Source organism: Mustela putorius, unplaced genomic scaffold, assembly GCF_011764305.1.
Source record: "Mustela putorius furo isolate JIRA1106 unplaced genomic scaffold, ASM1176430v1.1 tig00003901_pilon_pilon_pilon, whole genome shotgun sequence".
NCBI lineage: Eukaryota > Metazoa > Chordata > Mammalia > Carnivora > Mustelidae > Mustela > Mustela putorius.
In genome coordinates this window covers 21,719,591-21,791,679 of record NW_025422049.1, presented here as the reverse complement: position 1 = coordinate 21,791,679, position 72,089 = coordinate 21,719,591, and the positions used below count along the sequence as shown (strand labels likewise).

Here is a 72,089-nt window from a genome sequence, read left to right as displayed (position 1 = left end):
TCTTTCATGTTATCTATTGTGTTAGGATCAACTTCCTTCACTGTCCCGAACCCTAGGCAAGATCCTGCTCCTGATTTGTGCTAGGTCTTTGGACTAACTCCTTAATTTCTATCAACAGTTAGAGCTTGACATTACTATATTCATTTAATAACATGATTACAACCAGTGCTTATGGTGGTTTTACTCCAATCAGGCAATCTCCCTGGTGCTTTTCTTGAATTCACACATCACTTCCTCAGAATAACCCCTTGGAAGTCAATCTCACTATTATCACATGTTGATTTACAGATGAGACTGAAGAGGGCCCAAAAGCTAAACAGGAGAACATTAAGGAGGGAAGTAAGCATGTCAGTGGCAGGACTCAGACTTGTAGTGTCTCTTTAAGACTTCACAATTACGTTATGAGGACACTCTCACCACAAATGAGGCAACTGAGGCTTTGGAGTATGCAAAGCACAATGAAGCCACTGAGAATCTACTAGTCCTCTCATCTCATGGGTGTATTCCTTTCTGTAAAAGCAAGCTTTCTGAAAGCAAGCAAGGAAGCAAAAATCTAAATGAATGGAGAGACATGTAATGTTCATTGATTGGAAGACTCACAGTAAAGATGTCAATTCTCTCCAGAGTAATCTATAGGTTTAACATAATCACTATCAAAATCCCAGGAAGACCTTTCATAGATGCAGACAAGCTTATTCTAAAATTTATGAGGAAAACCAAAGTAACTATGATAGCTAAAACAATTTTGGCTAGCTATAGTAGATTGAGACGGTGTGATATTACAGGAATGATGGAAATAGATCACAGAAAATGGAGAGCCCAGAAATAGACCAATACAAATATGTTCAACTGATTTTTTTTAAAGACTTGATTTATGTGTCAGAGAGAAAGACAGCCCAAGCAAGGGGAGCAGCAGGCAGAGGGGGAGGGAGAAGCAGGTTCCCCACTGAGCAAGGAGCCTGACACAGGACTTGATCCCAGGACTCTGGGATCATGACCTGAGGTGAAGGTTGACACTCAACCAACTGTACCACCCAGGTAACCACCAAATGATTTTTTTTAAAAGTTTACTTATTTTTTTTGTAATCTCTACACCCAACATGGGACTCAAACTCATGACCCCAAGACCAAGAGTCACATGCTCTTCTGACTGAAACAGCCAGGAGCCCCTCTACCTGATTTTTGATAAAGGTGTAAAAATACTCACTAAGAATTGCTCCCTACTGAGCAAGGAGCCTGATGTGGGACTCAGACCTAGGGCCCTGGGATCATGGCCTTAGCTTAACATAGATGCTTAACCAGCTAAAACACCCAGGCATCCCTATTTCAATAAATTAAACTCACAGTCAACAACACTACAACTCATGCATGAATGAAGCTTATTTTGTGCATGCATTTTCTCTTTAAGGTATATCACAGTCTTCTTACTGTATCAGCTATGGACACCTTCCCCTCCCTTATATTCACTGAGGAATATGGCATCTCAATTTATTTCTACTTCTCTAACCCCAAATTTTCCCGTTATCTTCAGTGATTTCAAGTTTCACATTTTTACTCATCTAACAGCCTGGCCTCTTACTCCCTTGATCCTCTTATCTCCAGTGACCTTCCTCCATAGTCATACCTTGAACTTTGTGATCATCTAAAATTTCTTTACTCTTGAAACAATGAAATTAAGTCTACTACTATCTCTCTAGCTCATTCCCTCTCTGATCTTGAGGGTCTAGGATGGTTTCCTTCATACCTGGTGCCTTCGTGGGAATACCTGCAATGCTGGGCACAGCTGAGCTGCTTGCTCTCTCTCTCTCTCTGTCTATGTTGTCTCATGTTCTCTTCATGTGATCTCTCTAGCAGGGCGATCAGACTTCTTACATGATTGTTCAGGGTTCCAAAAGAGCAAGGCAGAATTTGTAAGACTTATGACCTACACTTAGAAGTCAGGCAGCATCATTTCCCTGCATTCTATCAGTTAAACTTATTTAGAAGACTCACCTGATTCAAGAATAGGTGACATAACAGGGGAATGATTACTGGGACAAATGGCTAATAGGAGCCACATGTTAAAGTCTACCACAGCTGTGCACTCCTCAATCCACTGCAGTCTGGCAACACTCCTTGTCACTCCACTGTAATCACAATCTCTGAGGTAAAGACCTCTTAGTCCTTAAATCCTGTGCATACTTCTCAGTACTTACTTTGCTTGCTTTTCCTGCTGAATTGGGCCCTAATGACCACTAACTCTTTTCTGAAACTCTCCTCCCCTGGCTTCTACATGCCACTTTTTTTTTTTTTTTTGGTGTGCCTTTAATTTTTTTGGCTATTTCTCCTGAAGTGACTCATTTCTTATGTTCTCCCCTTAACTAGTGGGCTTTGTTATCAATTCTCTTCTCACTCTGCACATGCTATCTGGTTACACCACCCACACTTATGGATTTATCTATTATTTGTCTACGGAGGATTCCTCAATATTTGTCCAGTCCTCCAGACTCATATGTACTCTGACTTGGATGATACCTCAAATGTGGCCAAAGCCAAATTCATCTTCTGTCTTAAACTTGCTCTCTTTGTTATAGCCTCTATCCTATATTGACCATCCTTCCAGATGACCAAGGAAGAAACTTGGAAGTGATCCTTAAGTCTACTCTCTCTCAAATCCTCCCTTGTATACTTTTGTTACCAATCCCTGACCATCCAACATGCTATGAAGCTCTTTAATTTATCCATTCTTCTCCATTGCAGATACTATATCTGGCAGAGGACTGAGTAGGGGTCTTGGCCTGTTATAAGCATCTATGATTTATATAGAAATTATAGTTTACTGCAATAAACTCAAATAATGTTTCTAAATTTTTTAAAAGATTTTATTTATTCATTTGAGAGAGAGAGAGAGAGAGCAGGGGAGGGTGTAAAGCAAGGGGAGAAGCAGACTCCCCAATGAGCAGGGAGCCCAACACAGGGCTCAGTCCCAGGGCCCTGGTATCATGACTTGAGCCAAAGGCAGACACTTAACTGACTGAGCCACCCAGGTGCCCCTAAAATATTTTTAAAGATTTTATTTTTAAGTAATCTCCACACCCAACGTGGGGCTTGAACTTACAATCCCAAGGTCAAGAGTCACATGCTTTACTGACTGAGCCAATCAGACTCCCCTCAAATAATGTTTTTTAAAAGCAGAGGTGACCAAGAGATATCGGGATAGGGAATATTTAAAGAGTAAAGCACCTCATGGAAAGAGGCACTCAGATTGGTGCTAGCAGGATTCTGTCTGTTAACAATGAAGTTATTTTCAGCTCACGGGAAAGCCCAACAAGGAGATTATCAGGCTTCTCCTGAAACTGTCATCCTGAAACTTCATCACGTTTAGCTTATCTGGTTATAAAAACTGCTTTCATCAAGCCATGTAATCAGGAACTAATATCAGGATCCTGGGTATAATTTCTTACTACCCTACTAGAACATTCTTGCCATATTGGAAACAGGTTATATAAATGTGACCAGTTTCTGGCTTTCACTAAATGACCAAGTAGCTTCTATCAAACCCACCTACCCTCAAATGTAACAATATACTCTGGACAAGATAGTAAAAAACAACTACCTCAAAGTGCTGACAACCCAAAGCAGGAAGAAACTGGAAGAGAATCTATACTTAAAAGATAGGATTAGGATTAGAACTAGGTGGTATTCCCATTCTTTAAGGTTTTTAGCTATAGGGCAGGCCTTAATCAGTGGGTAAAACTGAATCTCTACTAGAAGGCAGAATTCAGGATTTCAGCATCTGAAATATGTGGGGGTAAAATCCTGGAGTGAAGAGATCCTGACTGGTGGAGCCCTAAATTCTTTGTATAAACTCTGTCCAAATCTCTGGCTGACCTGTGAACCATGCATGCATCCCCTAAATCTAAAAGTACTGAATTGAAATTTAAGCTGTTGCTTACTACCAGGGAGATTGACTATGGAATTTTAGCTCAGTCAAGTTTACTGCCTGTTAAAACAAACAAACAAACAAATCAATACTCTTCAGGGGGACATAATGGAATCTAAATTCTCTACAATATGTCTTCTAGGATGTCTATGAGACAAATCAAAATGGGTATGTCAGAAATAGAAAATGTGACCCATACTGAAGGAGAAAGGCAATGCTCTCTCCTTAACTAGTGGGCTTAGTTGCTGTATCAGCTGATCAATAAATTGATCAACCATTTGACCACTATTTATTCATACTATTGACAATCTATATGCTGGAATTAACAGGACTTTTTTTTTAATATTTGTTTCTTTATTAGAGAGAGAGAATAAGAGAGGAAGAGAGTGGTGAGAGGGGGGAGAAGAGGGAGAGAATCCCAAGCAGACTCCCCACTGAGCAGGCAGCCTGCCACAGGGCTCAACAGGGGCTTGACAGAACAGAGGGGGGCCTCAACAGGGACAGCTCAATGGGGTGGGGTTTGATTCCACAGCCCATGAGACCATGACCCGAGCAGAAACAAAGTTGGATGTCCAACCAACTGAGCCACACAGGCACCCCTGGAATTAATAGGACTTCTTAAGCAGCTATCATAACTATTCCCAAGAACATAGTGGAAAATATGCTTATTATGAAGAGTGACCAGTTGTATTCCATCCAGGTAAAGATAACCAGCCTGCAGATATGGGGAACTGGTTCAAGGTCTAGAAGAAACATGACAAGCCTGGCCAGGAGTTAACCCACTGACATCACCTTAGTTCAGATACTTATTATTTCTCATGTTGGCTATTAAAATAGTCTCATAAATCATCTCCTTGCCTTTGGTTGCTTTTTAGTATGACCCCCACCTCAATATACACAGAGACCCTAAACACATCTACACTGATTCCAGAAATAACTTTTAAAACACAGCTTTAATCAGGACTTTAATTGCAAGGGACAGAAACACAAGTTTAATTTGAACAAAAGAGGAAATTTATTGGAATTCTCATATAATCTTAGGAAGGACATGGATGTAGTTGGGCCTCAAGGGCAATTAAGACCCGGAGACTTGAACACTGATAGGAATCTAGTGCTCACCCTGCATGTTGATTGCATTCTCTCAGATAAACTTCCTCCCTGTGGCTGTTAAAGGGCCTAAGAGCAGTTCCTGGTCACATATCTCCCAGCTACACCACAAACATAGGACACAATATTTTCCCCCTCTTAAGTCAGAAAAAAAATTGAAGTATTTTGATTGTTCTGATCAAGATCTCATGTCCATATATCAACCAATGAAATCAACTATCTTTGGAAGCTTCTGTTAGAACTGCATGGCTGGGGGGTGGGGCACCTAGGCAGCTCAGTTGGTTAAGCACTTGCCTTCCACTCAGGTCATGATCTAGGGGTCTGGAATCCAGCCCCGTGTTGGGCTCCCTGCTTAGCAGGAGTCTGCTTCTCCCTCTCCTTCTGCCCCTCCCCCTGATCATGCTCACTCTCTCGCTCTCTCGTTCTCTCTCTCTCTTGCTTGCTCTAAGTAAATAACTACAATATTAAAAAAGAATTGCATGACTGGGGCACATGGGTGGCTCAGTCAGTTAAGTGTCTGCCTTTGGCTCAGATCATGATTCCAGCATCCTGGAATCCAGCCCCACACGAGCAGGGAGACTGCTTCTCCTCCTGTCCCTTCCCCAGCTTATGCTATTTCCCTCTCTCTTCCTCTCTCACTCTCTGTCTCAAATAAATAAAATCTTAAAAGAAGAAAAAAAAGAACTGCATAGCTGGACAGGAAAGAAGCAGCACCCACCCCTGCCAAAACAGAGGGTTTTATTTACAGGGTAAGGGAAAGACATTGGGAAAACAATAAAGATCTACCAGATCTCCTGTGTTTTCTATCTTAACTTCCATGCAATCATTCACGGCAGAGTCCTGGAATTTCTCTTATAGCAGAGACTGCTAGTTTGTCCCCATTATCTGTTCTCCCCTTTCCTCCACCAGGCATTCTGCTGCTTGGGACATGAATGTGATGGCTGGAGCTCTATCTTATATCATGAAGCAAAGTCTCACACTGTGGAGATGATAGGACATTAAGCCCTTCAGGATTTAACACAAAAGAGAAATGAATTCCTATCCTGTTCAATTGTTATTTGGGATGTCTGATAACTCACAGCTGAAACTGATTCTAACTGACAACCCACTCACTTGCCAATGTGGTCGAGGCAAAATAATCTAGAAATTAAGAGTGAACCAGGTTAGGGTACATTAGAACTAACCACCTAGGCTTGAATCTATGCTCTGTAGTTTCTGAGCTTGGTGATCCTCAGAAAATTGCTTTATCTCTCTGTACCTCAGTTTCCTCATGTATAAAATGAGGTTAGTAACATTGTATCAGAGGTTGGTTATGGGAATTATGGAAGATAATTCACATAAGCACGGAGAATAATGCCTGGCATATATAAAGTGCTCAATGAGTGTTAACTACCATTTTCAATGCCTGCCAATTTTACCTATTAAAGATCTTAAAAGATAGTCCCTACCTTCACTGCCCAAGATCCATTTTATTCCACTCAAATGAGCCCTGCTTCAGTCCCATTTCTCCACAGCATTTCTATGATGTCTCAGCCTTGCCCATCTAGAGCACCCGATCTGTTCAGGTCTTTCCTGTTTTATTTTTTGTTTTGTTCTGTTTTTTGAAGATTGTATTTCTTTATATTAGAAAGAGAGATCACAAGCAGGGGGTAGGGACAGAGGGGAAAGGAGAGAGAGAGAATCTCAAGCAGACTCCCCGCTGAGCATGTGGGGATCCACCTCAGGACCCTGAGGTCAAGACCTGAGCCAAAACCAAGAGTCAGATGCTTAACTGACTGAGACACCCAGGTGCTCTGAGTCACACCTATTTTACATTTCTTTCTTTTTCTGTTTTAAACTTCTTGATGACTCCCCATTATCTACAGAATGAAGCCTTAACTCCTTAGCCTGGTGACTAAGGGGTGTGTGTGTGTGTTTTTTTTTCCTTTTGGATGAGGGCTTTCTGGGCTTATTTCCCATCACTCTTCCACCAGCAACCACTCTCTGGCTGCACTCAACTTTTCTCAACCACCATCTCCTTATCTGCCTCAAAAATATCACCCAACCTCCAATCCCCCTCTCCTGAACTCTTTGCTACCTTGCTTCTCTGGCAACACATTCTCCTGTCTTCTTCTAATATCCCTGTCTATTCCTTTTCCATCTTTTTCATGGGCTTCTCTTTCTGTAGTCCCTTGGAGAGTGTCAGGGTTCCCTCCTTAGTCTACTCCCAATCTCACTGCAGGTCTTCTCCCTGAGTGATGGCATCCACTGTCAGGCTCTCAAGCTCTACCTATATGCAGTGACTCCCAGATCTTCACTCCTAACCCTTTGCCTCACACATAACATGAATATTATCTCCTGAAGATCAGAGAGACAAACCCTTATAATGTCCAAAGCAGAACTCATCTCCTCCACCCCAAACTTGTTTTTCTTTCTTTTTTTACTCTGAATCTATTGGTTGCACAACTAGTACCCAAGCCAGAAACCTGGATCTCCTCATTCTCTCTTATTCTCTACATCTAATAAATTCCCAAATCCTGCCAATTCCACATCCTTTGTAACTCTCCAATCTGTCCTCTCTTCTCTATACTCACTGCCATTGTCCTAGTCTGGCTCTCATCCTCTCTAGCATGGACTCAGCAAAAGTCTCCTCTCTACCTCCAGTCTGTCATGCCTCCAGTCCAACTGACAACCTGAGTACCTACCTACAGTGAAAATCTTATCATGCTACTGCCCTGCTTGAAACTCTTCACTGGTTCCCACTATCCAATTACTAGCCACCCACCCCCGCGGTTGTTAAATACCTACCATGTACTCAGAACTATACTAGGTATTAATAATACAATGTTGACTATAAAATGCCCCTTGCCTTTTAAGGAATTTGGCATCTACCTGGGAGGACAGATACATAACCACATATCAATAGTGTAATGTGGTAAGTCCCGTGATACATTCACAGAGCATCACAGAAGTATAAGAGAGCAAAGTCTTGTGTCTTCCTAACCTTTGTATCCCCAATATTTGGTACCAGGTCTGATTCAGTAGAGAATTGTTTTTGAAGTGAACAGATGATCTTCTCTGAGTCTCAGTTTCTTTCCATGTAAAATGGTTCACAGGTCACATATCAAATGAATGCAGTCAATGGGTCTTGTTTAGACCTTAATTTGAATAAAGTAAATTCAATTTTTAACAAGACAGCTAGGTAAATTTAAACACTGGCTAGATATTTAATAATCTTAAGGTACTATTGTTTGTTTTTTTAGTGTTGTCATGGTTCTGTGGTGTGTTAAAAGATCCTTACCTTTTAGAGGGATTAAAGAAAATATTTAAAAATGAAAGAATGCAATGAAATGTGAAATTTGCCTGAAAATAATCCAGGGGTGTTGAGTAGAGGTATAACTGAAGTACAGCTGGCCACATCTATGTTAATAATTGCTGAAGCAAAAATAGTAATAGCAGCAGCAGCAGTAGTAGTAGTAGTAGTAATTGCTGAAGCAGAGTGATGGCTAAAGTAAATGACAAAATTAATTTCTCGGGGTTTTGTGGCAATTCAATGAAGTGATTGTATAAAATTGCTGATACAGTGCTTGCTGTCTCAAAAAATGTTAGTTTTGCTTCTCCCCTCAGCCATTTACCTCCATCTATGGGGGCATAGCAGAAGAAACAGCAAGTCAGTGGTAGGGGAATTGGAAACCCAACATCCAATGAACTGACATATTCAGCCTCATTTCTCTCCTCTGCTCAGTAAAGATAGAGTAGCTAAGAGCACCAAAAGGTTCCCAAGCAGCCTTGACTGGAATGGCAGTGTTCCAAGACCAGGAGAACACAGGGAAAGAAATCGTGGCTTGAATTTCTGTGGAGGACAGAAAAAGCTTCAGGTCTAAAGAAGTCTTGGATGGAAAGGGCCAGCTTTTCCTGGGCTGCTTGATTTCCTTGGCAATACTGCCACCAGCTGGCTCACTAGCATATTGCCTTACCTTTCCCGGATGCAGTCAGCTTTCCTGGTTCCACACTGTAAAAATTCTGGAAGGGAAGGGTCCCTCTCCATGAAATGTTCCTTGAACTGCTCAAAGTTGAGCATATCATGTCATATCATATCCCTCATATCAACAATGAACAAAAGTAGTTGAGCAGACAAACAGAATTAAATATGTAAACAATAAGTTAAAATAGCTACCTTCCCACCACTATAAAACTAAGAGTTATTTAACATTTTTTGTGCACTTAATATATGCCAGGAACTTATCTAAGTCCTTTATGTATATATGCATTAAATAATTTAACTATTTTTTTAAAAAAAGATTTTATTTATTCATTTGAGAGAGACAGAGAGAGCATGAGCAGAGGGGAGAAGCAGAGGGAGAGAAAAAAGCAGAAACCCTGCTGGGCAGGGAGCCTAATCGGGGACTTGATTCCAGGACCCTGGAACCATGACCAGAGCTGAAGGCGGACGCTTAATCAACTGAGCCACTCAGGCATCTCTAACTCATTTAACTCTTAACAACAAATCCATGAAGGTTGTATTAGATAATATTATCCTCCTGTTACAAATGAAGCGACAGAGACACAGACGAGCTAGGTAAGTTGGCCAAGATCACAGAGTTAGGAAATGCTAGGTGGAACTCAAACTCAAGCCTAACCTGGGTCCAGAGCCCATGCTCCAGTTAAGAAAAATACTACTGGGGCTCCTGGATGACTCAGTCAGTTAAGTGTCTGCCTTTGGCTCATGTCATGATTTCAGGGTCCTGGGATTGAGCCCCATGTCAGGCTCCCTACTCAGCGGGGAGTCTGCTTCTCTCTCTCCCTCTACCCCTCTACCTCTGCTCATTCTCTCTTTCTATCTCTGTCTCAAATGAATAAATAAAATCTTTTAAAAAATACTACTAAACTCACATTACTTCCCAATGCCTGTTTGATGATTGAATAAATAAAAACCTTGGAGCTCTGAAATCCAAGGAGAGAAAAGCTTAGGTAGTAGAATCTCATAGTTAGAGGTGAAACTGATTAAGACCTCATCCCTCTGAATCTCACCTAGTCCCTGGAATTTTCTCTGTTGGATCACGATCTCTTTCATGCCCTTTGCTCCCCAAAAGAGTGCTCTCGCTTTAATGTATTGTCTTAGATCAAAACAAAAGACAATCCATATGATTCTTCCTAACATGAATAAAGCATGCTGGCATTTTCAAAAGATGCTACCGAATTCTAAAGGTAAACAGGACAGAAATAGGGAATCTGGATGGCTCAGTTCAGTTAAGTTTCCAACTCTTGATTTCAGCTCAGGTCATGATCTCAGAGCATGATCTCAGATCTCATGCATGCTAGCATGAAGCCTGTGATTCTCTCTCCCTCTCCCTCTGCTCTTGCTCATACTCTCATTTGTGCTTCCTCTCTTGCTCTCACTCTCTCGTTCTCTCTCTTTCTCTCTCTCTCTCTCAAAAAAAAAAGAACAGAAATAAACAAAGCAATTTTAGAGAGCATTCAGAAACAGTTTAGATTCTGACCACGCTTATGTGGTTTCCAGGCTTTGTGCATTTCAGTATCTGAATTTGTGGCTGGACTCAGATAAAAATATGGCTGCCTTCTAGTGAGTACTCAATCTGTGCAGAACAGGGTAATGAAGAGAGAAAAAAGAAATAAAAAGCATCCATATTAGAAAGGAAGAAGTAAAACTACCTCTATTTACAGGTGGCTTGATCTTGTATATGGAAAATCTTAAGAAAGCCATAAAAATAGCCTTATAACTAATAAATTCAGCAAGGTTGCAGGATACAAGTTCAACATACAAAAATAAACTGCAATAACACTCTAAGCAGGAAATTATAATAAAACAATTCCATTTACAATAGCACGAAATACTTAGGAATTAGTTTAACAAAAGAAGTGCAGAATTTGTATACTGGAACAAAATAAAGTTGAAATAAATATACAGATATTCCATGCCCAATGGTCAGAAGATTTAGTATTGTTAATATTCCACAAATGGATCTACACATTCAATGCAGTCCATATCGATATGGACTTTATGTAATAAAAGACCCAGCAGTCTTTTATTACAGCACTTGATGAGATGATCCTACACTTCACAAAGAAATGCAAAGAAGACAGAATGGTCTAAACAACCCTGAAAAATAATAAGGTGGGAGGACTCACAGCTCATGATTTTCAGAATTACTCCAAAGCTATGGTAATTAAGATTGGTACTAGCATAGGATAAATATATTGATCAGTGGAATAGAACTGAGAATCCAGAAACAAACTCAGACCTTTATGGGCGGCCGTTGGTTTTCAACAAGGGTGCCAAGACCATTCAAAAGGGGAAAAAAATAGTCTTTTCAACAACCTAGATATCCACATGCAAAAGAATGAAGTTGGACTCCTACTTCACACCATAAGCAAAAGTTAACTCAAAATGTAACAAGACCTAAATGTAAGAGGCAACATAAAACTAGAAGAGAACAGAGGTGTAAATCTTTGTAATCCCAGATTAAGCGATGGTGTCTTAGCTATGAATCCAGAAGCACAAGCAATAGCATTTAACTGAGATTTGTTTTTAGTAAAGGATTAAAACAACCAAAATAAAACTACTGAAAACACTCTTAGATAATTCCTTAATTGTTCATGTTTTGCTTTTCTAACACCTATTTGTTAAATATGTGGGGTACCACTCACATCTCCCCTTCAGCCTTCTGATGGTGCATATACACAGGGATCTGATTTAATAATTTTAATGATAATAACGACAGATATAATAATACTTAACATTTAAACAGCACTTACTGTTAACCAGGCATCATCCTAAGTGCTTTACCTATATTAATTCTGCAAATCCTCCTAACAACACTCTTGTCCATTTTAGAGATGAGGAAACTGCAGCACAGATAGATTAAACAACTTGCCCTTGGTCATCAAAGCCTACAGAGTGTGGAGCTCAGATTCCAACACAGGAAGTCTTGCTCCAGAGTCTGTGCTCTTAATCTGGGCAAGCCCCCTTAACTATTCATATCGAGTGATTATTATAAACCATGTGGCTTAGGACTAGACTGAGGCCAAAGTGGGATTCTTACACTCCCACTCCCTCTGCCACATGTTTTATTTTTAAAAACAGTATTATATTTTATTTTATTTTTAAGTAATCTCTCTGCCCAACATGGGGCTCAAATTCATGACCCTGAGATCAAGAGTCACATGCTCTACCACCTGAGCCAGCTGGGCACCCCAGCCCCAGGTTTTAAATTTTAGCAACTGTATCTTCAAGCACCACAGACAACAGAGGGGATAATTTTCCTATATAAATTTGTTCAAATCACTTTGGCCCTGGGAGTGGGAGTTAGAAAGAGGAAAGATTAGAAAGAGGAAAGATTAAGGAAAAAATATCTTCATCCCAACCCAATAAGCAAAGGAAATAATATTTTTTGTTATCAGAACAAGATATCAATACAGAAAGCAAGAGTTCAGTGGAAGCTCCCTCACGGTCCTCACAATTGCCATCCAGGGAGACAAGGGGGGTACAAGAGAGCAGTGAAAAAATTCAAGTGCAGAAAAAGCTTGGGTTTTCTGGGAATGAGTTTCTCCTTTCTTTCTGCCGCTAATGTGAAGATACATGATCTTCACTAGCATCCCCAGTATTAGGTGCCCTCTCTATAGAGTGTAAAGATGAAAACACCCATCATGGAGCTATGGTGAGCCCATAAATCAATCAAATATAGACTCTATTTTCCAGGAATTCACAGACTAGCAGAAAGGCCAGACATTCACCCAGAAAGCTATTAAGCAAAACTGAAGATTGAAGGTGACAGAAAAGAGAAACAGGGAAAGAGGATGAAGAGGAGAACAGGAGATTTAGGTTTCCAAAGAAGCGTTGCTGACTTTGGGTCTTGAGTGTTAGATAAGATTCAGGCATGTGTAAATGAACAGAAGTACTTTTCAAGGTAGAATGCACAGAGGGCATAAGAAGATCCGGTAGCAAACACCAAAATCACATGCATTTTTACAATGAAAGAAGAGTCTGTGACATTTTGTATTTGGTCCATAACCATGAGGTCAGTTGACAAGAGCATTCAACATTTATAACTGGTATCTTTGAGTGTTCACTGATTACATAATTCCAGTATAGTACTAGGACTTCTATTATAACTTACATGTAGACTGACTTACCCAGCAAGAGCTATTTGTGTGTGTGTGTGACATATAGAGACATATGGAGGTTTTAAAAGTGAATCAGGTTATCCCAGATTAAAAGAATAAAACTCCTGTACATGTCACTGGAAACAATATTGTGTTTTCATCTGACATCATACAATGAGATAGAGAAGAGCAAGTGTCCCTTACTAAGTACTGTTACCAAGGAAGACTGAAGAGTTAACAGTCTTCACAGACAGTTTCAACATCAATGCCATCAAATTGTCTTACCTAAATATCTCAAAGTCTACTGAGGCAAACCTTCATATAACTACAGTAAAATTGAAATTATTACTATTATTATTATTATTATTATTATTGTATTTTATGTATTTATTTGAAAGAGTGTGTAGAGAGAGAATGAGCTGGGGGAGGGGCAGAGGGAGAGGTAGATTCCTTGCTGAGCAGGGATCCTGATGCAGGGCTCAATCCCGGGACTCTGGGATCATGACCTGAGCCAAAGGCAGATGCTTAATCAACTGAGCCCCCAAAATGATTTTTATAAATAACACATGACTGACTGAAAATGATTAGTGGGATTTGCTCAAAGGATTGTTACCATAAGCAACCATAATATTAAATTTTGTTATTCATCGAGTAGTTTGCTAGTGTTAATATTTTTCCTTTTTTTCCTTAGGGGAAAAACCCATACACACTTTGTTAATTTTAGTCAAAATTTACAGCTAAATAAGTAATTCAATATACTTTAAAAAATTTTTTAAATTTATTTTTTAATTAACATATAATGTACTATTAGCCCCAGGGGTACAGGTCTGTGGATCGCCAGGTTTACATACTTCACAGCACTCACCATAGCACATACCCACCCCAATGTCCATAACCCCACCACCCTTTCCCTACCCCCCTCCCCCCAGGCAACCTGTTTGTTTTGTGAGGTTAAGAGTCTCTTATAGTTTGTCTCCCTCCCAAGCCCATCTTGTTTCATTTATTCTTTTCCTACCCCCTCCAAACCCCCCATGTTGCATCTCCACTTCCTCATATCAGGGAGATCATATGATAGTTGTCTTTCTCTGGTTGACTTATTTCGCTAAATGTAATACCCTATAGTTCCAGCCACATCGTCGCAAATGGCTAGATTTCATTCCTTTTGAAGGCTGCATAGTATTCCATTGTAGATAATTACCACATCCTCTTTATCCATTCATCTGTTGATGGACATGTAGGTTCTTTCCATAGTTTGGCTCTTGTGGACATTGCTGCTATAAACATTTGGGTGCACATGCCCCTTCAGATCACTACATTTGTAACTCTGGGTAAATACCCAGTAGTGCGAGTAGTTCAATATCTTATTTAAAGGGATGCCTAGGTGGCTCAGTTGGTTAAGCGTCTGCCTTCCACTCAGGTCATCATCCCAGGGTTCTGGGATCAAGTCCCACATTGGGTTCCCTGCTCAGTGGGGAGCCTGCTTCTCCCTCTGGCTGCCCCTCCCACTATTTGTGCTCTGTCTGTCTCCCTCTGACAAATAAATAAACAAACAAACAAACAAATAAATAAATAAATAAAACTTTGAAAAAAAGATCTTATTTTAAAGGAAGATGAAAATTATCTGCAGAAGTTTCTTTTAGCATACTAGATAACTTCTCATTCCCTGCTTCCTTCTGTCCACTTCTGTCCACTCCAGGGTCTCTGGGTCCAAGGAGACCAGCAGCAGCAGCAAAGCTAAATGCTTTGTCACTAGCCTGTGTTCCCTCTACCAACTACCTTCTTTGTTCCTTTTACTCCATCCCTTTTGTTTTAACCAAATTTTCTACCTCTGATTGGATTACTATTGCTTTGTGATCAACCAATCCAAAACAGTGGCATTAAAACAATTGTTTTATTCTGCTCTCTGATTCTGTGGTTCAGGAACTCGGAGTATGGCAGGGATAGCTTGATTCTGTTCCATGATGTTCAGGGCCTCAGAGGGAGACTCAATGGCTGGGAGATTTAATCATCTAGGGGTATCTTTATTCACAGGTCTCCTGGTGAACGTTGGCTATTAGGTGGAACCTCAGCTGGGACTGCTCACTAGAGGACCTATAGGTAGCTGCAACATGGACCTGGACTTTCTCAAAGTATGGCAACCTCAGGGTAGTCAGACTTCTTACAATGCAGCTCAGGACTCTACAGGTCATTGTCCTTTCAAATAAGGCAGAAGCTGCACTGCCTCTTACAGCCCCGCCTCAGAAGTCATAGGTTTCATTTTTCCCTATTCTATTGGTCAATATGATCAAGTCTGTCAGATTCAAAGGAGAGGGTACATAAACCATAATTCTCAATGGGAGGGTGGCAAGAACACATTGTAGAAGAATGTGAGATGGGAAATACTGTTGTGGTCATCTTTGAAAAATTCTACATTCTCCCATTTATTTCTCTTGTTTTGTTTGTTTAAGGAAAAACAACCTCAGGAGACTACTATCACTGTGGCTTTAAATTCTACTAGAGGGTAACCAGATCCTTTCATTCACACCTACATCCACTACCTAATCTCTCCTCTTCAGCACATATAACCATTTGTCTGCTATATCTTGCTCCTGGTAGAAAGGGAATTTGGTTCCCTACAGGCTGCTGGACCAAGCACTGCTAACTCTGAGGAGAAAAGCAGCCATTGACATACAGCTGCTGGCCTAGCCCTCACAGCCAGGCCTTGGTGTTCTTGGCGCCAGACAATTTCATGGGTCATCAATAGCAGAGAAGGCTACTATGTCATCACTGTGACCAAGACAAAAGCAAGACCACTGCATAATCATGTCTGAAAAGAGGCAGAACATGAACTTTGACCAAACCACAAAATGACCAAACATCTTTCTATCCTGGCTAATGGCCACCACTACTACCAATTAGCCTCCTTCTAGTCTATCCTCCCTCTAGGTAAGATTAAAAGATGCCCAATTATAGTGTTACCCCTATATTCTGCAACTTCCTAACAATCCAATCCAGAGCAAAGCCTCACTCCTTTAAAGCCTCCCCCAAAATTACCTAACACAAGTCCAAAACCTATAATAATAAATCCTTCCTAACAGCCCCTGAGACACCCTGCAAGTTCCCAGCGATGGGCACTCTCCCTTGATGCAGTGAGTTATCAATCTGACTTGTTCAACCACAGGTATGTTCTTGGTGATCTTTAGCTAGAGGACACTGACAACTCTTCTGAAGAGCTTGAAAATAGAGAACATATTTCTTGCGAGGTCACTTCTGATCTGCTGAACTCTAGCTTTCAGTCAGACTTTGGATTTGGCTGTTTTACAATGCAGTTTTGGAAGACATTGATATGCATCCTTCAGACCTCCAAAGGCTATTAAAATGACTCCATAGTTAAAAATTATATGAGATTAAGTCCTCCAGGTTTCCTCATAACCTTATCAAGTGCAGAAAAGCAGGCGAAGCTGCTCTGTCCCCATGATGGTCACAGGACCTAAGGACAACCTGGCTGCAGGCACACAGGTACTTAAGCCTCGGCTTCTGCTATGGGTAAAGCTAAGCAGGTATGCACCTGCTAACTGGCTTTTCAGTTTCAGATACAGATTCTAGAATATATTTCTGCCTACTTCTCCTCCTCCTAGTGAGTTATTCATTTTTCCTTAATTTATTTTACAGTTCTCACTCACTTTATGTAGGGACTTATCCTTAGAAAGGCAATTCCAAATGGCCTTTATAGCCTTGTGGTTAAGTGCCTGACCTGAAATCCCTGTAACTCAGGTTACAGACACTTACTGATTTAAAGTTGTTTAGAGAATCAGCAGCAGCAACCAGTAAATTTTAGTTGGAGGCAGTGCTGTCTGAATTTGAATTGTAGAATAATCATTTGTTTATTACATGACCCAAAATTCCCTTCCATCTGTCCACCCTCAGAGTTTGTAAGATATTGAGTGCTCAAGCAACAAAATTAAATCATCTCTACCTAGGAATCACTTAGGACACAGTGATGCATAGTTCAAACTAACATAGGTTTCCTTCCTTCCTTTTCTTTCGTTTCCTTCTTTCCTTCCTTCCTTCCTTCCTTCCTTCCTTCCTTCCTTCCTTTCTTTTTCGAAAGGAGCACACGTGTGAGTGAGGGACGAGAGGTAGAGGGAGAGGGAGAGAGAGAATCTTAAGCAGGCTCCATACCCAAAGCTGAGATCATGACCTGAGCCAAAATCAAGAATTGGATGTTTAACTGACTGAGGCACCCAGGTGCCCCTTCCTTTATAGAAAATTATACTCTCTATAAGATTAGGTGATTAGGTAGAGAGGAGAACTGGTGTGGAGAGGAGAAAGCAGTACACAAATATATTGAGTGAGAGTCTCACTGACCATCTGCAAAATTTGATTAATATTCAAGAGTCATATGTCTGAGTGTTGAGGGGGCTCAGGACATGCTATTCCAAAATATGGCACCTTGGCATATTGAACACTTTAAGTTAAAGGATTTGGAAAAAAAAATAGTAGAAGCAGAAAGCTCATTTTAACCTCCTGTCCTGTGAAACAGGTCATTAAAACCCCATGTGAGAGGTGGCCTCCCTATAGCATGAATGAAAGAGTTATCTTTATCTTCAAAGACAAAAAGATATTGAGAGAAATCCTAACAAACAGGACTTTGCTAAGTTTCCCCCAGTTTACTACACTTGCTTCATACTCATTATATTCCTCCATGACTGTCCACTCTTCATCAACCCTAGCATAAAATACTTAGGTCTGTTTCTTAGGATCTTCATTTCCTTACAAAGGCTCCTGTATCATGTAAAACTTAATGCTTTTGTATACTTCTTTCCTGTTGGTTTTTAACACTCAATCAGGAACCCTAAGAGCGTTGAGAAAAACTTTTTCCTCCCATACAGTGTCCTGCTAACTCCCTTGGGATGTGGATATGACAGATCCTTATATTTCTGAAACAATCAGAGTACTGATCATCCTAGAATCTTGCTGGTCCCTACAAAGACTCATAATAGACTCAGGCCAGTGTGTTTGGACTTTTTTTTTTAATGTTTTATGTGTGCATCTTTGATTTTGCAGTTTTGTTTCATAACTGGCTTGGAGACAGATTTGGAATCCAAAATTGATAGGGGTTTAGAATGATTACTGTCATTCCTAAAAATGTGTCTTGGCCTTTTTTTAGACTTATGGGAGGGGTTTGGAGATTAGGTAGAAATATGGACTGTTTCTCTCCACAAGACTAAGCCATTCCCTAAATAAAGGTTTCAAATTAAGCACACATAGCACACTGAGATTTCTGGTTCCATCTGTGCTCTACAGTGAATAAACTGATTGTTTCTTCTGAGAACAGTGAGGTTTCACTAGGAAAAAAAAAACTATTCATCACACCTCAATTCTAGCTCCTTATACTAATCTCTGTTGATTAGATTGTCACAGTTTTTTTTTTTAACTTTTAAACTCAAACATAATTTACTACAAGAAATTGAGAAAACCTCAGGGTTTTTTGGTGATGACACAAGTTGGGGTGTGAGTTCCATTATAAATACCTAGTCACCTGGATATAACTGAGCAAGGCATCTGAAATGAAAATAGCTACTTTGTTTTTTAAACAATTTATGATACAAGGAAATCTGATACTTATTTGGGAAGAAAAGAACTGGTATAAACCTTGCTTTGTTTAGTTCTGGAAGATTCATCTTTGTTCCTCCATTCAAAGCATAAAAATGAACAACAAAAATAAATCTATTTCGTATCTACTGAGAATTAACTCAGACATGTCTAACCTTTGGTTGTGTGTCTGGTTTTCCCTAGAGATGTCCTTCACAGTTTAATGTCAGTTCTGTTTAGACCAGTAGTTCTCCAAGTGTGGTCTCAGAACCAGTAGCACCAGCATCTCCTGGAATTTGTTAGAAATGTAAATTGGAAGGCCCAACCCACGACCCACTGAATCAGCAACTCTGTGGGTAGGACCCAGCAATCTTTGTTTTAACAAGCCCTCCAGCTGATACGGATGTCCAAGAAAGTTTGAGAACCACTGACTTCGATTGTCTGCTACACTTTTATTTCTCTGGTAAACAAAGCATCAGGTTTAATGATTTGAAAGTCTTAAAACATAGGTTAGGATTCCAGATGGATGCATAATCCTGTGAACTGAATTTGCTGGAAAAATAAAGAACTGGCACAGAGATGTTTCAAATGCTTAGGGCAGACAGGCCTTGTGTCCTGCACTGTAGTTCTACCCAGAACTTGAAGGCTACATGTGCAAAGGGAGACCTTGTTCTGAGGTAAGACTGACTCTCCAACAGGGGCCCTGGAAGTGCCATTGTGAAGGACAACTGCTCTAACCAAGAATGAACCAGTTTGGGCCTTACGTGCTCCTCAGTTCTCCACGTAGCTGCTGCTCCTGAATTAAACAGGCCTTGAAAATTTTATAGCTTGGCCCTACTTATAGTATCTTCAAAGTATATGTCAAATCACATCAAAGACTGTCCCAGATTGCACCCTAAGGTGAGTTTGGTGGCCCCAAGTTTTCAAAAACACTTGATGTGTATATATATATCTCTTCTTATATTGTAATTGACTATCTCCAAATGTATATCGTAACTAGGAGGCTTTAAAATGTCGAAAATAATGGCTAACTCCTTTCCTCATCCACAGCCTTTAGTACAGTCTAGGTACTTGGTAATTTGTTAAGGAAATCAACCCATCAAAAGTAAAATCTGAAGCCAGGGGTCCATTAATATCATTCCATAAAATCATCCCGTATAGGTACGACTCATAGATGCTGGTGCCCAGCTTTTACCTCCATTCATTTATTCGCCGCCTCCCCCATCTCCAAGTAACCAGAATATTCACCCGTCCCAACAACAGCATACACACAACACATTACACTCCCCTATCCAACCGGACGCAATCAAATCTCGCCGCTGGTCCGTCAGTCTGTCAGTTCCCCTATTCTCCATTACTTCTCACTTCCGTTCCCCTCTCCCTGTGCGGCTGGAGGCTGGATGTGCCTACGACTTCAGCCCAAAAGAAGTGCTCACAAACCTCCGCCTCATCCGCTCTCCAGGCAGCGGCCGAAGGGCCCTGCCTTGCTCCGGAGAGCAACTGCGGCGGCATTGACTAGACCCCAGCTTGCCGCAGTCTTCACTGAGAGTCGGACATAATAGAAAAGTACACAGAATATTTCCCAGGCGCCCACAGGGCGACGTAATACAGGTTCCCACAATCCTCTTCGCCTTCGTTTTCCCCATCCACACCACCCCCGCCCCCGGGCGCGCAAAAATGGCGGGGGGGGGGGCATTAACTCGTTCGTGTCTGAGCTCATTGTCCCATCGATGCCTTCTTGTGCGCGGATTGCTTTGATGGGAGAGACAGGCAACTTCTCTGGTAAAAGAAATAGAAGACCAGGCCTGCCCTTTTAGTCATAGTCATCTGTTGAACGTTTTCTCAATTTTCTTGTAAGTTGACCTGTAAGTTTGCCAATTTTTAAAGATTTTATTTATCCACTTGACACACACACACACACAGACACACACACACACACACACACAGAAAGAGAGATCACAAGTAGGCAGAGAGGGAGACAGAGAAAGACAGAGAGAGACAGAGAGAGAGGAGGAAGCAGGCTCCCGGCTGAGCAGAAACTCGATGCGGGGGTGGGGGTGGGGGCTTGATTCCAGGACCCTGAGATCATGACCTGAGCCAAAGGCAGAGGCTTAACTCACTGAGCTACCCAGGCGCCAATCATTTTTAAATATGAGCTTAATTTACTTGTTCACAACCTGAATAGTTCATAATAATGCCTTTAAGCTTCCGGACCAACCCAAACTAACTTTGCAGTTTATGATTTTTCACCTTGATTGCCCTTTCTATCCTATGTTCCCCATCTCCTTTTGGTTTGACTCTTTAACTGCTTACCTCAATGATTAAGAGCAGGCACTTTGTAAACCTGGCTTTCTGGGTTTGAATCTCCGCATTCTACCACTATACAATCGTGGAATCTTGGGCAAGTGATTTAAGCACGCATTCTTTGGCTTCCGCATCTGTAGAACTGATATAACAGTAGTACCTACCTCTAGAGATGTAGTGAGAATTTTATAAGTTCACATGTGAACAGCACCTAGAATATTGCCAGGCACAGAGTTAAGCAGTATATTGAAATAGAAATGTTAATTATGGACTTGGAAGGTGAGATCTTCTCAGCTAAGGCCTTCTAGCTAATTAAATACTGAATGATAATAATGGTTAACATGTGGACACCTATGAACCAAGTACTCTATTAATTGCTTTAAACCCATTTTGTTGGTTTTGTTTGTTTGTTTAACCCTCACAATTATTGGTGGTAGTTACAAATATTATCCTTCCCTTTCCTTCTCTTTGTTTTTCTAAAGCAGCTAAGAAAAATTCCGATCAGTAAGACAGTGGGTAACTCTAACTTTTCCGTGGTCGTAGAGTCAGTAACAAACAGAGCCAGGACTTAAACTCAGATAAACTCAAATATATCTTGGTCCCACTCAAATATCGTTGAGAAAATGGCAATGAATTATTTTTGAGTGCTCTTTTTTCCCCTAAGAATTGCCTCAATATCTGTGCAGGTGAGGAAGTTTAGGTTCTCTTCAGAGTAGAAGGGCAGCAGGCAATAAAGCAAGGGTCTCTCTCTTGAAGGCTGGCAGCAAAGGAGATGTGCAAAATAGCAATAGTCATAACCAGCTCCCTTATTGTATCCCACTGTGCTACACAGACCGCATTACTGCTTAAGACCACCAGAGATAAAGATGCAGGATCCCCACCTCACCTGACCATCCTGTAAAGCTTGGATATTTTCAAAGATTATGCTTGTTTTAGGACAGCACCAAGAGACTCTAATATACTATTCTGACTCCAGCTCAAGTGATTTCCACATTTGCAGTTCATAGAATCAGGTATTTCTACCTCAGCTCAAGAGCACAGGGAAATCTCCTTCCTCCACCCCAGATTAAAACAAAAAAGGAATTCCCTCCTTTCTTTCAGAGCCTATAGTACCCAGGGTCTTGTTATTCTTGCCTCATACCCACCTACTACTGCTTTCCAACTTATTCTCAGGCAGTTTATAATGGGTTTTCCAGCAGAAGAAATGGTGATGGTAAAGAGACTGGGGAAGGAGATGGTAAATGCCAGATTTCGTTGACGGTAAACCAAGTACTGCCTTGTCCCCACCCTCTACCACTTCTGTGGATCCCTGACCTTCTTCACTCCCTCTTGGCACTTCAGAACCCATTATTCTGGACACCCAGGAAACCTCTGGGCTTGAATTTTAGAAGAATCAACTTCTTGTCTTTTCCACCCATGATGCCCATAATAACATACGTGACCGGGCTTGGTCTTCCAATTAAAGAGGCTAAATTTTAAAAGAAAAAGAAGAGAGATAGCAGGAGAAGGCATTTTACTTAATCTTCTTCATTATTTCTAGCTATCAAACTATTAGAAAATGTCAGCATAGGGGTAAAACTGCAAGAAGTTCAGTTCCAGAGGCTAGGAAAGATAGAAATCTTGGCCAAATGTTGACAGAAGACAGACAAGCAGACAAGGGTGTGTCTAGGGCCGGTAGAAATAAAGGAAGGGGGGGATATTGGGGTGCATATCTCAGACACAGACAAGAGACCCTGCCTTTATATTTCCTTTTACCTTAAATTCCATATCACCATCCCAGAAACTTCAGATGCGTTAAATCCTAACTAACCCGGTGCTTTCACTGCTGGGCATCTTGCTCTGATCACTGAAGCCACCACCAGCTGTGACTGCTTAGCAAAGAGAGTAGGTGAGGAGGGGAAGATATTCTTAAACCCAGTGCTAGAAAGGGATATGTGTTCCCAGCATCCCTAGTTGTTCTCATAACATTTCTCATAACACCATCGTACATAGTTTAAGTGTGCAAGTTCAGCAATGCTTTCTGTAGTATGTTTCAGTTACATGTTTCTTAAGGGCTGATCTGGGGTCATAACACGCAAATGACAGTGTTTCTGTACTGTAGTCTTTGTATACTGCTGGTGACTAGTTCAGGCCACCTTTATAGGGCAGATGGACCCATCCCCTGCAGCTCTGGCTTTTAGCTGCTGACTCCAGCTGCTTCCTTCTCTAGAGAATTGCACTCTGCAAAATAAGAGCTTCAGTACTCTGCAACACCTCCTCTCCGTATACACACCTGCAACCTGCAGTCAATGACTGAATGATGATGAGGGTACATAATGCCAGCCACTTTGCCTCAAAGTAAACCTATTCTTTGGGGTAAATCCTACTCCAGTGTTCCTTATCGGATCAGGCTAAAGCTAGTCTCCATTTAGCTTAGTTGTTTCCCCTTGCCCTGTCCTGCTTCCTTCATTTCCCTTTACCTGAGAGCGCTTCCTCCATAAATGCACTTGCATAAGAACCATCTCCTCTCAGGCTGTGCTTCAAACAACACTACCTAAGAGTCCTTCTTATTTTAGGTTTATCAGAGGACCAAGTAAAGAAGGCCCTCTGTAGTCCTCCCTTCCTTCCCCCATTGTTGGCATCCATCTCTGGGGAAGCCAGTGATGAGTTAAGATGCAGGGCCCCTCAAATCAAACTTGGACCCATGACCTACTTCAGATGAAAATGAGGCCCAGCCTATTTCTAATATATATTTTTTAAATATTTTATTTATTTGAGAGAGAGAATGAGAGTGGGGAGGGGCAGAGGGAGAGGTATAAGCAGACTCCCCGCTGAGCAGGGAGCACCACACAGGGCTGGATCCAAGGACCAGGAGATCATGACCTGAGCTGAAATCAAGAGTTGTATGCTTAACCAACTGAGTCACCTAGGCACCCCCCTAATATCTTTTGTCTTGCTGAGGTGAACAGATTACATTCTATTAAATCAGAAATAAAGATACATTCATTCATGCTTCATTGTAATTCTTTCTCACTACAGAATATGAAAGATTCTTATTACTATTAGAGCTATGTAGCATTTCTTAAAGATTTGGTTAGATTTTAATTCTCTTGTGATAGGTATTCTTGCTGTAATAGCGTGAATCTTAAATTTATTTATCAGCTGTTGACTGTTTTATTTCTGTTAACTATAAACTGTTATTGAAGATGGCCAAAGAAAGTCCAGGTTTGCATACCTGATCAAGAAGTGCTGATTAATCTGGAAGTGTTAAAAAACAGACCAGATTACCAATTTTCAAATAATAAAAATGTGTTTTAATTTAATAATTCTGCTATGATTCAGAAGACATACCAGGGTTATCATTATAAACCTCAAAATTGAAAAAGTATAGTTATTAGTTAAGAGTAATGTTCAGATTGAAAATGACCAGATTTTTTAAATTTACATATGCAGAAATGCAAATTCTATAACATGTAGCATCTCATTCAGTTTTTTCCATATATATGTATATACATATACATATATATGTGTGTATACTATTATACATCCCTTGTATAGCCACCAATACCAATCTCAGTTGACTAAATCCACTCTATTGGCTTACAACAAAAGTCTCAAGACAATAATTTTCACTGGTATTATCTTCTTAATCAACTTCCACCTAAATTAGGACTCAAATGTAACTGAAAACCTATTTCTGTGTACATTTGAATACATTCCTTTTGGTGTGACTTCTCATAATTGTTCCCTTTTTATTTATTTTTATTTATTTGTATATCTATATATAATTATTTTACTTCTTTTTCATTTGTAATTTAACAAAATACATTGATCATCTCTTCCCTCTAAAAATTTTAAATTATGGAGGTCTTTTAAGTGGTTTCTTTTGATTTGCTAAGTGAAATAAACATTCTCTATTTCATAAGAAGAAAATATCATTAATTTAAAATTTCTGCTAGTCTATGTTTGTTTTTTTCTGAAAAGCATTTTCTGCATTAGTCAAATAAATCTCAATATTTATAGATCTTATATAATATTTTAGTTGTGTGCAAATTTACAATATAGCATAGGAAAGAGTGCTATTATTACTTGCTTAAAATAGACATGTACTGAAGAGGAGATATGACTTTCCTAACTTATCTGTAACAGTGGTTAAACTATTGATTTCAGCTCAGGTCGTGATCTCAGGTTCGTAGGATCAAGCCCTATGTCGGGCTCTGTGCTCAGCACAGATTCTACCTGAGATTCTCTCTCTCTCCCTCTCCCTCTACCCTTCCCCCTGCTTGAAGACTCTCTCCCTCTGAATGAATAAATAAACAAATTATATCTTTTTTATGCACATCTTTCATAGCCTAACAGCTACTCATATTCTAAAAGCCCAGGCCAAAAGTTATTCCCTCTGGAAAGCCCTTCCCAATTTCCTTTCTACCAGACAGAATTCATTCTTTCCTTAAATGTGCACTCATAGGTCTTTATAGATACAGACCTTGTATCCCAAGGTATTATACATTGCATCAGTTAGGAATTATGTTCGGCTGTCATTAAGAAACCCATGATTTTTCTTTTTTTTTTTTTTAAAGATTTTATTTATTTATTTATTTGACAGAGAGAAATCACAAGCAGATGGAGAGGCAGGCAGAGAGAGAGGAAAGGAAGCAGGCTCCCTGCTGAGCAGAGAGCCCGATGTGGGACTCGATCCCAGGACCCTGAGATCATGACCTGAGCCAAAGGCTGCGGCTTAACCCACTGAGCCACCCAGGCGCCTACCCATGATTTTTCTATTTCATAAAAGAAATACAGAGGTAGGCAGTTCATTATTGTTATGGTGGTTGCTTTCATCTTTCTGCTCTATTTTCCAAGCTCAAGCTTTCCCTTCATAGCTTGAGGTTTCCTCAGTGTAACAAAATGGTTGATGTAGTTTCAGGCATCACATCCATGTCCTAGGGAAGGATGAATAAGAAAGTAATACAAAATGGCCTCTTATGAGGCCTTAGCAGTCTCATAAGCACCATCTTTCTATCTTCCTCACCCCAGTGCATGCACGCACGCACACACACACACACACACACACACACCCAAGGACAAAATTATGAATCTTTCCAGAAAGCCCCAACCAGCATCTTCAACCTCCATACCATTTGCCTATGTATAGTCACATGGGCACCCCTGTCTGAAAGGGAGGCTGAGAAATTACATTGTTTCCCATTTGAATACATAGCTACCCCCAACAAAACCAGGTTTTGTCACTTAGAATGAGGAGATAGGTTGTGTGATAGACAACTTGCAATCTCTGGCACTTTTTCCCACTTTTTTTTCCCTTATCTGCATCTTTACCTAGATTGTAAAATCTTGGAAGGTTTAGAGTATGTCACATTCATTTTGTATTTCTAGAGCCTAGCACAGTACAAGACACCCAGTGGTTTACTGTTTATTTCCTTCACTACAATATGAAGGTTTATTCTGTGTAATCTGCCTGGATAGAGAAGAGTCCATGTTTTACCAGAATAAACTTTTTGTGCTTTATGTAGACTTTATTATGTCCTCAATTATTTAAGAAAACAAATCTTCCTTATTTAAGGGCTAAGATTCTTGACAATCACAATACCTTCCATTTATCTTTAAATGTCTTATTGTTCCCTTCATATGAATAGCCAAATATTGTTTCTTAGCACCATCTATCCTATTTTTTAAAAGATTATTTATTTATTTATTTATTTATTTGACAGACAGAGATCCAAGTAGGCAGAGAGGCAGGCAGAGAGAGAGGAAGGGAAGCAGTCTCCCTGCCGAGCAGAGAGCCTGATGTGGGGCTCGATCCCAGGACCCTGGGATTATGATCTGAGCTGAAGCCAGAGGCTTCACCAACTGAGCCACCTAGGCACCCCTCAAGGCCAGTGGTTCTAATTGAGGATGCACATCAGACTTAATGGAGTTCCATTAAAATATGGACTTTTGTACCTGTTCCAGACTTACTAAAACTCTTTATTTGATATTGTTCATATTCCATCAATATGTATTCTCCTGTATGTTTGGTATATTCATAGTATAGAATGTACATTATATCTCTGTATATTATATGCTATATCTTAAGTTTTTTTCTTTTTAAAATTATTTATTTTAATGAGAGAGAGCATGACCAGGAGAGACAGAGGGAGAGGGAGAGAGAATCTGAAGCAGACTCCATGCTGCATGTGGACCCCAGTTCAGGGGCTCAGTCCCACAACCCTGAGATTACAACCTGAGCTGAAATCAAGAATCAGATACTTAACCAACTGTGCCACCCAAGAGCCTCAAGTTTTTTCCTTTATTAAAGTTATTTTCATTAATTTTTTATAAAGAGGTAATAGTCACCATCTTTATTGAAAATAGGCTCAGTAAAAAAAAAAAAAAAAAAAGGAAAGAAAATAGGTTCAGTAATTATCCTTATAGATATTTTGGGAATTGGCTTTATTATTGGGATTGTCTCTGATATCCTATATTTGGGCCCATTGGTTTATCCTGTAGGAAAAAAGATCAGCAGATAATTTAATTCAAGAAAGGAAAAGAAGTTAGGGGTCTCTGATTTGAGAACTGAAACCCTAACTACTTTAGAGGAATTCTGGATTTCTTTTTTCCTTTCCTCAGTCCTCTTGATTTCATGTTTTATAAGAGGTCCAGAAAGTGGAGCAAGTCCTACATGCTGTGGTTCAGAGCATAGCAAGCAGTTTAGACAATACCACTGCAACGGCTGAATGGTAGTGCCTAATGATATTTCCACTTCCTCATCCCTGAAACACGTGACTATTACTTAATACAGCAAAAGAGTGAAAGTTACTATGGGAAACAAAAATGTGAATAAATTAAGGATTTTGAGAGAAGGACCTTATCCTGGATTATCTGGGTGGGCCCTAAGTCCAAAGACAAATGTCCTTATAAATCAGAGACTGGGTAATTGGGAGAACAACCTCATAGCTGACTTGACAGACTCTTTGGATTGGGACTGAGATCTATTCCCTTGGTTTAATATGGGCACTTGGCTCCTGGCTGAGAAGTGAATCACAAAGTGTGGTAAGTAATACACTTAAGCTTTGTTTTATCAGTTGGTTGTGTTGGTGATCTTTGGAGAGCTAATTTTATATATATTTATACATTTTATATATAAAATTTCATATATCTAGATGTAGATATAGATAGGTACAGATATGGATACATACACACACATATACATACATACACATCAATCACATGAAACAATTTACAGGGGTGTTAGAGCATTGGATCAAATCTAATATATTTCTTTTTTTTATCCAATAGTAACCCAAATGACAAAGACTGGTTAGCAGTTCTCAATCTTGTTCAGTCTCCAAAACCCTTTCACAGCCCATCAGCTCTCTGGGAGGTAAATTATGCTTCTGAAGAAGGCAGGTCACCCCAGGTTTCTTTCCAGCCCCAGACCCTCAGAGAAGGTAGGGAACTACTATATCCATGTTTTCAGAGAAATAGAAATTAGGAAAGATCTTGGTGGAGAATGAAAGGGAGGGATGAGTTGGGGAAATACATTCAAACTAGGTACACCCAAGGGACAAACCAAACAAATTAAAGTGGGGCAAGGAGGAAGGATGCACAATAGTCATCAACTCCTAGTGGCTAAAAGCTTGGTAAGATGTATCAGTACATTATTACCTTATATTTAAGTAAACGTTATACACACAGTGCACATACCCTGTTCATTGCTCTCAGTATCTAATTAGTGTTTCTCAATTGAGAAATATACTGGACGGACCTCTTCAAGGAAAAAACATTCTCTTAGACTCAAGCATTTGTGGAAATTCTTTTCATAATATTTCTTAAATGTAAACAAACATAAAACTAAATAGAAACTCTGCTGTTCATAAAGCTCTTATACAAATTTAACATCAAAGTAAATTTAGAAATTGTGCACAAATTTAAAATGTTAATTTAATGTGGTACATGATGTTTGCTGAGAGAAAACTGCTCTTAGAAACCTAAACAAACTACTGACTGGCCAGCATGTGTTCTTGGCTTTCCACATGCCTGTATGTGAGTCTTTTGAGGACCCTGCTACCCCATCAATTTCCTTTTTCCAAATTACCAATCTTCATCTGTATAGTAAGCCATGAAGTAGGGAGGTACACCTAATTTATTTCCTTACTAGCTCATGATAAAGTAGTATTGTTGCCAGCGTGTCAAAAACATGTCCTAACTATGTGGCAGCTGTTAGTTAGCATTGTCAACCAGATACTCCAGGATATGCTTAAAATTAAGTGTAAAAGTAAAACATACTTGTAAAAAACTCACAGACTCTGAGTACCTACATTATTATGCAGCACTTGAGTATTATTAAAGGGGACTAAGCCACTGCCCATTCAGGCTCCCTGGGAATGGTGCATTGGGGACCAAAAGTCAAACCATCTACACCCTCACGTCGATGATTTTTAAATTAAATGAAAGAAGACAGGCACACTCAACAGTCAGGTAACCAAATAACTGAATCAAGACCATATATACATTTTAAAGAAGTGGTTGAGTTGTTTTCATTATACGTTAAAATGCAGAACATGGCACAGAGATTAAGACTGTTTGGGGCTTGTGTGTGACGCCTCCCCATTTCTCCAGCCTCCTTTCTCCTTCCCTCCTCCTGAGTTTTTTCACCTTTCTCCTTTTTTGCACCTAGTTTAGTTTTAGGTTTCCCTCAAAGTTCAATGTAATGAGTTTTTCCATAAAGCTAAATATATTTAGTGTTTTTATTAAGAGACTATACCCTTATTATTTTATATGAAAATGTGCTTCCTTTTATAAAGTAGTAGCGGTTTTAAAAAATGGTCTTCATTTGGCAAAATAAGAAATTGGGAATCTTGTATTTTCCTCCAAATATTAAAAAATATTTTACAATTCCAAGATCTGCAACCACTTGTCTGGAAAGCAGAGAAGAGACAGGAGGATAGAATGGAATGTGACCTAGTAAGCTGACTTAAGTTAAACAAGCTAAGCGCCATAATATTCTTTCTGCTGAAGCAATGGCAGGAATATGTAAGACTCATTTGGGAGTCAGGGAAGGCTTCACAGAGGAGGTAACATTGGAGCTGGGGCTTTAAGGATTAGCAGGGGAGAACCGGCAGGGCATTCCAAGCAGAATGCATAATGGGAGCTAGAGCACAGAGCACAAAAGAGCACTACGTGTCCAGCAGCTCTGAATAGCTTGGTGGCTGTTATGTAGAATTCTCAGGGTTATAAGATCAAGGGTGAAGCAGGGACTATCTTTTTTCTTACTTGGCCGATTTCCCTTACAGCTCATTGCACAGTGCTGGGCACACACTGCAGGGGCTCAATATAAATACTCACTGAATTGGGACAGGGTGGTCGAGTACGCTGGGAACCAGGGCATCTGGATTCTTTCTCACGCACTCGCAGTGTGACCTTGGCCAAGTCCCTTTTCTTAGGGCTGCCGCTTGCTGCTTATTAATCAGTCGTGGGTAAAAAAACAGAGGTGGTTGGCCTAAAGCGCAGGGCCTTTCCAGCGCGAGGAACCCCAGATTCCACCCTTGGAGGGCAGGCGGGCGGCGGTTCAATTCCTCCTCCGCTCCAGCAGGGGGCACAGGGAGCGGCTTCCCACCGCCTTTCTTCCCCAAGCGGGCGCCGGCGGATTGCAGCAGTTGCGAGCGGCGAGCGCGGTGGGCGGGGCGGGCCGGGCGGCGCGGCGCGGCGCTGCGCTGCGCTGACTGGGCTGGGCCGGGCAGCGGCCGCGACGGAGAGGGTTTCCGAGGCCACTGAGCCGCTGACGGGGTGGCCAGTCCGTTGCTGTGCCCTCTAGCAGCCTCTTAGCGCGGCCCGGCATTCCCTGGGCGGCATCTGGCCGCGGCGCTCAGCCTGTTAGCGAGCTACGGTGGGCACACCCCGGCTTGGCGGCGGACAGGTTAGAGTGGGGGAAGGGGCAGGCGCGGGAGCAGCCCTGGGCCACAGAGGGAGCCCAAAGCCAGGCCGTCTCCAGCCATGTCCGACGAGACGTCGGCCACCACTTCATACGAGAAGTTTCTAACCCCCGAGGAGCCCTTCCCGCTTCTGGGACCCCCTCGCGGAGTGGGCACCTGCCCGAGCGAGGAGCCAGGCTGCCTGGACATCAGCGACTTCGGCTGCCAGCTTTCCTCTTGTCATCGCACGGATCCACTCCACCGCTTCCACACCAACAGGTATGAACCGTCGCTGAGGGCAGGGGCGAAGTGCCCACACCCCTGCCTCAAAAGGGAGAACGCTGGGTCCCTCCCAAACGCTCCGCCTCGGGTCTGCGCTTCCATTCGTCCCCTCCCCCACCTTCCTCCGACCGGCGCTCCTTCCCTGGCTCCTTCCCTGTCCCCCTCCCTATTTTCACTCCTGCCCTCCGATTTTCCTTTTGGCCAGCATTTTACTTGCTCCCTTTTCCCCATTCATCTTTTGACCATAGCGACGCCTCCCTTTCCCCTCCTGCCTCATCTGTGCCGGGAGAATCCCAAATCTGCACCCTCAGTTTTAAGATGCATCCGTGTTTCCATCCACCCGAGAAAGTTTAACGCCTTCCATTTTCCATATGCTCTAGAGATTTCGGATGACCATCTATGGTTCTTTTGAAAGATGGCACTTTGAAAGCTAGAATCTTCAGTTTCCTGATTTTTTAAAAAAAGATTTTATTTATTTATTTGACAGACAGAGATCACAAGTAGGCAGAGAGACAGGAAGAGAGAGAGGAGGAAGCAGGCTTTCTGCCGAGCAGAGAGCCTGAAGTGGGGCTCGATCCCAGGACCCTGGGATCATGACCTGAGCCGAAGGCAGAGGCTTTAACCCACTGAGCCACCCAGGCGCCCCCAGTTTCCTGATTTTTAATCTTCCTCACAGCCCAATTTCCATCCCAACCCCATTTTTTTTTTTTTTTTTTTGTGAAGCTCCAGGAAACCAGACAGTCCTTTTTTTTTTTCCTCCTCCTTATGAACTCTTTGCTTTATCGCTTTAGGCCATGCCAAAATCTGTAAGCTTAGATCTGGAAGGTTCCTTCATGTAGCTTATCCCTTGGTTTGCTCCCCCAGTGGAGGGATGGAGCTAAGCTTAGGATGGGCTTGCTTATACAAATTTACTCAGAGGGTGCATCTCCTAACTGATTTTATTGGAAACTAGAGTGTTCTGGAGAATTAAGAATCATGTAAGCATTTGAGTGTTACACCAAATGTGGGGGATGTGAAGATGTTGTACACATAGCCCCAACCTAGAATATAGGTGGATATTGGAGAGATATATACCAAGGCCTGGGAGGGTGTGTGGAGAACAAGGGAAGAGATGGGTTCAGCTATGGAAAATAATGGCATTGAATTAAGGAGTCTGGTTCTGATTTCTGATCCACAATATGAGCATGAACAAATCCTTCCACATTTTAATGTCTTTTGCATGCCCTCCCCCACCTCTTAAATCAGCCTACAGATTTACTGAGATTCTACCAGGTACAGGCAGTGTATAAGACATGATTCTTACCTAAAAGAAAGTTAGAGTCTGTAAACCAGGTGTTATAGTTAAATAGACAGAACAGCAGTATAACACATTTGAAAAGGAAGTGGTAGTAAATTTGTTACCACTCTTCCAAATCTTCATTGCAAAAATGAGGAAACTGAGGCCCAGAGAGGAAAGACTAAGTTCAGGGTCATAAAACTGAGTTAGGCACAGCCAAGATTACTTCTTTGGAGCCAGTGATGAAACTTGGAACAGAACTAATGGCTCAGATGTTATAAATGGTTGTTATAGTTTCTTCGACTGACTCACAGAAGCTTACTTAACCCATGATGTGTAATGAGTGTAATGTATTTATGAAATCAAGTGTGCTTAGGATTGTTTGCATTGGAAAACAGTATAAAATAATACTTTTGCAACTGTTATTTAAGTTTTGCAGCATTGGAGCAAGTCTTATACACAGGGAAGTGAAATGATTCCAGAATTAGCCTGCTCCTATGATGAGGGCAGGGTTGTGGGGAAAGAGGCTAAGGGTAAGCACTGCCAAAATTGGTGGGGTGATGAAGAGTGAAGCAAGGAGAAGAATATATTTCTTTTTTTTTTTAAGATTTTATTTATTTATTTGACAGAGAGAGATCACAAGTAGACGGAGAGGCAGGCAGAGAGAGAGAGAGAAGCAGGCTCCCTGCTGAGCAGAGAGCCCTATGAGGGCCTTGATCCCAGGACCCTGAGATCATGACCTGAGCTGAAGGCAGTGGCTCAACCCACTGAGCCACCCAGGCGCCCCGAGAAGAATATATTTCTTACAGCTTGTTCTGTTCCTTTTTCTCCTTCCCATTTTTTTCTCTTGTGTTTTTCTATTCCTTTTCTAAGACCAAGGTAAGGCCAAGGTTGTTTTCCAGAATGGGAAAGTTAAGATGGAGGAGGTTCCTGTTCAACTCAAGTTTTCCCAAGTCAAACATTTTGTCTGCTTTTTAAAAACCTCCATCTCCTACCCTAATTTTCTGAAGGCTTGGAATGGCACTAGAAGGTTTAATGTATTTTGCTTTGTACCCTTTTCAGCAGAGATTAGGGGAAGCAGAAGTAGCAATATTTACATCAGATGGATGTTTTTGCCCTAGGTTACCTTGCTTTTTAAATCTTTTCTCATTCTGGAATCTTCTTTCCTGTCCCTCCTCAAGATGGCATTTGAGAGGACAGTATACTACCAGTCAGTTCTTTTCAGGAAGAAGCAAACAGCTAAGTCATGTATGTACGCAAAGTTTAGTTTACAGAATTCTTTTATTTTGGATTTGCATGTGTCATATCTTTTCTTCACATCACCAGTTCAAGCAGCAATTTAAAAACCAGATCTCTATAGTTAAGTATTGATGTTCTGCTTAGGGTTTTGTCATTATAAAACACATTTTTTGGAAATAAAAACCTTGTGAGTTGCTAGATACTTGGTTTACCTTTATCTTGCTTCTTCCTTGTTACCTGATAAGAAAACTGTGGAGCTTATTTAATGCCATTGATAAGAGCCTTATGATGATGGCAGTTTTGTGCCTGCTCGTTTACTGGACTCTGGGCTATATTTTAAATCTTTGTTAACCAAGGAATTCAGGGCACTCCTAATTTATGAGCTCTAAGTTTATAATGTTCATATCAGAGTCACCTGTGACTTAGGATGACCTATCATTACTCTAGGTTCTGTGGAAAGTTACATGAACACAGTCACCTTCCTAAGAATTCACACATTCCTAGGAGTATCTTTTAGGATTTTATGACCCAGTTGGGTTTGTCTGGAAGTTTGGTAGAACAACATAAATTTTGATAAACCAAGAAACTTATTTTTTAAAGATGTATTTATTTTGTGAAAGAGTGTACACATGCCAGAGGGGGGAAGGAGCAGAAGGAGAGAAGAGAGAAGCTCAAGCAGCCTCTGTGCTGAACCCGATGCAGGACTTGATCTCAACCTGAGATCATGACCTGAGCCAAAACCAAGAGTTGGACACCTAGCCAACTGAGCCACCCAGACGCCCCAATTATTTTTTTAATTTAAATGTTAATATGGAATATATGTGGTGTGTAAGACATTTTTGTTTGTACTTTCACATTGAATAATTGTGAAAAGTGAAAGGACAGTGTCTCACTTTTTCTTATTTTATTAAAGGTTTTATTTATTTATTTGAGATAGCGAGAATGAGAGAGAGAGAGAGCACGAGAAGGGGCAGGGTTAGAGGGAGAAGCAGACTCCCTGCCAAGCAGAGAGTCTGATGTGGGGACTCACTGGGACTTCAGGATCATGACCTGAGCCGAAGGCAGTCGCTTAACCGATTGAGCCACCCAGGCATCTAGTGTCTCACTTTTGTACACCCTATTGGCAGGATAGGTTTCGTTGTTGTTTGCCTTGTTTAGTTTTATCTTTTCCAAGAATAGAGATTTTTAGCTCTTTAGAAGCAGCGCACAGGAAAGGGAGAAATTGAAAATATGAGAGAGTGTGGGATGATAGGATATGGCTGGGATGAACTCAGAACATGAATGGAATATTTATTCTTAGAAATTACATGGAATGTTTTTTACTTCCAAGACTATAGAGAGGCTAAGAGGGATGAATAATAATACCAAGACAATTGAGATCACTAGGAGGAGAGGTGAGAATTTGAGTATATATGATTTGTGCCATCTGCTCTGACTTGGGGCCTTGATGGCCTATTGTGCTCCAAAGTTGTAGCAGAGGTTAGGGGTGGCTATATGGGTATTTTGGCAGATAAAATTTGCAGATAAATGTTCTCGGCTTTACTTTTAAACTAAAATTTGGGCAGCAAGCCTAGTTATTGCATTAAACTCCATTTCAATAGGATTCTTTTCAACGTTTTTCTTTTTTAAAGTAGAAAGTCTCCTTTGTGAATAATTTTATAGTTATAGCTAGGATCTTAGCATCAGGTAGCTTTCTCCTACTGGAAAAAGATAGAAGGGCTTTGCAGATTTGAATAGTTCAGTGCTGAGCACATGCTCACAGTGGTCATTTATGACATATTTGAAACCAACAAAACAGTCTAAAAGAATCACTCTTAAATTTTTATTACAAAAGCTCACTTTAGAAAATTGGCATATGCAAGGGCATGTGGGTGGCTCAGTCATTAAGTGTCTGCCTTCAGCTCAGGTCATGATCCCAAGTCCTGGGATCAAGCCCCACATGGGGCTCCCTGCTCAGCAGGGAGTCATCTTCTCCCTCTTCCACTACCCCTGCTTCTTCCTTTTCTCACTATCTCTTTCTCCCTGTCAAATAAATAAATAAGATCTTGAAAAAAAAGAAAATTGGCATATACAAAACTGCAAAGATCACTCATGACCCTTTCAGTAAAGATAACAACTACCAACATTTTGATGTTACTTTTAATGTTCTTTTTATGTTTATATATATAATTTTTAAAAATCAGGATCAGGTTATATATCATTTGTGACCAGGTTTTTACATTTATATTTTAAGTGTTTTTCTTTTCAAAAAATAGTCTGAAAATAAAATTTTTAATTTAAAATTTTTAAGGATTTTGGGGTGCCTGGGTGGCTCAGTCGTTTAAGCATCTGCCTTTGGCTCAGGTCATGATCCCAGGGTCCTGGCATCAAGCCCCATATCATGCTCCCTGCTCAGTGGGAAGCCTGCTTCTTACTCCTCCCACTCCCCCTGCTTTTGTTCCCTCTCTGGCCTTTTCCCTCTGTCAAATAAATAAATAAAATCCTTAAATTTTTTTTTTTTTTTTTGAGCGAGAGAACATGAGTTGGGGGCATGAGGGCTCAATCCCAGGACCCTGGGATCCTGACCAGAGCCAAAGGCAGATGCTTAACTGACTGAGCCACCCAGGTGCCCCTGAAAATATAATTTTTTAAAAAAAGATTTTATTTATTCTAGAGAGTGCAAGAGAACGTGTGAGTGGGGGGAGAGGCAGAGGGAGAGAATCTCAAGCAATCTCCGCAGTGAGTGAGTGCACAGAACCCCACGGGGTGGGGTGGGGGGAATCGTCCATCTCAGAACCCTGAGATCATAGCCTGAGCCGAAATCAAGAGTCGAGCACCCAATTGACTGAGCCACCCAGGTGCCCCCTGAAAATAGAATTTTTAATGATTAAGAAACACCATTATTTAGATATGTTATTTAATTTCCCCATATTTTGGGGGGGGCATTTCTTTTCCTTTGTTGGCTGCTATAAATGATACTGTTTAGATATGTTTGGGCATACATTTTTTTCCCCAATTTCTATCTGGGGAAGTGATAGATTCCTGAAATGGCAATTACTGAGTCCAGAGGATAACTTTTTTTGAAGCTCTTGATACATACACACACACACACACACACACACACACACAGAGTACCAAATAATCTCACTGGCAGTGGATAAAAGTACTACCTGCTTTGTTTTTGTTCACATTGCCTTAAAGTCATAATAACAATATTTGGAATTTATAATAGAATTTTTAAAAATCTCTAGTAGCAAAAATATTATTTTTCTATTTTGTAAATGATTGGTTTGAATGATAGTATGAACCCAGTGTTCTTACCACTGTTAATTTAAAAAAAGGAAAAAGAAAAAGAAGCAAAAGTCTAAGAATATTCAGAATCCTGTTAAATCGTTATAAAGTCATGGACCTAGAAAACTGAGAAACATACCGATTTTCCTCTATATTAAGAGCACAAAACCAAGCAAATTCCTGTCTTGTCAGTGATCTAGTCTTTTGAAAAGGAAAGTCATTATTAGTCATGGAGGGAAGCACATTTCTACTGAATTTTTGCAAGCTCAGAAAAAAATTTTCATAAAAAAAATTACCTAACAGCTTTTCCTACCACATAACACAGTACTTGGCCCATGAGACACTAAATGTTTGTTGTCTGGGTGGATGAATAAAGATTGAAAAAGCTCACATGCAATTTGAAGACAAAAGAAAAAATAATTGCACGGAATACAACATAGATGATGGTTTACTAGGTCTAGAAGAATGATTATCAATTTTTAGCTTTTATATTCTCTTATTGTACACTCTGAAAAAATTTGGTTAATTCCACTAGGTTTGTTGATTTTTTTAAAAATATGAGGATACTGCCTGCCTAGGAAGCATGTGATGAAACTAGGTATTCTAAGATGTTAGATGAATTTTAGATTTTGCCTATTTAACAAAGCATATTGACATCTGTACTGATAGTTACTAAACCATAATAGTTTAGAGAATGTGTGTCTGTGTGTGTTTTGATCCTTTAAAATATTCTACATTTAGCTCAAAGGAAAAAGTGCCATAAAAATGTCAAATTGCCTAAATTTTATAAATCAAGAACTTAGAAGTTACGATTAATAGTACAAAATAAGAGGGGGGGGGAGTTAAAAAGTGAAAAACATGGTTCAAAAAAATGGATTTAATGAGGATGAGAAACAACCTAGTAATAGGTAAGTAACAGGATTTTCTTCAGGAAGTCATTATTTCAATATCTTATCAGTATCAGATATACTAAATATTTATCTTAAGGATTAATTCCCTAATTAATTGCCTAAGCAATGAAGCAATGAAGATTATCTTGTTAATAGTATGAAGCTAGTGGAAATTCACAAAAGAAAACAGATTTGTAGATTTCAAGACAAAAGTAAGCCTGCAACAAATACCACAAGCAAAGTGTTAATATTCTTAATACATCAAGAACTCATAAAATCAGAAAAGAAAACATTAACACATAGAAAAACACTAGGACAAAATAGCTGATAAACATTTAAAAATTTGATCTTGCCAGTAATTGAAGAAATAAAAGTTGATATAAAAAAATTTTTTTTTCCAGGACGCCTGGGTGGCTCAGTCAGTTAGGCGTCTGCCTTCCGCTCAGGTCATGATCCAGGGTCCTGGGATTGAGTCCTGCGTTGGGCTCCTTGCTCAGTAGGAAGCCTGCTTCTCCCCCAGCCCGTTCTCACTCTCTCTTTAACAAATAAATTAATAGGATCTTTTTAAAAAATGTTTTCTCCCCCTGTCAGATAGGTCAAACTTTAAAAATTAAAATTGTACTGCTGTTAATGTTGTGGTGAAATGAGCATGTTTTATATACTGCTTCAGGGAGTGTAGTTGGTGCAATGTTTCAGAAGGGCATTTAACGAAGTATGAGAAGACCTTTAGAAGTGGTCATCTCCTTTGACTCAGTACTTTCAAGTAATCTATCCTGAAAGATAATATGTATTTTGATAAATAATTAGAAACAAAAAAGTTCATCTTGGTATTATATGTAATACCAAAAAAGATGGAAACAGCTTAAATATTATTGAAGGAATAAGATTAAGTAAATCATGAGACTTTTTAATTAGTGGAATGTTATATAGGCATCAAAATGTTTTCAAGTTAATAGTCATAGGGAAATGTTTAATATATAATATTAAGTGAAGAAAGCAGGCTACTGAAATATGTGTATATGTGTGTGTGTTTGTGCATGCATGTGTGCAGAATGCTGATTCTATAAACGATATATATGCATATACCAAAATACTATGGATTAGTTATTGTTGGGTAATGGAATTGCTGGTTTATCACTCCTTTCTTATTCTAATGTCTTTGCAATGATCTTGTATAGCATTGATACATAAAAGTCATTTAAACATGCTTTGAACTTCTGTATACTTTTTGCTTTTCTCTTGCCCTGCTGTGGCTACCTTCTTCCTTTAGTAATAATAATAATATAACAACAACAACAACAACTAAGGTGTATTGAGCACTTTTTATTCTAAGACTTCTGTATGCATTCCTGTGTAATCTTCATAATAAGTCTTGAAGATGGGAACTCAGGCTTGAAGACACTGTGTTTTGCTTAAGATCAAGCAGCAGTCAAATGACAGCAAAAATTTGAAGTCAGTCTGACTTCAGAGTGTATTCATAATCATCATGCTATATGTGTTGTTTATAGATAAAGATGTTTTATTTTATTCTTAATTTAGACACAGTTTTCTTTTTTAAAAGATTTTATGTATTTGTCAGAGAGACAGAGAGAGAGTGCACAAGCAGGGGGAGAGGCAGGCAGAGGGAGAAGCAGACTCCCCATTGAGCCAGAAGGCTGATGCGGGACTCCATCCTAGGACCCTGGGATTATGACCTGAGCTGAAGGGACAATGCACCAACTGAGCCACCCAGGCAGCCCTAGATACAATTTTCTTTTAAAATATTTTATTACACAAATTTTTAGGCAAATACAAGAGTAAAGGGAATAGTGTAATGAACCTCATATATCCATCACCCAGCTTAACAGTTATTCACATATGGCAATATGTTTTATAGCACTCTTCATTCTTTATTCCCCTTATTATTTTGTGAAAAATCCCAAATATATTTCATTCATAAATGTTTTAGTATACTTCTTTAAAAAATAAGGGCTCCTTTGAAAATAATCACAATATCATTGTCATACCTAAAAATATATTTACATTCTTCATAAATGTCTTGAATGTATCTCCTATTAATATCTTAAAATTGTGTGGATTCTGGAGTTCCTGTTGTGATTTCTTTTGTGTTGTGTTTTTAAGGTGGAATTTAACTTCTTGTGGAACAAGTGTTGCCAGCTCAGAATGCAGTGAGGAGCTATTTTCATCAGTTTCTGTTGGAGATCAAGATGATTGCTATTCTCTGTTAGATGATCAAGACTTCACTTCTTTTGATTTATTCCCTGAGGGGAGTGTCTGCAGTGATGTCTCTTCTTCTATTAGCACATACTGGGATTGGTCAGATAGTGAATTTGAATGGCAGGTAGGTTTGTTTTTTCCCCCTTGTATTACCATTATTACTCCATAAATAGAATAATGAATTTGTATTTTGATATTTTCATCCTGGCAACATTAAGAATTAGATGGAATATGTATCCTTTTTTTTTGATAATGTACAATTTAGGCTTCTGATGCTACAGATACCCTTTTGTGGATTTTCATGTGATTTAATACTTGTATAATGTTCCCATTAGTTTATATCATCAGTACTTTTCTACACATGCATCCAAGCAACTGTGTTCTTCCTGCATTTATAGTAAATAGCCTTTGTGTCCTTATGGACACAATATCCTTGCATTAGGGTTATGTTCTATATATCTAAGATCACAAACCACTGTTACCATAAAAGCATAAGCTTTGGTTCTGTTGTCAGAAATATAATTTCTCATTTTGTAATCTCTTCATAGTAGAGCTGTTTTTTGCCCTACAATGTTTTGTGTGTGTGTAGCATATATGCCATGTAAAATGGCATTGTGGCAAATTGTTTGGAAATTCTGCCTTATAATGAGTGCAGTCTATCAGAAAATGGAAATCATGTTATTGCAACATCCATTTTCTGATTGTAAAAGACAGTAACATTTGAGGAAGCTTAACTTGCGTATAGCTAATGTTAATATTCAACAGATACTTGAATGCCTCCTATGTTTGAAAGCCATCCAAATCTTGGAAGTTAAATTCCAAAGAAGGAACCAAATATTATTTTATTTCAAACATTTTCTTACTAAAATAGGAAGACAGACTGGCATGAAGTTAAAAACAGTTCTCCAAGTCCCACTCTGCTCTGGTTACCACTGTTAAGAGCTTGTGCAGATACAAGTATGTTTGCACAGTGTTAAAAACACACAAATGGAATCATATTTCAGCCAGTTTGGCCCTTTGCTTTTTTACAACTAACATCTCATTCTTTTCAATAGCTGTATCACAATTTATTTAATCTATTCTCTAATAATGAATATTTAGATTGGTTTCAGTTTTTTCTTGTTATAAAAATGCAACACTGAAAATTAAGAGTTTTTAAAGAGGAAAACAAATCTAAAACACCTCTTTTTATATTTTATACTACTTCAGATGTTTCTGTTTTATGTACGGTTGTAAATATGATTTGCATAAAAAATTAAAATATTTTTAGCTTTTAAAAAATTGAGATAAAATTTGCCATTTTGATAATTTTAAAGTGTATAGTTTAGTGATTTTTAATATATTCACAGTGTTGTACAGCCATCACAACTATCTAATTCAGGTACCTTTCCATCACTCTAAAAAGAAATCCATACCTGTTAGCAGATACTACCAATTCCCCCCTGCCTTCATCACCTCCATCACCTGGCATCCACTAATCTACTTTCTCTATGGGTGTGCATTTTTACATATCATATAAATGTACTCATATAATATGTGTCTGGCTTCTTTTACTTGGCATGTTTTCAAGGTTCATCCATGTTGTAGTGTGTCACAGTACTTCATTTCTGTCTTAGCTTAACCTCTATAGCAAATACTGTAGACTGGGTGGCTTAAACAACAAACATTTATTTCTCACAGCTCTAGAGGCTAAAAGTCCAAGGTCAGAATACCATAATGGTCAGATTCTGGTGAGGATCCTTTTCCTGGTTTGCATATGGCTGCTTTTTGTTTTATCTTCACATGGAGAGGGGAGAGAGAGCAAGCTGTGCTCTCTTCATCCCCTTATAATTATGGTCACCAATCCCATCATGGGGGGTCTACCCTCGTGTAAATGTAATTATCACCCAAATCCCTACCCCCAGATCCTCCAAACTGAGGATTAGGGCTTCAAGATAGGGATTTGGTGGTGGTGGTGGTGTAGGGAGGGTGCACACATTCAGTCCACACTAATTCCTTTTCATTGCTTAATAGAGATGGACACATCACATTTTGTTTATCCATTCATCTGCAGGTGGTTGGTTTCCATTTTGCAGCTATTATGAATATACTGCTGTGAACATTCAGATATAAGTTTTTATATGGATGTATCTTTTTTATTATTGAAGTATAGTTGACATACTGTGGATGTATATTTGTAATTCTCTTGTACATACACTTAGGAGTGGAATTGCTGAGTCATGTGATAACTTTATGTTTAACTTTTTGAGGAACTTCCAAAGTGTCTTCCAAAGTGGCTATACCATTTTACATTTCTACCAGCAATGTATGAAACTTCTAATTTCTCCATGTCCTTGCCAAAACTTAGTATCGTGTCTTTTTTATGATAACCATGCTACTGTATATAAAGGGGTATTTCATTTTGGTTTTAATTTGCATTTCCCTAATGAGTAATGATGTTGAGCATCTTTTCATGTACTTATTTTTCATATGCTTGCTGGTGATTGGTGTTCTTTTTTGGAAAAATGTCTATTCAAATCCTTAGCCCATTTTTAATTTGTGCTGTCTTTTATTGTTGATTTGGAAGAGTTCTTTATATGTTATGGCTACTAGACCCTTATACATGATTCACAAAAGATCTTTCCTCTCCTGTGGGTTGTCTTTTTACTTGATACTGTCCTTTGACACACAAAAGGTTTTAATTTTAATTTTAGTAATGTTCAGTTTATTTTTTCTTTCAGTTCTGTGCTTATGACGTCATATTTTAAAAAACCATTGCTTAATCCAAGGTCATACAGATTTTCACCTGTTTCCTTCTTACAGGTTTTTTTTTTTTAAAAGATTTTGTTTATTTATTTGTCAGAGAGCGAGTGAGCGAGAGCAAGCACAGGCAGACAGAGTGGAAGGCAGAGTCAGAGGGAGAAGCAGGCTCCCCGCGGAGCAAGGAGCCCGATGCGGGACTCGATCCCAGGACGCTGGGATCATGACCTGAGCCGAAGGCAGCTGCTCAACCAACTGAGCCACCCAGGCATCCCTCCTTCTTACAGTTTTATAGTTTTAGTTTTTACACCTAGTCTTTGAACCGTTTTGAGTTATTTTTTGTATATGGGAGAAGATGGGGCTACAAATTCATTCTTTTGCATGTAGATATTCAGTTATCCCAACATGATTTGTTGAAAAGACTATATTCATTGCTTATTGAATGGTCTTGGTACCCTTGTGGAAATGAATTGGTCATAGATGAGTAGGTTTATTCCTGGAGTGTCGATTCTGTCCCATTAATATGTATGTCTCTCCTTATGCCAGTACCATACTGTTTTAATTGCTCAAGCTTTGTAGTAAAGTTTGAAATCAGGAAGCATGAGGTTCTTTGTTCTTCTTTATTAAGATTGTTTTGGCTATTGGGGATCCCTTCTGCAATTCCACATGAGTATTAGAATCAGGCTGTCCATTTCTGCAAAAAGGGCCGTTAGAATTTTGGTAGGGATTGCATCAAATCTGTTATTTTTAGTGTCCAAGCCTTGTACTTCCTTGGTTCAATTTATTCCTACATATTTTATTCCTTTGATGCTGTAGAAAACAGAATTGTTTTCTTAATTTCATTTTTGCATTGTTCATTGCTAGTGTGTAGAAATAAAACTGATTTTTGTATATTGATTTTTTTTTATCCTACCACTTTGCTGAACTCATTTGTTAGCTTAAATGATTATTTTTCTGTGTGGATTCTTTAGAGTTTCTGTGTTTTAAATCTTGTCATCTGTGAATAGAGAGATAGGCTTTCTTCTTCCTTTCTAGTCTGGGTAGCTCTTTTTTTCCTTGCTTAGTTCCCCTGGCTAGATGACCAGTGCAGTGTTGAATAGAAGTTGCAGAAATGGGCATCCTTGTCTTTTCTGATCTTAAGAGAGAAGCATTTAGTTTTTCACCATTGAGCACAATGGTTGCTGTAGGTTTTTCATAAATGCCTTTCATCATATTAAGGAATTTCCCTTCTACTCTAGTTTGTTCGTTATTTTTATCTGAAAGAACTATTTAGATTTTGTCACAATGCTTTTTCTGCATTTATTGAGATGATCATGATGTACTACATTGACTTTTGTATGTTGACCCACCCTATGTTCCTGGAATAAATCTGAATTGGTTATGTTCTATGTTCTTTTTAATATGTTGCTGCATTTCATTTGTTAGTATTTTGTTGAGAATTTTTGCATCTGCATTCATAAGGGATATTGGTCTGTAGCTTTCTTGTGATGTCTTTGTATTGCTTTGGCCTCATAGAATGGGTTAGGAAGTATTCCTTTCTCTTCTGGATAACGTACTGTAATACAGTTTTCTCATTTAACATATAAACTTTTTCATGACCTTCATAATAACTCTTTTAGTGACTGTATAATATTCTTGGTACTATTCCTGGCACTATACTATTCCTGGTGCCAGAAATTGTGAGACCATTCCCCTTTTACATCTGTTTCAAAATTTTTTCTACTATTGGTAACACAGCAATAAACATCTTTGTGTGGTTACCTTTTTATTCTGTGCCTCATTTTTTAAAGTGCACACTTTGTATTTAAAATCAGATTGTGCTGAGTGAAATAAGTCAAGCAGAGAGAGTCAATTATCATATGGTTTCACTTATTTGTGAAGCATAAGGAATAACATGGAGGACATTGGGAGATGGAGAGGAGAAGGGAGTTGGGGGAAATTGGAGGGGGAGATGAACCATGAGAGACTGTGAACTCTGAAAAACAATCTGAGGGTTTTGGAGGGGCGGGGAGTGGGAGGTTGGGTGAGCCTGGCGGTGGGTACTATGGAGGGCGCATATTGCATGGCGCACTGGGTGTGGTGCATAAACAATGAATTCTGGAACACTGAAAAGAAACTAAAAAAAATAAATAAAAATTAAAAATAAATAAAACAGACTACTACAAAGATTTTTTTTTTTAGTCCAAGATTATCCACACTTGGAAGTTATAATTAGGAATCAGATAATTGACCCTGATGGTTGCAATTTTTTTAAATAAACATATATGCATTTTTATCCCCAGGGGTACAGGCCTGTGAAACACCAGGTTTACACACTTCACAGCACTCACCATAGCACATAACCCTCCCCAATGTCCATAACCCCACCTCCCTCTCCCTCCCTCCCTCCCCCCAGCAACCCTCAGTTTGTTTTGTGAGATTAAGAGTCACTTAAGGGAGTTGGGGGAAATTGGAAGGGGAGATGAACCATGAGAGACTATGGACTCTGAAAAACAATCTGAGGGTTTTGAAGGGGCGGGGGGTGGGAGGTTGGGGTACCAGGTGGTGGGTATTATAGAGGGCACGGATTGCATGAAGCACTGGGTGTGGTGCAAAAATAATGAATACTGTTATGCTGAAAATAAATTTTAAAAAATTAAAAATAAAATAGTAAAAAAAAAAGAGTCACTTATGGTTTGTCTCCCTCCCAATCCCATCTTGTTTCATTTATTCACAAAGATTCTTAATAAAGATAATTGGATGGAGTTCTGATAATTTTGAGAATTATTTTTTGATTATTTTCTTTGATTTAGAGTTATCTATAATATTACAAAGTGGCAGATTTTTTAAAATTTTAATTGCTGATTTCTTTACTCATTTCATGAATAGTTAGAGTGGAAAACTATCCCCAACCACTCACTATTAATGCACTTCACTGACTAGAACATTGGAATAAAAACGAGGCCTGCCTTAGTAATGTATTTCCCCACTTCTGAAAGTGGAGTGTGGGTACTCTGTTACCATGGATATTTGCTATTTAAATATTCTGAAAGGTTTAAAATGATCTGTCTTTGTGGGACCTTGTAATGATGTGCAGTAAATTATCCAAGAAGATAGTTACAAATTATGTGTTAGGATTAATATAGATTAAAATCGTTAACTATAACTTAAAAATTCCCAGTACCTCTGTTGTGATTAAAAACTACATTTAAATCTTTTTAACAAATGTTCCGGTTACTACTAAAGTAAATATAAAGGATTCATGGATTCTCTGGGAAGAGAAATACTAACTACTTGATAAAGCAGGATTTTAACCTTACAAGTGAAGTATTTAGCTTTTTTAATAGTCTTTGCTTGCGGTTCTTTTATTATTAAAGCTCTATTTGACTAGTGTTAGAGCTTGAGAAATTATTTTACTGTTGAGCAGGGAATTATAGAAAATTTAAAGAGTGAGTAATTCAGCTGTCACACTTGAAACCTAAAGGTGCAACTTGAAACTACACATCAGTTGTTACAGAAATTAGCTTACTCATAAAATTTTGCTGCATACTGCAGAAGATATGGCACAGGTTTGATTTAATTTTCCCTACTTGTTACAATTACTGTTTATAATATATACTAAATATTATTGTCCATGAAAAATATGGAATAAGAATTATTAAGCATTTCTAGCTTGAGATATAAAATGGAAAATTGCTTGTCTAATAAATATACAGGAGCTCATACAGTTAATTCTGGTGTACATCTGCAGCTCTGATCCCATATCTCCAGTTGACTACTTGACATTTTCACTTGGATGACCTTATTATTTAATGTACCTATTATCTGGTGCCAAATCCTTGATCAGTAATGTAACTTCCAATTACAGTGTTTCCATGGAAAAAAATAGACTCCGCTTTGTGACATGTCTTACAGTGTAGTGAAAAATGAGTGTTCATTTTGAAGGACATTTGCACTTGATTCTTTCATTATCACTACAAACTTTCATTATTCAATTGTGTTCTTCGTTCATTCCAAACTACCTGCAAGGCAAGACATCCCAGCATAGTTGAAAGCACCAGGCTTGTGTTCCACTTTGGATACTGGCACTAGTCATATAACCCTCCATAGACATCATTTTTCCTTATTCGTAGAATGGGGGTGTTGGACTAGAAGATCTATAATATTGCCTCAGGTCTCTTGCTATAAAAAATTGAGGTCTTTTAAGTGCATTACCCTGTATGAGTTGTATAACTGAAATGTGGCCAGTTTTCTTCTGGTTTCAACAAATGGTCATCTGACTATCATCCATTCAGTTATCAAACAGTCTTGTCAGGGCATCTGGCTGTCTCAGTCAGAAGAGCATGTGACTCTTGATCCCAAGGTTGTGAGTTTGAGCACCATGTTGTGTGTTGAGATAACTTTAAAATCTTATAAAAAGCCTTGTAAATCATTTTTCATTTGAAATTCTCCCTATTTATTCTCGTTTTTCTTCACATTTTTTGTTTATTTTAGTCTAAGTCTAGATCAAATAAGAACTTCCTGTCTGATTTCCAGTCTTTCCTTATTCTATTTTGTCCCTATACTGCTTTTTAACTCATCTTCCTCAAGACTAATTTCATCAAGTTATTTCTACTTAGAAAATGTTACTGGCCTACTTCTGCATATCATGTAACAGCTTGTTCATCCATTGAACTTTCAGTCCCCTAGCACTGATTTTCCATTTTAATTATATTAGTCTCCTTATCCTTAACCTACTTTTTTAAAAAAAATTGTGGTTTTACCAAGTTATTCTCCTTACTTGAATGCTTTCTCCTTTTGCACATTCTGTGATTCTGAAAGTACCTTGTGAAATTTCAGCCACTTTAGCAATATGTGACATTCTCTAATGGCTTATGCTACCTTTTATCAGGGTACAAAACAATGGAAAGAGATGGGAAAAGGAAGACATCTGTTTATTGAGTGTTGCCTTGTGCCACGCCTATCACCTCATTTAAATTTCTCAGCAATCCTTTGAGATCGGTGACATTAGCTATAACTCTGGGGCTCAAAGAAGCAAACTAACCTCCACAGGATCACATAGCTAGTGAGCAGCAGAACCGGGATTTGAACTCTGGCATCTTTTCACTTCTCCCTGAAAAAGAAATAGCCAAAGAACCACTAGTTGCCCTCTTTACCCCACCCCCACCCCCAACATACACGTAAACAGAACCAAAGGCACAAATATAAGTGCTTAACATATACTCTGTTAACTAGCAGATGTTCACTAAAGATTTAGGTGGAAATTGTTCTTAAATTTTGAGAGTATACATATTTTGATAGTGCCATTACCTAATATATCAAAGGAGCTTGAAGTAGGGGAGGACTTTCATCTGATACAGACTGTTCCATTTTGTTTTAGGAACCCCAGGGAGCTCTTTAATGTAGTAGTGTTGTGATTTGAAGTCTTTGAAAAGGAAAATAGCAAAATATTTTCTTTTTTGACATTAAAGACAGAAAGATGGCCTTCATCTATGCATTCAGCAATCATGCTTTCATGACACTGACTATATATAATAGATTACATCAAGGCTAAGAGTGAATGAACAATTAAAGCAGTGTTAATGAGATTTTTAATGGAAGTCATACAAATTGTTGGTAGTCATTTATATACTTGGACTCATCAGTGACTGTTAAAATGAAAATGTGGTTTTTAACAGTAGTAGCTTAGACAGTTTCATTCTAAGCATTATGGTCACCTTGCATGGTGATCAGCCCCATTTTGTATCTTTGTTTGTTAGTCCCTTCTGTATAATTGACTCCCCATTGCCTGGTCCCCTTGTAGCTCTTCTAAGCTTTAATCCTGCAGCTTTAACTCACAGCTAGATATTTCTCTTGATGACCTGTCATTTCAAACCTGGCATTTGTTGTTTGCTTTTTTTTTTTTTTAAGATTTTATTTATTTATTTGACAGAGATCACAAGTAGGCAGAGAGGCAGTCAGAGAGAGGAGGAAGCAGGCTTCCCGCTGAGCAGAGAGCCTGATGTGGGGCTCGATCCCAGGACCCGGGGATCATGACCTGAGCTGAAGGCAGAGGCTTTAACCCACTGAGCCACCCAGGCGCTCCCTGTCGTTTTCTATTTTGTATAATTGTATGTTTGTGTTATAATATTATCTTCCCCAGTGGAGTATAAAGTTTTTGTATAAGGACCATGACTTAAAATCCTTTGACTCCCCTGTACCTATTAATGAGTGCTCCAGGGAGAGTAGGAGACCAGATGTGTGTGACTGCAATAATCTTCATGGCTAAAGTAGCTTTTCTCTTTTGGTAACTTCAAAAGCCTAGTAATCATCTGGAGTTCAGATGCAATTGCACAGGACAACAACAACAAAAAGGTAGTATTTTGTACCTTATAAAAATGAAAGAATTATCTTTGAAAATTATGTACTCCTTGTAGAAGAAATTATGTTTCTGATGAATGACTTAAACTTATTTATTTTTAAAAGTTTATTTAAGTATCTCTCTACACCCAGTGTGGGCTGAAACTCACCACCCTGAGATCAAGTGTTGCATGTTCCTCCAACCAAGCCAGCCAGGTGTCCCTAAACACATTTATTGAAAATTAAACCCATTCTGACTTTTGGAGGTGATAAGATAGGTTTTTTACCCTGATTGTGGTGATGGTTTTATGGTTGTATGCATATGTCCAAAGTTCTCAAATTATATATATTAGATATGTACTCTTCTTTGTATCACAACTCAAGATAGCTGTTAAAAAATGAAATCAATTCTAACGTTTTTTTAAGGGAATTTTTAAAAAAAATTAACAGAGATCACAAGTAGGCAGAGAGGCAGGCAGAGAGAGAGGAGGAAGCAGGCTCCCCACTGAGCAGAAACTGATGCAGGGCTCCATCCCAGGACCCCGGGACCCTGGGACCACGACCTGAACCAAAGGCAGAGGTCTCAAACCACTGAGCCACCCAGGCGTCCCATTCTAACTGGTTTGTATTAGGCAGTGTAAAATTTTAGCACATTTATTTGGTGTTCATCTCACTTTAAATAGATTTTCTGTGTATCAGACTTACTTGCTTTTCTCCTTGGTCTACATGTTTTCTCAGAATTTTTCTAATTTTTCTTAAAAGTTTTTGTAATTTTTCTAATAATTCTGATCTTTAAAGAGGTTTGCTCTGTATTAACAGCATATTTTAAATTATTTTAATTGCCTTGTTGTTGATACTGAGTTAAGCACAAGGGCCATGGTTTATTTGTCTTTATATTGACAATGTCTCCAGCATAGTGTTGGGCAAAGAGCCAGGTCATGGCAGATCACTCTCATCTCCTGAGATGGAGACCAGTGTTCCTCATTCATCATGCTGTGTGAGCCCTAGCCTCACACATGAATTAAAAACCCTAAGGGTGATTGGCTCTTAAGTTAGCATTTTATTAACAAGTCTTGATTGTGATTTTCAGCTTTTGGAAAATATCTCATTGAATAAATGACTGTATACAAAGACTATGTTGATATTGCTGCTTTGTCTAAAATAGGAGCGAATCAGAATTAATGTCTTCTCTTTCTGTATTTGTCATTAAAAAGTCATTTTAATCAATATGAAATATGTTATAGGATTTAAAATGTATTTTTGAAAAATTTTGTTTTTCCTACCCCTTCTTATTTTTATAAAGTTACCAGGCAGTGACATTGCCAGTGGGAGTGATGTACTTTCTGATGTCATACCCAGTATTCCGAGTTCACCTTGCCTGCTTCCTAAAAAGAAAAATAAGCACCGGAATTTAGATGAACTTCCTTGGAGTGCAATGACAAACGATGAGCAGGTAGGGATCTTGATGTTCTTAATTGAAAGCATATATGTGGAGACTCTGGAAAGCTCAATGTATTGCCTATATAAAGCTACTGGGTAAATGTGGATTGCTTTGTACAATCTGAGTGGGGGCTTTAACTGTTTTGTAGGGAACAAATATCACGTTAAGTGCTTTTGATATTTGAAACATATTATAAATGACGCACTAAAATATTAGAGGTTTTGGCACTGATCTTGTTTATTATAATTTTTCATCACATAGGTGGAATATATTGAGTATCTGAGTCGTAAAGTCAGTACAGAGATGGGTCTTCGGGAGCAACTTGATATTATAAAAATAATTGATCCTTCTGCTCAAATTTCCCCTACAGACAGTGAGTTTATTATTGAACTTAACTGTCTCACAGATGAAAAACTTAAGCAGGTATGTAAAGAAAATACAAATTTTACAGCTGTTAAGAAAATCATTATTTTATAGTATGTAGACTTGAATAATATTTTAAAATACACAAATAATTAAGGTCCAAATCACTGCTATGAAATGTAATATGGGAAAAAATGGTGGCAGTAATTGAGAGCACATGGTTGTAAGGTTCTAGGTGCATCTCACCTGGCAGTGCCTTTCTGGGATCATTTGGATCTAGAACCTTCTTTTTAGTTGTGTAGGCTTTGCAACTTAATTTTACCACTTAAGGGGTGGTTATGCTATTTATTTATTCTAATTCACCTTAAAAAAAAAGAGTGATTGACAGAATCAGAATACTGATTATTGAGGGCTATCTATACTTGAGTGAACATCTGAATTGGGGGATTTGAGTTGTCTTGTGGAGTAATTAAGGCTGGCTAGGGTAAAATGTAATTTTCCTTTTGCTATGCTGAAATATACATTTCTGGTGTCTTCTAAATAGTCTGTACTGCTCTTTTTTTTGGTACATAGTTGAATGAATACTTATGTTCTCATTTTTAAAAAGTTTTTTTGCATTTATCATCATTTATAAAACTTTTATTTCAGTATTTCTCTCAACAGATATACTATAATTTTCTACATTCCAGCTCATTTTTCAATAGTTTTGAAATTGGACCTTCCATTTGAAGACAAGTTACCATGGGCCCCTAGCTAAGATTTAGGAAACACCCTAATCTTAGATATAATCAGCAACTTACTTAAATCATATTGAGACCTTTAAAAAAATGCCAAATCTGATTTGTTTTAAGGTTAATTTCTCTGAGCGTTTTTTTTTTTAAAGATTTATTTATTTATTTGAGAGAGAGAGAGCAAGCAGCGGGTGGGGCAGTGGGAGGAGATAGAAACCAGCAGAGGGCATGCTCCGTGCAGAGCCCAACTCAAGACTTGATATCATGACCCTGAGATCACGACCTGAGCTAAAACCAAGAGTTGGACACTTAACTGACTGCCACCCAGGTGCCCCCAAGTGTTACTTTCTTATAATCCTAAATTCTGGAGGCCTACAGCTTTCCATTTGCTGATTATATTTTATATGTTTTAAAATAAAGCTCCATAATATATATTCTAGAATTCTGAACACTGTCAATTTTTCTGGTACTTGTTTCTACATTTCGAGATTTCTCTCATCCTTTATAGTCTACTTATGTATCTCTCTAGCACTTTTTTATTTGATTTATTTATTTAACAATGTTAAGTATCTATTAAATATTAGGATACAAAACAGTTTAAAAATGATCCTTGTCTTCACAGAGCCTACAACTCAAGAAAAAGCCAAACAGATCAATCTTGTTTATAGTCCAGGTTCACAAGTCTGCATTCAATAAATGTTATTTTTATTTCTTTATAATTAGTTTTTTATTGTCACTATTATTTAAGCATCTATTACAAACCAAGTTCTTTTTTTGGTACATTCATCAAAAGCAAGAAATTAACATAGATACAGTACTATTAAATAATCTACAGACTGTATTTAGGTTACACCGGTTTTTCAGCTAATGTCTTTTTTTTAAGATTTTATTTGACAGCTCACAAGCAGGCAGAGAGGCAGGCAGAGAGAGAGGAAGAAAAGCAGGCTCCTGCTGAGCAGAGAGCCCAATGCGGGGCTCGATCCCAGGACCCTGGGATCATGACCGGAACTGGAGGCAGAAGCTTTAACCCACTGAGCCACCCAGGCGCCCCTAAGCTAATGTCTTGTTTTATCCCAGGATCCAATCCAACATTTTTTTTACAGTTTTTATTGAAATCCCAGTTAGTTAACATACAGTGTAATATTAGTTTCAGGTGTATAGTTGAGTGATTCAAAACGTACATACAATACCCTGTGCTCCTCATAAGTGCCCTCCTTAATTCCCATCACCTATTTAACTCATCCCCTCACCCTCCTTCCCTCTGGTAACCATCAGTGTATTCTCTATAGTTAAGAATCTATTTCTTGGTTTTCCTCTCTCACTCTTATTCCCTATGCTCACTTATCTTGTTTCTTAAATTCCATGTATGAGTGAAATAATATGGTATTTGTCTTCCTCTGACTTATTTCACTTAGCATAATACTCTCTAGCTCCATTCCATGTCATTGCAAATGGCAAGATTTCATTCTTTTTGATGGCTGAGCAATACTCTATTATATATATACATACTCCATCTTCTTTATCCATTCATCAGTTGATGGACATTTAGGCTCTTTCCATAATTTGGCTGCTGCCGATAATGCTGGTTTAAACATGGTGGGGGAGCATGTATCCCTTCAAATTAGTATTTTTGTATTCTTTGGGTAAATACCTGGCAGCTCAATTGCTAGATCGTGGGGTAGCCCTATTTTTAGCTTTTGGTGGCACCTCCATACTGTTTTCCAGAATGGCTGCATCAGTCTGCATTCCCACCAACAGTGCAGGAGGGTTCCCCATTCTCCACATCCTCACCAACACTGGATGTTTCTTGTGTTGTTGATTTTAGCCATTCTAACAGGTGTGAGGTGCTACCTCTTTGTAGGTTTTTTGTAAGAGTTTTTTATTCATTTGAGGGAGAGAGTGAGCAAAGGAGAGAGAGAAAAAAAAAACACAGCAAGGGGGAGGAGCAGAGGGAGAAGTAGACTCCCCACTGAGCAGGGAGCCCAGATCGGTGCTCAATCCCAAGACTCCAGGATAATGACCTGAGCCGAAGGCACACCATTAACTGACTGAGCCACCCAGACGCTGTTCAATGTAGTTTTGATTTGCATTTCCCTGATGAGTACATCTGTAGCACTTCTGATGTCTTACATTATGTACAATATTCTTTTTGCCAGTATTTTGAGGGAGAATGTTGAGGAATGACACTGACCAGTTTTTGTGTGTTCCAAGGTCAGAAACTATATCAAGGAGCATAGCCCTCGCCAACGGCCTGCAAGAGAGGCCTGGAAGAGAAGCAACTTTAGTTGTGCAAGCACCAGTGGAGTGAGCGGGGCCAGTGCCAGTGCCAGCAGCAGCAGTGCCAGCATGGTCAGTTCTGCAAGCAGCAGTGGGTCCAGTGTTGGAAACTCTGCTTCAAACTCCAGTGCCAACATGAGTCGAGCACACAGTGACAGCAACTTGTCTGCAAGTGCAGCAGAGCGGATTCGGGATTCAAAAGTAAAATGTCTAATCAATACAAAACTTTACCTTTCAATATTAACATTAGTACTCCTTCGTATAAATTTCTTGAATAGTTAAAATTATCTTGCTCTCTGAATGCCTGTGGGTTTTGGCTTTAATTGAACAAGCAGGATAGTCTGCTACTGGGTAAGACACTTCCAGCTGAGTGCTTTGAAATACTGTTTTGACCCACAGCTGTATCACATACAGTTTTACCTGATTTTTGTGTCTGTTTTAAGTAAGATAAATTGATGGAAATAGTGAGTGAGTCTCAAGATTGCAGTATTGGCTGCAACTCACTACTGAGCGGATCTCACTATGTTGCTGATGTTGCTGTCTATTAGCTCCTAAGAATGTTCTGCAAGGCGCGCGCGTGTGTGTGTGTGTGTGTATTAAATGTTTTTTTAGTGTTTTAATCTCGCATGTTTGTTCTTAGATCTTTTAAAAATATAATAACACCTCTAATTTCTGTCTATTTACAGTTGAAGAATTCTTTGTAATACTTTTGGGCACATAAAAAAATAGGGAGGTTTAATAAGTGTTTTTAGAATGGTTTTGTGATGCTTAGGTAAGTTCAGTTCCTTGCAGTGGTGACAGTTTGGAGCCAATTTAAGGATAAAAAAGGTATCTCTATAACTCTTAACGGAACCCAGTGGGTGACTAGGAGATACACATTCCTTCCTCCCCTGGCTCTTACCAAAGTAGCAGAAACATAGCCAGCTTTGTTGGTTGCCAGGGGATTCCTCTGGATATGTGGTCATTCCTTTTTTCCATCAGTTTACCACTGACAAGGAATGGAGTACCCACTGGGTTTCTAATGGGCTTTTAAGATGGTATTTGCCTAATGTGGAAAAGACATGATTCTTTCCCAGCCATTGTAAAATTGCTAGTGCTTTTAGATGAAAAACACCTTAAAAGTGTAAGCATTAGAGATATTGGCAATGTTCTCTACATTGGTATTCAGTATTGTTTATTATGTGTTCACTCTGCAGTTACACCAATGTACCTTAATTTTGAAAAAAAAAAAAGAAGCTTTGAAATGACTGATTATCCATAACTAGGCAAAATGACCAGGTTTCAGTTCTTCCTAAGATTCATGGGTCAAATAGTATAAAAATAGAATCTTGAAGAATCTTTTTCCAGTCTAAGCCAATGGCTCACTTACTGGAACCAGGATCATCCTGCAGAGGAATTTGGACAGCTCCAGAGATTCTGAAAATACAGAATTTGATCCATAAACTGTTCTGGGGTGGATATGCCAGAACTGAATCTTACTGATTTAGAAATTTTTATTTTGACAGAAGCGATCCAAGCAGCGGAAGTTACAGCAGAAGGCTTTACGCAAGAGGCAGCTGAAAGAGCAGAGGCAGGCTCGGAAGGAGAGGCTCAGTGGGCTCTTCCTTAATGAAGAAGTGCTGTCCTTGAAAGTGACTGAGGAAGACCACGAAGCAGATGTAGATGTTTTGATGTAATAAGGGTGAATTTATCAACGGTCTTTCTAAGTATTTAAGTATTCTACCCTTTTATTTGTTTACATGCATCTTGACCAAACTTTTGGTTAGGGCTGTGCTGATGTATTATTAATAATTTAGGCCAGTGGTTCTCAGCAGGTGGTCCCCGGAGCAGCAGCTTCAGCATCACCTGAGAAGTTGTTAGAAATGCATACTACCAGGCCCCATTTCAGATGCAGTGAATCAGAAACCATGGGGAAGGGGCGCCCAGCATTTTGTTTTAACAAGCACCAGGTTATTCTGCTGCACCTAGCTCTCATTTAAAGAACCACTAATTTAGTAAATGTCTTGACTATTTAGACTTTAGGGTGGTTTAAGTGGGCTTTTTCAAGAACTAGTACTTTTACAGTTTAGGAAATTTCAAGGTACTGCTGGCAAGTAGTTTATTATGTCAGTATAGGCACATACCTAGTGATCATAATTCAGTTTCTTTTTTAATGTTACAGTTCCTTTGTTTGCTTTTTCTAAAGGGCCATAGTATAATTCTCAATTCCTAGTGAAAATCTTTTTTTGAGGTTATGGGGATCGGGTGTGGATTGCTGTTTACAATAGTGCCTTCATTAGGTTTAGTTGTGTTTTCATTTGTTATTAACTTAAAGGTTTAATAACAGGCCCTAATGTCTTTTCTGTTAGGTTTGTTTGTTTTTCACTTTATGTAAATTTAGAATCCTATTGTAAGTGATGACTACTGAGGAAATAATGTTACTAGTAGTTGAACTTTAGACTTGATGCTATATTGGTTAATATTCAAATGGAGAAAGCAAATAAACAAAACCTATTCTGCTTTTCTGCTGCTTTTTGAAATTTTAGGCTGTGAAGCTGTCTCAAAGGCAGAAGCTATGTCTTTTCTTTTTGTAGGTCATTTTTTCCCCAGCACAGCTCTAATTTTTAAATATTTGGTATAACAGCTTCTGGCATGTGAACAGGTTAATGTTCAAAGTTAACTAAAGAAAATCCTTACAGTTCTCCTGAACTTCTCTATAAATCATTTAGAAATACACAGAGCAGTGAGATATAGAAAAGAAACTGTAGCTTGTTGGTTATTAATAGAAGTCTAATTTTAGATGTGAAATCATGGAGTTTCTTTAAATGTTTTCATGGAGAGTTTGTTATCATGAATATTAGAAGTAGTGTGATTCCTTTTCTTCTGCCACATGTTAAGTGTCTTTAAACATTCACATGGGTTAAAGAAGATGGAAACTGATACTACTGACAATCAAGCTCCTTTCTGACTTCCATGATTTTCTTTTTATTGTGGATAACTTGGGGAGGTAATCATGAGTCTGTAGCAGGAGTTGTAATCAATATTTTTTTAAACTCTAGAGTCAAAGGTTGATAGAATTTTTACTTTTTTTAACTTTATCACATCAAGTGACTCATTAAGAAAGAGGTGAATTTAAATTCTTAATTCTCAGTTGATATAAAGACTTAAGCTTTGCTTATAATCATGTGTTTTGAAAACTTGATTTTACTTTAGTTCTTGAAGGTTAAAGAATTGAAACTGAGGATGAAAACTGAATGAATTGCAGCTTTGCTGAGGTCTGTGGTATGGTAGATTTTGAAGAGTACTAAACTCGTGCTTTAAAATTTTACTAAAATGAAATTATGTGTATATGGAGTACTCCCTCTGAATTTCGACTTACCCCTTCTTTGATGCTCCTGACCAGCCTTAGAGGGCCCAAAGGGAGCTTGAGGTCAGACCCCAGAATACTTTGAGGAGGGTGGAAAAGGGTCAACCTTGTGTTTTTCCCTTTCAAGTATAGGAGGAGTAAAAGAGAAGAGCAAATACAGCTGAATTTTCTGTCTGCTCTTAGCAAAAGCAAAATCTCAGAGAATGACTTGTCTGTTCTCTTTACCTACTCTTCCAGGAAAACGGGCCACTTTTGGAGACCATAGAGCAGCATTTATCTGTTAAATACTTGGAAACAATTGGAAGTAACCAGTAAAAGAAAATCCTAACAGGGTCATGATATAATAAGACCAATTTTTCCACTCCCAGCAATCACATAGTCTTATTACCTTAGATTTAACTTGTCACTATTAAACAAGTTTACCAAAGCACCACAAAGCCAATTTTAAAAGTTTACAAAGATTAGAGTGTTTATAGTAAAGTATGCCATGAAATTTTATGTAAATCTGGATACACTGTCTTTACAGTACTATAAATTAGAGATTGCCCATAAAGTTGGTTTAGAGGAAATTGAAAGTAATTCCTCTGATTAAAAGAAAAAAAAATAAAAACAACTTGGGTTTGCTTATGATGTGGAAGAGGAAGATTACAAAGTCTTTTGCCATCTCTTTCCCTATTAAAAAAAATAGCAGTAAAAGACAAAGTTCTCTTGTTTTTGTTAATGTGCTATTGCTGTGTTTTTTCTGTTTTAATATTTCATGTAGATAATTCAAGTTGGAATTCTTTCTTTCTTGGAATAAGTAGTAATTTATTCAGTCTGGTATATCTCTGAGTTTAAGACCAATCCAACTCAGTATTTTTTTCTTTTAAAATATAAATCTAAACTAATCAATTAATAAAAATGTGAGCCTTATTTGCTCTAGTGTCAGTTGTCATCTGTAGAGAATTGACACTGGAGCAAATAAGTTTCCCCACCCCTTTAAACATAGCCTTTATTAACTTAGGGCATGATAAAGTTCCCTCAAATTTTTCAAACAACATTTTATTAGTTTTTTTAGATTTTGTTTATTTGCTTAGCAGAGAAAGACACAGGGAGAGAGGGAACACAAGCAGGGGAAGTGGGAGAGGAAGAAGCAGGCTTTCTGCCAAGCAGGGATCCTAATGCGAGGCTCAATCCCAGGACCCTGGGATGATGACCTGAGCCAAAGGCAGCTGCTTAACTACTGAGCCACCCAGGTGTCCCTATTAGAGATCTTATATGTAAATTTAATTATATCTCAGTAAAACTAGAAAAAAGGAGCTTTTAGAAGTCAGTGCCTATCACAAGTATGAACTTTGAGTTAAACAAAATGACATGTCTTTTTCTACAGTTTTGCAACTGAATTAAAGTAAGGCAGTGTAGTATAATATTTAGTAGGCTATAAAGGGCTAAATCATTCTGCCCTAACAAGAATGTAGAAAAGAATAACACTTTTTTTTTTTCACGAGAGAGATTTGTTTCATTTTTTCTTAGTCTGGGGCAGTTGTGTCCATTTCCTTAGCCCTTTGGGTTAACTATAGATAAATAGTGCTGAATTAATCCCAGAAACTGACTTGTAATTTAATGACTTTATGAATTGGATGGACATCTCCTTATCTCCTTTTAATTAGCTCTTAAAAGTCCTAATTCCCTCTTAAAGGAGAAATTCCTAGAAACTACTGTATAAAGGTATCCAGATTCTGATGAGCTTTAAAAATTGTGAAATTAATCAGATAGCTTCATATTTAAGCCAAAAATGTTAGTACATGACAAGTATAGAAGTCTTAGTTCCAGATTCTTTAGCCTCTTGTGCCTTAAAGGTGAACTCTGTACTTTTTCTCAATATCAGGCTTTTCAAACTCGAAAATGATCTTAATATTATAATTTGTTTTATAAAATACCCATGCTGTTGGATATCAGTAAGCAAAAACAGTAAATTGAACCAATCAGTAGTAATAGTGTTTAACAAAACAATGATCTTTCTGATCTTAAGTTTCATTACATAACTTTATTTTTGGCCCAGCTAGGTCATTGAAGAATACTGAAAGTTATCTAAAGCACAGCTTAAGGTATTTTCTCATTTTTTCCCCCTAAAAATGGTCATAAGCCAGAATACTTTTTTAAAGCTAGGTAATTCTTAGTATCTGGAAAGATAATTTTCAAGACAAAAGTACTTCAAGAACAGAGATTATATAGCAGCTTGATTTTCTTGTTATAACTTAGGGGATTCTTTGCATTCTTTTGTGTAATAGCTGGATCACTCCCCTCCCCTTTAACAAATTACCTTTTAGCTCTTTTATCTTCAAGAAATGTTTGCCTTGATTTGGGAGGGAATTATTTAAAGTCAGTTTATAGTTTGATACAGTTGATAGGAAAATTCCCAGTTGTATTCAAATATGGTATTGATATTGAGCACACTGACATTCAACATGTCAAACTTAAAGGTAAATCTAATCCTTAAAAGGACTATTAGAAAATAAGTATTTGTATACACATGTATTGTGGTAACTTTGGATTCATTTTAAGTCTGACAAAGTAAGATATATTCTATCTTTACAATGAAATTATGCTAAGTGGGTAAGAAACATCTGAGAGACATTTAGACCTAGGCATCGCTGTCAGCATAGTATCTTGGAACATAGCTCCTTAGAATTCTAGCTTAATTCTCTTTTCTTTGGAAAATAGTTTACTTATTCCAAAGGCTTAGAAGGAACTCTGAAAATTACTCTAATTTACTATCTATTAATAGAGTGCAAAAGTTGCATGCTATAGCTACAGATCTGAGTTGATTCACTAAAATCTTATTTTCATATTTTTTTCTAATACTAAAATTATTTTAAGCCCCTTCAGAATTTTATTTTAAATTGAAATTACTCATGTTTTAACATAGACCACATGATGGTAAGTTAATTTTTAATTTGACATTCATACTGAACTCGGAAAAACTGGTTTAGTCTTCTCTGATTTCAGTATATAGTATTTTTTCTTTATTGTCAAGTTTGTTACATCTGTGTGGTCAGTGGAGCCTGTGGAAATCTGTGTTCTTTTTTTGTGGTGAGGGCTAGGGGTAGAAAAGAGGAGAGTTGCTCTAATTATACATATGCATTTTGACTATATAAAGGTAGTTGTAGAATTAATATGTATAAATGACAAGTTAACACTTACTCTGACTTGTTCTAAGGAACAGTGGCCTGATGGCATGGCTTGTTTTCTGGAGCTGCTTGCTCTTCAATAGTAGCTGACCAGTTGGATTTAAGTTTGGACTTTGAAGTTAGGTTGTCTAGCTGAGGCTTTTAGGAATGGGTCAGACTATGTCTGTTCCTGTAGTGGATCAATTTAATTTCCTCTTTGAGTACTCTAATTTAGGTATAGTTATTATCCATTCTAAATCTTTGTGTTGGGAATTTAAAAGGACTAGGAATACTGTCAAAAGCTATTAAAGATACACACAAGTAGATGTAAAACATTTCATTTCATGGCTGGTTAAAACTTTCACTTCTTTTTGTTTCAGAGGTTAGTTATGTAGCATCAGTATCATAACCAAAGCAAGTAGGAAGTTGACTGGTTTGGAGAATCTTCAAGTAGTCTTAAATACTGTAATGTATCAGATTGCTAACCAGGATTTTTTTCCTGTGTTTCTGCTAAATGTATTACTATATTAATGCACTTTTGTATATATAACTGTCTTCTGTACATTCTGTACTTACTATAGTGTATATAAAAGCTGTTTTTCCTGAAAGCTGTAAGGGAAAGACAATAGCTGTAACACAAGTCATTTCTATTTTGAGTTCCTTCTTGTACTTGAAAGTAGTAGTTCTGTAGTTAAATCTAAATGTGTATGTATGGTTGTAATTAAAACTGGCAATGTGGCAGAGCTGTCTTTTGAAGCTGAATATCAGACTGGACAGTGTTGTTTTGGGTATTAAAATCTCTTGTAATATTTTAATTGTTTCTTTTGATGTATGGTGAGTTTTTACAAACCACACTGCTGCTTACTACTTTATACTTAAGAATTCACTCCTTTACACATTCTATCCCAGAACATTTATCAACAGAGAAGAATTAGGTATCCTCTCTTTTGCTCACAGTTTGGAAAAGGCTTCATAAACTTTTGTTTTGTTGAAAGCCACCATTTCCCAAATGTCATTGGCAAATCATTTTTTCTGTAGAGATCAGATTTCTAGAGAGATTAGCATTCATAGCAAGTGAAAATTAGGTGTAACTTTTGTTTACAAAAAATCATACCTATTTTCCTTATATATTAATTTAGAGTCTTTTTAGGTTATAATTATATAAAAGAAATGTCTGTGAGCAGTTTTATAGTTTCAGAAGCAACTCAACTTTCAACAACTTTATCTCTTGCCACTAGAGGGAGGTCTGTGGTTGCTCTCCTTCTGAAAATGTCTGCTGCTTTTGTTTTTAATTTCAGAGGTTGAAATGAACCTCATTTTCAAAATTCCTTTTGTGATATTAAATACTTTCATTGATTAGTGGAAGGTAAGTTAATTGAGCTTGTTTAATAAAGCAAATCTTATTCATGCTTTTCTGTAATCTTCAATTTTTAATAAATGTGAGTTAGCTATTAAGTGAAACGTGTGTGTTTTTCTACTCTTTGGTACTTTAGAGCTGTACTGTCCCCTGTGGTAGCCGCTAGTCACATGTGGCTATTTAAATGAATTGAATAAAATTTAAAATTTAGTTCCTTGGTCCCGTTAACAATACTTCAAGTGCCCAGTAGCCACATATGGCAAGAGGCTTCTATATTGGAAACCTCAGGATACAGAAAACCTCCACCATCACAGGAAATTCTACTGGACAGTATGATCCAGAGATTTAATGGTTTATGTAGAGTCCACCATCATCATCTTACCAGTGAACAGTAATCAGTGATTCAAAACTTCTGCCCACAGTTAACTGTTGTAGGTGATTGGTGGGAGGGGGTAAGCAAGGTGAGTTTCATTTTTTAACTTAATTAAAGCCACTACCAAAGTTGGGACTTTGGTGGTTTAATGCAGAAATTTCTCAAATACTGATTATTTCACTTGACTATGAATAAGGTTTCTTAAACACTCCATTTTTCAGAACTTAGAGTGTTTCTTTATTCTTGTGATGTGACAGCCTTAATAGGGTCACTGTTACTTGGGACTGACAACCCCCTGCCTTCTCCCAGTCAATTTGAATCTCATGGTTAAGTGGTATATTTATATTACATTATCTCTTTCTTAGTAATAGGTTGATAGATACTAGATTTAGGAACAATAATATTTCCCTTTGTGATGGGTAAATAATATTTTTAACATTCCAGTTTATTCATTTGATTGCCAGAATCTCATTATATGCTTTTTTGTTTTAAAAATAGCAGATAACTGAATTTATATATTTTCAGATTTGTCTTTTTTTTTAATCTATTTTTTTTGTCAGGTAACACAGTAAAATGGATCCCCACATACCCATATCTACTTCCACTCTTCTCTTGTGGCCAGACTTCTTTCGTTTAACCTCCACCCCCAGACACCTTACCTGAACTACCAGTGATACTCAGGCTAACCCCAGGTAATATTTCAGTTTTAAATGTTTCAGTATCAGATTTTTAAAAGGACACTCCTATTTTTATATATAAATATGACCATATACTGTCACAAATAAAAATAACTCCTTAATATCAAATATTGGGTTTACTTGCTTGAAATAAAAACCATAACCATTAGTCTTTTTAATTTCAAAATCATTCTGCATTATACTAAGGTATAAGAAGTTTTATTATTGCTTGAGTAAGTCCCAATAGTATGTCTTAAGTACATTTTTATTGAATGTGAGATATCTATTGCTTTTAGATTAAAACAAAACCCAGCTGTTTTCCTTACTATTTTGTTAAGCCATGAAATAATTTGGGTAGCAGGAAGGGAGGGAAATAACTGTTAAAGATGAGTTGAACTATTATTTTGTCTCACCTACTTTTGGGTTCAAGAATGCTCTTTGTGGGGTACCTGGATGGCTCAGTCATTAAGCGTTTGCCTTCTGCTCAGGTCATGATCCCAGGGTCCTGGGATCAAGCCCCACATTGGGCTCCCTGCTCGAAGGGAGGCCTGCTTCTCCCTTTCCCACTTGCCCTGCTTGTGTCCCCTCTCTTGCTGTGTCTCTCCCTGTCAAATAAATAAATAAAATCTTTTTAAAAAGTATACTCTTTGTTAGCCAAAATTGGCATACATGGTAAGGATCTGAATACCTACTCTTTTTTTTAAAATTTATTTTCAGTGTAACAGAATTCATTGTTTATGCACCACACCCACTGCTCCATGGAACACGTGCCTTCCATAATACCCACCACCTGGCTCCCCCAGTCTCCCAACTCCCACCCCTTCAAAACCCTCAGATTGTTTTTCAGAGTCTCTCATGGTTTACCTCCCCTTCCAATTTCCCCCAACTCCCTTCTCTCCATCTCCCCATGTCCTCCGTGTTATTTGTTATGCTCCACAAATAAGTGAAACCATATGATAATTGACTCTCTCTGCTTGACTTATTTCACTCAGCATAATCTCTTCTAGTCCCATCCATGTTGCTACAAAAGTTGGGTATTCATCCTTTCAGATGGAGGCATAATACTTTATAGTGTATATGGACCACATCTTCCTTATCCTGAATACCTACTCTTAATTTTTATTTTTTTAATAATTTAATTTAAAAATTTTTATTTTTAAAAATTTAATAGATTTTATTTTTATTTAAATTCAGTTAACCAACATATAGTACATTATTAGTTTCAGATGTAGAGAACAGAAATTCATCAATTGCAATATAACACCCAGTGTTCATCACATCACATGCCCTCCTTAATGACATCACCCTGTTACTCCATACCCCTCACCCGCCTCCCCTCCTGCAACCCTCCGTTTCTTTCCCATAGTTAAGAGTCGTGGTTTGTCTCCCTGTCTGATTTCTCCCTGAATGGTTTTCATTCCCTTACCCCCCCATGATCCTCTCCACTGATCCCTGTATTCTGCATATGAGTTAAGCATATAATTGCCTTTCTCTGATTGACTTATCTCTGCTCAGCGTAATACCCTGCAGTAACATCCATGTCTATGTAAACGGTAAGTATTCATTCTTTCTGATGGCTGAGTAATAATTCCATTACACACACACACACATCACATTAATTTTATTTTTTAAAAATTTTATTTATTGAAGAGGGAAAGAGAGGGCATGAGAAGGGGGAGGGTCAGAGGGAGAAGCAGACTCTCTGCTAGGATCATGACCTGAGCCGAAGGCAGATACTTAACCAACTGAGCCACCCAAGCACCCATGCCACAACTTTATCTATTCATCTGTCGATAGACATCTTGGCTCTTTGATAGTTTGGCTATCGTGGACATTTTTGCTACAAACATTGGGGTGCCTGTGCCCCTTTGTATCACACTACATTTGTATCTGGGGTAAATACCTAGTAGTGCAATTGCTGGGTTGCAGGGTAGCTCTATTTTAAACTTCTTGAGGATCCTCCATGCTGTTTTACAGAGTAGCTGCACTAGCTTGCCTTCCCACCAATAGTAATAAGAGGGGTCCCTTTTTTCCACATCCCTGCCAGTATTTGTTATTTCCCGACTTGTTAATTTTAGCCATTCTGACTGCTGTGATGTGATATCTTACTGTGGTTTTGATTTGTATTTTCATGATGAAAAGTGGTATTAAGCATTTTTAATGGATCTGTTGGCTATTTGTATGTCTTCTTTGGAGAAATGTCTATTCATGTCTCCTGCCCATTTCTTGACTGGATTATTTGTTTTTTGGGTGTTGAGTTTGATAAGTTCTTTATAGATCTTGGATACTAGCCCTTTATGTGATATGTCATTTGCAAATATCTTCTCACATTCCACAGGTTGCCTTTTAGTTTTGTTGACTATTTCCCGTTTGCTCTGCAGAAGGTTTTTATCTTGATGAAATCCTAATAATCCATTTTTGTTTTCGTTTCCCTTGCCTTTAGAGACACGTTTAGCAAGAAGTTGCTGCAGCCAAGGTTAAAGAGGTTGCTGCCTGTGTTCTTTAGGATTTTGATGGATTCCTATCTCACATTTTGGTATTTCCTCTATTTTGAATTTATTTTTGTGTGTGGTGTAAACAAATGGTCCAGTTTCATTCTTCTATATGTAGCTGTCCAATTTTCCCAACACAATTTGTTGAAGAGACTCTTTTTTCCATTGCATCTTCTTTCCTGCTATGTGGAATATCAGTTGACCATAGAGTTGAGGATCCATATCTGGGTTCTCTATTCTGTCCCATTGGTCTGTTTTTGTGCCAGTACCATATTGACTTGATGGTGACAGCTTTGTAATACAGCTTGAAGTCTGGAATTGTGATGTCCCAGCTTTGGTTTTGTTTTTCAACATTCCTTTGGCTATTTGGGGTCTTTTCTGGTTCCATAACAAAGTTTAGGATTATTTGTTCCAGCTCCATGAAAAATGTCGATGGTATTTTGATAGAAATTGCATTGAATGTGTAGATTGCTCTGGGTAGCATAGACATTTTAACAATATTTATTCTAACAATCCATGAGCATGCAATGTTTTTCCATTTCTTTTTTTTTTAAAGATTTTATTTGTTTATTTGACAGGCAGAGACCCCAAGTAGGCAGAGAGGCAGGCAGAGAGAGAGAGAGAGAGAGAGAGAGAGAGGAGGAGGAAGCAGTCTTCCCTGCAGAGCAGAGAGCCCGATGCGGGGCTCGATCCCAGGACTCTGGGATCATGACCTGAGCTGAAGTCAGAGGCTTTAACCCACTGAGCCACTCAGGCACCCCTGGTTTTCCATTTCTTTGTGTCTTCCTCAATTTCTTTTGTAAGTGTTCTGTAGTTTTTAGAGTACAGATCCTTTACCTCTTTGTTTAGGTTTATTCCTAGGTATCTTCTTGGTTTTTTTTTTTTTTTTTGGAGCAGTTGTAAAAGGGATCAATTCCTTAATTTCTCTTTCTTCTTTCTCATTGTTAGTGTACAGAAATGCAACTGATTTCTGTGCATTGATTTTATAACCTGCCACGTGGCTGAATTCTTATATGAGTTCTAGCAATTTTAGGGTGGAGTCTTTTGGGTTTTTCATATAGAGTATCATGTCATCTGTGAAGAGTGAGAGTTTGACTTCTTTGCCAATTTGAATGCCTTTTATTTATTTTTGTTGTCTGATTGCTGAGGCTAGGCCTTCTATTACTATGTTGAACAACAATGGTGAGAGTGGACATTCTGTTGTATTTCTGACCTTAGGGGGAAAATTCTCAGTTTTTACCCAGTGAGAATGATATTTGCTGTGGGATTTTCATATGTGGCTTTTATGATATTGAGGTATGTTCCCTTTATCCCTACAGTGCAGAGAGTTTAAATCAAGAAAGGATGCTGTACTTGGTCAATGCTTTCTCTTCCTCAGTTGAGAGGATCGTATGGTTCTTGTTCTTTCTTTTGTTAATGTGATGTATCACATTGATTTGTGGATGTTGAACCATCTATGCAGCCCAGGAATAAATCCCTCCTGGTCGTGGTGAATAACCTTTCAATGTACCGTTGGGTCATATTGGCTAGTATCTTGGTGAGAATTTTGGCATTCATGTTCATCAGGAGTATTGGTCTATAGTTCTCCTTTTTGGTGGGGTCTTTGGTTTTGGGATCAAGGTAATAGTGGCCTCATAGAACGAGTTTGGAAGTTTTCCTTCCCTTTCTATTTTTTGAAACAGCTTCAGAAGAATAGGTATTATCTCTTCTTTAAATGTTTGGTAGAAGGCTCCTGGGAAGCCATCCAGCCCTGGACTCTTGTTTGTTGGGAGATAGATTTTTCACTGCTGCTTCAATGTCCTTGCTGGTTATTGGTCTGTTCAGATTTTCTATTTCTCCCTATTTAAGTTTTGGTAGGTTCTAGGAATGCATCCATTTCTTCCAGGTTGCTTAATTTGTTGACATATAGTTGCTCATAATATGTTCATAAAATTGTATTTCTTTGGTGTCAGTCATAATCTCTTTCATTCATGATTTTATTAATTTGGGTCCTTTCTCTTTTTGATAAGCCTGTCTAGGGGTTTATCGATCTTATTCTTCCAAAGAACCGGCTTCTAGTTTCATTGATCTGTTCTATTCTTTTGGTTTCCATTTCATTGATTTCTGTCCTAATCTTTATTATTTTTCATCTGTTTGGTTTAGGCTCTATTTGCTCTGCTTTCTCCAGCTCCTTTAGGTGTAAGGTTAGCTTGTATATTTGAGACTTCTAGTTTCTTGAGAAAAGCTTGTATTTCTATGTTCTTCCCTTTTAGGACCACCTCTGCTGCATCCCAAGTGTTTTGAACAGTTGTGTTTTCATTTTCATTTGTTTCCATTAATTTGTTTTTTATTCTTTAATTTCATGGTTGACCCATTCATTCTTTAGTAGGATGCTCTTTAGCTTCCAAGTATTTGAATTCCTTTCAAATTTCCTCTTGTGATTGAGTTCCAGTTGCGAAGCATTGTGGTCTGAAAAGTCTTTTGGTACTGGTTGAGACCTGATTTGTGACCCAGTAAGTGATCTGTTCTGAATATGTTCCATGTGCACTCAAGAAGTATGTGTAATCTGTTGTTTTTGATGGCATACTCTGTATATATCTGTGAAGTCTGTCTGGTCCAGTGTGTCATTGAAAGCCCTTGTTTCCTTGTTGATCCTCTGCTTAGACGATCTGTCCATTGATGTGAGTGGGGTATTAAAGTCCCCTACTATTATTGTATTATTATCAATGTGTCTCTTTAAGTTTGTTGTTTTGTTAATTTGTTATTGTTATTTATGCTTCCAAGTTAGGAGCATAAATATTTACAATTGTTAGATCTTCTTGTTGGATAAACCCTTTAAGTATGATATAATGTTCCTCTTCATCTCTTACTAGAGTCCTTGGTTTAAAATCTAATTTGTCTGATAGGAGGATTGCTACCCCAGCTTTCTTTTGATGTCCATTAGCATGATACATGGTTCTCCACCCCTCACTTTAAAGCTGGAGGTGTCTTTGGGTCTAAAATGAGTCTCTTGTATAAGCATATGAATGGGTCTTACTTTTTTATCTAGTCTGATTTATCCAGTCTGATATTCTGTGTCTTTTAATTGGAGCATTTAGCCCATTTACATCCAGAGTAACTATTGAAAGATATGAATTTAGTGCCATTGTATTACCTGTAATGTCCCTGTTTCTGTATATTGTCTCTACTCCTTTCTGGTCTATGTTACTTTTGGGCTCTCTCTTAGCTTACAGGGTCCCCTTTAATATTTTTTGCAGGACTGGTTTAGTGATCACGAATTGCTCAAGTTTCTGTTTGTCCTTGAATCTCTTTATCTCTCCTTCCATTCTGAAAAACAGCCTTGCTGGATAAAATATTCTTGGCTGCATGTTTTTCTTGTTAGCACCCTGAATATATCATGTCAGCCCTTTCTGGCCTGCCAGGATTCTGTGGATAGGTCTGCTGCCAGTCTAATGTTTCTACCCTTTTAGGTTAAGGACTTCTTGAGCTGCTTTCAGGATTTTCTATTTATCTCAGAATTTGCAAGCTTCACTATTGTATGTCAGGGTGTTGATCTATTTTTGTTGACTTTTCATTCCCTGAAGACTTTCTGCACCACATTAGAGGATGAAAATAAAAATGGTGCCAGCCCTATCTCCAGCCCCAGAGCTGAAAGAACATGGCCCCCTCTCTTCAGTAATCCCTCCGGGAAAAGCAGGCCTCTCTAGTATGTGAGCCAAACTCTGCAGACTCCTGAGGTGTGCACCTGAGAGACCCCTCCCAGGGGAGGGAGGAAGGTCATCAGGGGTCTTTGCTTGCAGGACCCCCACACAGAGAGTGGTCACCCAGTTGTGGGCTTGCCTGAACATGGGTGCACCTGCGCTGCCCCTCCCGGGGGAAGGTGGAGGGTTGTAGTCTTTCTGCCCTTTGAAGGGCCCCCACACAGAAAGGAGTTACCCATTGTGTCAGGATTCATGGTTTATGGCAAACAGAGCTGAGACCCCACTCCTGGCTTGCTGACTGTAGTTGGTTCCCCCTTTCCAATGCTTGGGAAATCTGCCAGCTCAGGCACCCCCATTCTTTCCGTGACCCTGGGGATCCTGAGACCACACTGTTCCAAGATTCTGCCTGCTTTGCCACCTGAGCACCTTTCAGGCATGGATGTCTCTTACTGGACCATATTTCTAAAAGTTCCAATTTTTCCCTCTGGGGCTATATCACTTTCTGCTAGCCAACTTAGGCAGGCTCTCCCCTCCCCCCGCATTATCTTCCAGTATATACCCTTAGATTCACTTCTCCACACCTCCTACTTTGCAAAAAGTGGCCACTTTTCTGTTTGTAGAATTCTGGTAATTCTTTTCTTACATCTCCTGTTGGAATCACAGCTATTGAGAATGATTTGATAAATACCTAGCTAAATTCAAAGGACCAGATGAAACTAAGTCCCCTATTCTTCCACTATCTCCCCCCCCACACACACACTATTTATAAAGAGTTTTGCAATGATGTTCTGGGGAGCATAATGAAAAATAGAGATTCTTATTTTACCCCTTAGAAATTAATTTCAGGAAAACTTTTTTAATAGCTATGATTCAGGCTATTGGTTCTGGTTTTCCATTTTAATTTACTGAAATTTAGGCTTTACAAGTTGTAGAATTTCAGAGCTTGAAGTGACTTTGGAGACCATTTAGCTTGGTGGCTCTTAAACTTGAGTGTGCATCCAAATCCCCTGGAGGGCTTGTTAAAACAGATTGCCAGGCCCCATTCCCAAGTTTCTGATTCAGTAAGTCTCAAGTGGGGCCTGAGAATTTGCATTTTTATTGAGTTCCTAGGTGATGCTGGTGCTGCTGGTAGAGTGAACACACGGAGAAGCATTGATGTAGTTCAATCCCTTTTCCTCTTGCCTCTATTTTTGCAAATGAGGAAATTTACACTAAATGGAAAGTGACTTCTTTGCCCAAAACTGGTTAATGATATAGCCAAATCAGAATCCAAATCTTGAGATGCCTTATTCACACTGGAAAAGTCCAGTGCTTTTCCATTGTGCTTTGTTTGCTTCATAGTAGTTGCCTCCAAATGCTTCCTTCCAAGTCTTTTCTGAACATTTGGGTTCTCTCTTTTTTTTTTTTTTAAGATTTTATTTATTCATTTGACAGAGATCACAAGTAGGCAGAAAGGCAGACAGAGAGGCAGGCAGAGAGAGAGAGAGGAGGAAGCAGGCTCCCCGCTGAGCAGAGAGCCCGATGCAGGGCTCGATCCCAGGACCCTGAGATCATGGCCTGAGCTGAAGGCAGAGGTCTAAGCCACTGAGCCACCCAGGTGCCCCCATTTGGGTTCTCTTGATACTGGTAAATCTTTATCTCCCTATATGAAGAGTTTCTCAGTTGGTGTCAGGATTAAAATTGCTGGCAATTCTTTTTTACGTGTCAATGTATTTTTTGAGGAGGGCTCCATATCTTTTATCAAGTTCTCAAATGAGTTTTCTTCCCCTTAATGGCTAAGATTCTGTCCTTTTAAGGCAATTTTGGTTTTTGGAAATAACCAAGTGTCATTTGGGAGGTTTATGTGTGTGAGAAACCTGGAAATTGCAACATTTGGTCAATGAGGTATGACTTTAAAAGTAAGGACTGGTTTTTCTCATGTGGCTTAAAAACTAGGGCTTTGATGTATATTAAAGAGTCCTAGAAATATTTTGGGCAATGGTTGGATTAGGTGTATGTTGATGACATGGAATGGGGGTGGTATTAATTTGGATGTATTAGCTCTGGCTTATTGATTAAAGGAGTCATTTTCTCATAATCATAACTTGCATTCTAGAGAAATATCTTCCACTAATGTTTTAGAAATATCAGGTTAGATTTCACAGACTTGTTCATTAAATCTGAGATAACAGAACTAGATGTTAATCTTAAAACTTGAAAGAGGTATAGACTTTTTGATATAGTGGTCATTAAGCCAGTCTCTTTATTTTGCAAGTGAGAAGCTTGAGGCCAAGAGAAGTGAAGTGATTCATTCAGGTCCTATAGCTGAATGATGACACATTAAGGACTAGAATCCAAGTCTCTTGAGCTGTATAGACTAGTGATTTTTCCACTATATCACACGCTTTATCAAAGCTCCTACGCTCTTACTTTTCACAGTGTTTCATGAAAAACACCTTGAGATTTTGGTATAGAGCAATAGGATAAAGTGTGGACCCCACACCAGCAAAATCCACATCACCTGAGAACTTGTAAGAGGTGCAAATTCTCGGGCTCCACGCCAGTACACGAGGAACTGAATTCTGCCAACAATTGTAAATGAGCTGGGAAGTGGTTCCTTCCCAGTAGAGCCTTGAGATGACTGCAGTCTTAGGCTAGATCCAAGGCTGAGCTCAAGCATCCAGCTAAGCCATGTCCAGATTCCTGCCCACAGTAATTGGGGGATAATAAATGTGCTGTTTTTGGCTAATAAATTTTGGGGTAATTTGTTAAGCAGCAATAGATAACTAATACATTACTTAATTAATGTGCAGTGAAATGACTTCCTGTTGCATCCTTCTCAGCCTCAGATGTTCCTTCCTCATTTATTTATTCAAAAATATTTGCTGGATGCCTACTATATGCTAGATACTGTGTTAAACACTAGGGGATAATTGATAAATAAGTAGGCACAGTCTCTGACCTTACATCATGTGCATTCTGCATTGATTTTCAAATTCTCATAGAAGAGGAAACCAAGGGATGCCTGGGTGGCTCAGTCAGTAAAACATCTGCCTTTGGCTCAGGTCATGATCTCAGGGTCCTGGGATCCAGTCC

The 72,089-nt window shown here is 38.6% G+C and overlaps 1 protein-coding gene across 2 annotated transcripts; it reads left to right on the top strand.

Moving 5' to 3' along the window:
* Positions 1–30,655: 30,655 nt before the first annotated feature.
* On the top strand, positions 30,656–58,420 carry FAM199X (family with sequence similarity 199, X-linked). Of its 2 annotated transcripts, none has more exons than XM_013049055.2 (6): positions 30,656–31,176; positions 39,976–40,195; positions 50,432–50,581; positions 50,831–50,992; positions 53,875–54,012; positions 55,446–58,420. In XM_013049055.2, exons 1-6 carry the CDS (start codon positions 30,980–30,982, stop codon positions 55,614–55,616), a joined length of 1,038 nt encoding a protein of 345 aa, XP_012904509.1. In that variant the 5' UTR covers positions 30,656–30,979; the 3' UTR covers positions 55,617–58,420. The 2 variants fall into 2 exon arrangements, with proteins under 2 accessions (XP_012904509.1, XP_004778745.1); XM_004778688.3 differs by having other exon boundaries at positions 53,875–54,141.
* The last annotated feature ends 13,669 nt before the right edge of the window (positions 58,421–72,089 follow it).

Bases quoted from the DNA above. Each gene is read 5' to 3' on its own strand.
- FAM199X (XM_004778688.3), top strand. From the start codon at position 30,980: ATGTCCGACGAGACGTCGGCCACCACTTCATACGAGAAGTTTCTAACC. The intron at 40,196-50,431 runs GTAGGTTTGTTT...ATTTTTATAAAG, and splicing joins ATAGTGAATTTGAATGGCAG to TTACCAGGCAGTGACATTGC. The intron at 54,142-55,445 runs GTAAAATGTCTA...TTATTTTGACAG, and splicing joins AGCGGATTCGGGATTCAAAA to AAGCGATCCAAGCAGCGGAA.